This window comes from Triticum aestivum, chromosome 5B (genome assembly GCF_018294505.1).
Source record: "Triticum aestivum cultivar Chinese Spring chromosome 5B, IWGSC CS RefSeq v2.1, whole genome shotgun sequence".
Lineage (NCBI taxonomy): Eukaryota > Viridiplantae > Streptophyta > Magnoliopsida > Poales > Poaceae > Triticum > Triticum aestivum.
Window position 1 is genome coordinate 403,347,451 of NC_057807.1, and position 72,089 is coordinate 403,419,539.

The window sequence follows — 72,089 nt, forward strand, 5'->3', positions numbered from 1 at the left end:
GGTGTCATTAGACGTCCTTGGCCACGTCTTTTGCTTCTTGAAGAGCAGCTTCCAGATCCCTTTGTGCGTCATGCCGAAGAATCATTGCAGGGTCCATGGCCCCTCTGGATTAAACTCCCACATTTTGAGAGGTCGTCGTTGGTAGGGAAGAGCTCGGCGGATAAGCATCACCTGGATCACATCAGCAAGGGTGATGTCCTTCACTATCATGCTCTTTATGCGCTTCTACAGCGTTGATACTTTGTAAGGTGATCCCCAGTCTAGACCCTTGTTGGTCCAGGACGCGAGCCGCAGCAGAGGTCCAGATCTGAAAGCGGGAGCAGCGGACCACTTGGTGCCGCGGGGTTCGGTGATGTAGAACCACTCTTGCTGCCATACCATGACAGTATCCACAAATCTCCCTTTGGGCAAGGTAACATGGTTGTGCTTGCTCACCATGGTGCTGCCGTACTCGGCACGTTGGCCCTCGACCAGCTTCGGGTTCACATTAAAAACCATCAGCCACAAGCCGAAGTGTGGGGGGGCGAAGGAATGCCTCACACACGATGAAAAACACCGAGATGTGGAGGAAGAAATTCGGGTCCAGATCATGGAAATCCAGCTCGTAGTGGTACATGAGACCTCAGACGAAGGGATGAAGGGCAAACCCAAGTCCTCGGAGGAAGTGGGGGATAAATACCACCCTCTCACCGGGCTCTGGGGTGGGGATGACCTGCCCCAGGGTTGGAAGCCTATGTTTAATCTCCGCCGTCAGGTACCTCGCCTCGCGTAGATCTTTGATGTCATTCTCCGCTACGGAGGAGGCCATCCACTTGCATTAGGAACCAGATTTGGCCATTGCTGGAGAAGTTGGGGCAAAGGGAAAGTTTAGAACTTGGGCGCTGGAGCTCGGGGACAGAAAGGGAGAGGAAGAAGAAGGCGTGAGGTGAACACATGGGTCCTTGTCCTCTTATAGAGGCAGTGAATATCAAGCACCCCCTCATAAGCCTTAAACCTTGCCTATTCCCAAGGAGACGTGCGAACAGCATGGTTGGATTTCCCAAACCTGCATTGATGAGAATCCCGTGATAAGGGGACATGATCTCTGCTTTGACAAGACGTGTCAATGGTCGTGCCTTGAAACGCGAAACGGCGGCTGTAAAACGGTTCATAATAATAACAAGGCCAGAACATAATGTCTCGCTGAAAAGGTTGCCCGTGGACGTGACTTATTTTGTTTTAAGTATTGTTGCTTTTATAGCTTAGGGATGTAAGCAGGGTCGGATACAACTCTTATGTGCGGAAGACTGCTTTGGAGTCTTCAAAGAAGGAACCCGCCTTGCAATGCCGAAGACAACCTGTGCGCCAGATACATTGTCATTGAAGCCCGGTTCACGGGCTACTGAGGGACACCTGGACTAGGGGGGTCCTCGGGTGTCCGGTCTATGTGATATGGGCCAGACTGATGGGTTGCGAAGATACAAGACAGAAGGCCCTCCCTCGTGTCTGGATGGGACTCTCCTTTGTGTGGATGGCAGGCTTGGTGTTCGGATTTTGCATCTTCCTTTCTCTATAAACCGACTCTGTACAACCCTAGATCCCTCTGGTGTCTATATGAACCAGGAGGTTTAGTCCGTAGGGGGATAATCACAATCATACAGGCTAGACATCTAGGGTTTAGCCATTACGATCTCGAGGTAGATCAACTCTTGTAACCCCTATACTCATCAAAGTCAATCAAGAAGGAAGTAGGGTATTACCTCCATTAAGAGTGCCCGAACCTGGGTAAACATCGTGTCCCCTGCCTCATATTACCTTCAATCCTTAGACGCACAGTCCGGGACCCCCCTATGCGAGATCTGCCAGTTTTGATACCGACACTCACATCCAAAGATTTAATCCGACATAACAAAACCTCAAAGTAAAAGACTCAATTCATCACAAGGAGATAGAGGGAAGAACACCATAAGATCGAACTATAGTAACAAAGCTCGCGGTACATCAAGATCGTGCCATATCAAGAACACGAGAGAGAGATCAAACACATAGCTACTGGTACATACCCTCAGCCCCGAGGGTGAACTACTCCCTCTTCGTCATGGAGAGCGCCGGGATGATGAAGATGGCTACCGATAATGGTTCCCCACTCCGGCAAGGTGCCGGAATGGGATACCGACTAGTTTTTCATGGCTACAAAGGCTTGCGGCGGCAGAACTCCCGATCTAGGTTTATTTCTGGGGGTTTCTAGATTTATAGGAATTTTTGGCGTCGGTTTCACGTCAGGAGGGTCCAGAGTCAGTGACAGGGCAGGGGGCGCGCCCTCCACCCTTGTCGTTAACTCGGGACTCTTTCCGTTCCAACTCTTTTGCTTTGGGGGCTTCTTCTGGTCCATAAAAAATCACCGTAAATTTTCAGCTCGTTTTGGACTTCGTTTGATATTCCTTTTCTGCAGAACTAAAAACAAGGAAAAAATAGAACTGGCACTGGGCTCTAGGTTAATAGGTTAGTCCCGGAAATTATATAAAATAGCATATAAATGCATATAAAACATCCAGGATGGATAATATAATAGCATGGAACAATCAGAAATTATAGATACGTTGGAGACATATCAAGTATACCCAAGCTTAATTCTTGCTCACCGTCGAGTAGGTAAATGATAAAAACAGAATTTTTGAAGTGGAATGCTACCAAGTGCACAAGTTTGATCAAGGATATTTTCAATCACTTTTTCTAGCATCATTGTAAATCATAACAGTAGCTCATATCATAAAGCTTCTCATGATCAAGTAACAAGCTATTCACATGTTAAAGCATAGACCATAAACTTTCTTGAAAACTAACAAACTATGCTCTCAGTCATCAAACAACTGCAATTCATCTTATTTTCAGGAAGGGTCTATGTAAGAGCTTTGATTTAGCAAATCTCACATACTCAACTATCATATAGTCTTCCATGATTGCTACCACACAAAGCATATTTTTAGAACAAATAGCATCCATTGAACGTAGAGAAAGATAGGGGCTTAATGTTTTGCCTCCCAACTTATTTATCATATAGATAATTCTCAACAATAATAATTCATGATCAAATATATTTGAATGGTCGTATATGCTTAGATCTTTCCCCATCACATGATGTTTGCCAATTAAAGAGTAGGTTGGAATGAGAAGGAATACTACTAGCTCTTGCATAAAAGTAAATGATAGGCCCTTCGCAGAGGGAGGTAGGGATTCGCATAGGTGCCAGAGCTTGATGCTTTTAAAATAGAGATGAAAATAATTTTGAGAGGTATCCTTTCATTGTCAACATAAGAACCAAGAGTTCTCACTATCTTCCATGATAGACACATTATAGGTGGTTCCCAAACAGAATGGTAATTTTTTTACTCCCCACCACCAACAAGCACATTCCATGGCTGGTCCGAAACAACAGGTACCGTCCAACTATCAACAATCCTGGGGGAGTTTTGTTTGCAATTATATTTGATTTGATTTGAGCATGGAACTAGGCATCCCGGTTACCATCCATTTTCTCGTGAATGATGAGTGGAGTCCACTCATCATGAGAATAACCCACCTAGCATGGAAGATACTGATAGCCCCTAGTCGCTACATGAGCGATTCGGGCATACAAAACAGATTATTATTTGAAGCTTTAGAGGTTGGCACATGCAAATTTACTTGGAACGGCAGGTAAATACCGCATATATGTAGATATGGTGGACACTCATGGAAGAAACTTGGTTCAAGGGTTTTTGGATGCACAAGTAGTATCTCTACTCAGTATAGAAATTTTGGCTAGCAAAAGATTCTAAAAAGCAAGCACCACATGTTGGAGGATGCATAACAATATACTATACAAATATACCCAAACATAACTAATTAAGTTGTCTTACTTGTCCAACTTCAACTAATTTGATCAAGTTTGAAAATAATTAATGGGGCTCACGATCATAGAAGATGTCCAAGATAGTATATTTATATGTGAAATCTCTCTTCCTTCAATATTCTTTCATGAATTTTTCAAGTGACCAATACTATGTTTGCTAACTTTCAAGAAATTTACCACCGCTACTTCTTGTATGTGAAGTCATTACTCCCCATGGTATAAGAATATGAAACATATATAAATTCATATTTATGATATTTAATTCATTCAACCATTTACTCATGGGATATAAGTGAATCACGAGAGTAAAGGACAAACTACTCCAAAAAGATATAAGTGCAGATCAATGAATAATTATTTAGCTATGTGGAGACTCTCTCTTATTTAAGTATTTCAGATCTTAATATTTTATTCAAACAGCAAGCAAATCCTAATAAAATAAAATGATGCTCCAAGCAAAACACATATCATGTGGTGAATAAAAATATAGCTCCAGGTAAAGTTACCGATGAACGAAGACGAAAGAGGGGATGACATCCGGGGCATCCCCAAGCTTAGGCTCTTGGTTGTCCTTTCATATTACCTTGGGGTGCCTTGGGAATCCCCAATCTTAGGCTCTTGCCACTCCTTATTCCATAGTCTATCAAATCTTTATCCAAAACTTGAAAACTTCACAACACAAAACTCAATAGAAAACTCATAAGCTCCGTTAGTATAATAAAACAAATCACCACTTAGGTACTGTTGTGAACTCATTTTAAATTTATATTGGTGTTGTATCTACTGTATTCCAACTTCTTCATGGTTCATACCCTCCGATACTACTCCTGGAATCATCAAAATAAGCAAACAACACATAGAAAAAAGAATCTATCAAAAGTAGAACAGTCTGTAGTAATTTGGAAAACTTTCCATACTTTTGTAACTCAAAAAATTCTGAAAAATTAGGACAATGTAGACAATTTGTATATCAATCTTGTGTAAAAACTTCAGATCAAAATCAAGTTCCAATGAGTTTTCATAATTCCTGGACTGGGAGCAAAAGTTTCTGTTTTTGCACAGAATCAAGTCAACTATCATCCACACTATCCCAAAGGCTTTACTTGGCACTTTATTGAAACAAAAGCTATAAAACATGATTAGTACAGTAGCGTAATCATGTGAACACACAAAAACAGTAGGTAATGGTGTTGGGTTGTCTCCCGACAAGCGCTTTTCTTTAATGCCTTTCAAGCTAGGCATGATGATTTCAATGATGCTCACATAAAAGATAAGAATTGAAACATAATGAGAGCATCATGAAGCATGTGAATAGCACATTTAAATCTAACCCACTTCCTATGTATAGGGATTGTTTGAGCAAACAATTTATGGGTACAAGAATCAACTAGCATAGGAAGGTAAAACAAGCAAATCTTCAAGATTTTTAACACATAGAGAGGAAACTTGATATTATTGCAATTCCTACAAGCATATATTCCTCCCTCATAATAATTTTAAGTAGCATCATGAATGAACACAACAATATAACCATCACATAAAGCATTATTTTCATGATCCCCAAGCACAGGAAATTTACTACTCTCCATATAAGCAAAATTCTTCTCAATCGGAATAGTGGGAGTATCATAAGAGACTCGAATTTCCACATTAAAAGAGTAATGTTCAGAAAAAGGGTAATCATAATCATGACATGTTTTATAAATATAATCATCACAACTTTTTATAACATAAGTGTCATCACAATAATAATCATAAGTAGCAACTTTGTTCTCATCATAATCAATTGAAACCTCTTCCAAGATAGTGGAATCATTACTAAATAAAGTCATGACCTCTCCAAATCCACTTTTATCATTATAATAAGATTCAACACCCTCCAAAATAGTGGGATAATTATTATGTAAAGTCGACACTCTTCCAAACCCACTTTCATAAATATTGCAATCATCATAAATAGGAGGCATGCTATCATCATAATAAATTTTCACATCAAAACTTGGGGGACTAAAAATATCATCTTCATTAAACATAGCATCCCCAAGCTTGGGACAAACATTAATTGTAGCAAACAAATTTGCAAACATGCCATTCTCATCAAACATAGCATCCCCAAGCTTGGGCTTTTGCATATCATAAGCATAATCACTCTCATCATTAATAGTATGGATAGCACCAATACTATAGCAATTATTATCATCATAATTTTCTAAGTTGGTGCTAAAAAGATTCTCAAGATTATAACAAATATCATTACTTTCCCAATCATAATCATCACAGCAAGTAATAGGCATAAAAATAATAAGAGAAACATAATTTGGGAGGGATACCTTTTTACCTTTGCTTCCCCGTCTTTTCTTTTTCTTCTTCACATCATGTGTGGGTTTAATCACCTTTTTGGAGTCCCTTATTGATGAGATTGGTTGAACAAAAAGCTCCTCCTTGTTACCTGATTCATCATAAGAAAAAGTAGGAGGATATTGGGAACCCTCTTCCCATTGATCAGTATTATATTCGTCTTCCATTTGTTTTCTTGTCTTTAACTAATTGGCAATATAAGGATCCTCAATGCAATTTACCACACAATACATATAAATTTCCTTTATATCAAAATCAATAAATCTCTTAAGGTTATATTCTGGAATACCATTAGTTATACATTTCATTTCTTCATATCCCAGAGGCAAACTAAGTTCATTATGATGCGCAAGGGAAATCAAGTCATCACAATTTTTGGACACGATTTGATCATGAAACAATTTGCATTGGAGATTTAAATGACCACGTTCATTAAAAAGTTCACAAGGATGGTGAGAAAAATTAAATTTTTCAGCACAAACATCTAGCCTCTCTTACAAACATTTAGTTTCTAAACACTTATGCCTCTTGCAAAATCTTTCTTCCCTTTTTGTATGTAACTGCAAACTCTATTCACTCCACAAAAGTTGACATGCTTATAAGAAACATTTTTATCATGACTAGTGCAATCATCATTAGTACTATGAATGTTCAAAGAGTTCATACAAACAACATTGCAATCATGCTCATCATTCAAATATTTCGTGCCAAACAATTATTGACTTCTTCTTCTAGCACTTGAGCACAATTTTTCTTTCCATCATCTTCACGAAAGACATTAAAAAGATGAAGCATATAAGGGAAGTTATATTCCATTTTTTTGTAGTGTTCTTTTATAAACTAAACTAGTGATAAAACAAGAAACAAAAAGATTCAATTGCAAGACCTAAAGATATACCTTCAAGCACTCACCTCCCCGGCAACAGCGCCCGAAAAGAACTTGATGTCTACAACGCAACCTTCTTCTTGTAGGCTCGCGTTGGGCCTCCAAGCATAGAGTTTTGTAGGACAGTAGCAAATTTCCCTCAAGTGGATGACCTAAGGTTTATCAATCCATGGGAGGCGTAGGATGAAGATGGTCTCTCTCAAACAACCCTCCAACCAAATAACAAAGAGTCTCTTGTATCCCCAACACACACAATACAATGGTAAATTGTATAGGTGCACTAGTTCGGCGAAGAGATGGTGATACAAGCGTAATGTGGATAGTAGATATAGGTTTTTGTAATCTGAAAGTATAAAAACAGCAAGGTAGCAAGTAACAAAAGTGAGTAAAAATGGTGTTTCTATGCTTGGAAACAAGGCCTAGGGTTCATACTTTCACTAGTGCAAGTTCTCTCGACAATGATAACATAATTGGATCATATAACAATCCCTCAACATGCAATGAAGAATCACTCCAAAGTTCCTATCGCGGAGAACATAAGATGAAATTGCTTGTAGGGTATGAAACCACCTCAAAGTTATTCTTTTCGATCAATCCATAAATCAACCCTAATATCACCACAAGTATCCATGGGTTAATTATATGATACGCGTCAAACAACTTCAGATTCATAATATTCAATCCAGCACAAAGAACTTCAAGAGCATCCTGAGATTTCTATCGGGGAAAGGAATATGAAAATGTTCATCAACCCCTATTCATACATTACCGCAATGTCACCACGGGAATGTGCAAGTTGATAACCAAAACATACATCAAGTGGATCAACAGAACATCCCATTGTCATCACGGATATCCCATCGCAAGACATACATCAAGTGCTCTCACATCCAAAGATTCAATCCGACATAACAAAACCTCAAAGGAAAAGACTCAACTCATCACAAGGAGATAGAGGGAAGAACACAAAAAGATCCAACTATAGTAACAAAGCTCGCGGTACATCAAGATCATGCCAAATCAAGAACACGAGAGAGAGAGAGAGAGAGAGAGAGAGATCAAACACATAGCTACTGGTACATACCCCCAGCCGCGAGGGTGAACTATTCCCTCCTCGTCATGGAGAGCGCTGGGATGATAAGATGGACAATGGTGATGGTTTCCCCCTCCGATAGGGTGCCAGAATGGGCCCTCGATTGGTTTTCGTGGCTACAAAGGCTTGCGGCGGTGGAACTCCCGATCTAGGTTTCTTTCTGGGGGTTTCTGGATTTATTGGATTTTTTGCGTCGGTTTCATGTCTGGGGGTCCACGAGTTAGCAACAAGGCAGGGGGCACGCCCTCCACCCTTGTCGTTGACTCGAGACTCTTCTGGCCCAACTCTTTTGCTTCGGGGGCTTCTTCTAGTACATAAAAAATCACCATAAATTTTCAGCTCGTTTGGATTCCGTTTGATATTCCTTTTCTGCAAAACTCAAAAATAAGGAAAAAATAGAAACTGGCACTGGGCTCTAGGTTAATAGGTTAGTCCCAAAAATAATATAAAATAGCATATGAATGCATATAAAACATTCAAGATGGATAATATAATAGCATGGAACAATAAAAAATTATAGATACGTTTGGGACGTATCAATGTGCAACGCTTTTCCTTGTATGCCGTATGTTTGCTTAGCGCGCCTCGCATTCCAGATAATTGGTTGCTAGGAAGCTAAAAAGCAGTGAAATTATTATTTAGCACGAATAGTCGTGGGCCCAATATGAAGGAAGCAGCCCACACCCCTTAATGGGCTTCCCTAATGGGCTCGCAGGGGCCAAAATTCTCATAGGTCTTTGATTGTTCGGTTTTGGTCCTGTCCATAATTGCTTGTCATAATGGGCTCAAATTATAGCTGGGCCGGAATCGACTTTATCTAATTGGGCCTACAAACATGTTCGAACTTTAGCAGGCCCATTAAGTTAATGGGCCGTAACCAGGCCAAAAGCTCTATTGGGCCGCTATAATTGAAACGAGCCGAAAGCTAGTGCTCGGTCCTGTTTCCTCCTGGGTCATTAACATGCCGACATCGAAGCGAGAAACAAGTGGGCCCATTTGATTTCATGGGTCATTAACAGGCCGACACTAAGGTCGGGCTACATATGGCCAACTATACTGTTGGCCTTTAGCAGGCCGAAAGAGACAGCGGGCTCGTACTAGACCATGAATAGCATGGGCGCTAAGAGGCAGAAAGTCAGGTCGTACTGTATTTGGCCCAACTGTGTTGTGGGCCTTTAGCAGGCCGAAAGAGAAACTGGGCTGGTATTGGACCATGAAGAGCATGGGCCATTAAAAGGCGAAAACTCAGGCCCGACTGCAAATGGCCCAACTCATTTATGGGTCGTTAACATGCTGAAAGACACATCGGGCCAGAAATTGGCCCAACACTTAAATGGGTCGCTAAAAGGCCGAAAGACGTACATCCTAGAAATTGGCACATCCCTTGAATGGGCCGTTAACAGGACGAAACCACATCGTGCCGATATTGAGCCCAAATATGTAGCGGGTTGTTAACAGGCTCGAACTGATGATGGGCTGCAATGGTGTCAAATTGTTAACGGGCCGAATTGGCACATCTCGTATGGGTCATGGGCTTAAATGGACCTGACACAAGTAGGCCTTATATGGTCCGGCCTGCTAATTTTGACTGGGCCGGCCTCTTTCACCTAAATGGGCCACTGTTGGGCCTTGCCACATGTCGACATATCATAGGCACCTCCCATACGACGAGTGGATGGCATCTATCCCAACGCTGAGCCGACACATGGATTCTCCGGCGAATGAGAATTTCACACGTGGAATTTCACCATTGGTCGGGGATGTTAACGGGTTATCGGATCCAAACCGGCACCCGATAGCTTAAGGCGACCTGTTACGATGGATGTCATGTCTCGGTTACCCTTGACGAAAACACTTCCATGACGCACCATTTATCGTCATGGAAGTGGACACTTCCGTGATGATAATTTTGGTATTGTCATGGAACACTTCTACGACAGCACAAGTATGACTATCTTGATTCTGTCATAAAATTGTCATGGATGTACATGCATGACAAAAAACATGACCTACTGTGATAAAAATGTATCATCACGGAAGTGTATTTTTTTGTAGTGTTTGTTCAAGCCTAAATCGTAATTATTTTAAAGCACCTATTCACCCACCCTCTAGGGACATCCACGATATTTCACTCAACATACTGTGATCGTCATAAGCTTGTGACCCCATAGGTTCGGTAACTCATTGACATGAATGAAATCCCTTCGTTCAATGACCGACAGCGGGGTCGTGGACGTCCATATCGATTCCTATGAGCACACGAATGATATTCGAGTGAACCTTTGGTTATCATGTGATGTTACCTTTGCTTCTCGATACTTCACAAAACCTGGGATGCATCGGTATCCTCCTGAGTCATCACCATGCTCACTATACCGAAATCCTCATTACAGGTTTTGTTCTTCTTGCTCATTGTTTTGTTCCAGCATCCGCGTGACAAAGTCACATGTGTCTAGCCAGACGATGATAGATGTCGTCACATCGAGAGGGCCGTAAGAATATCTCTCCATCGCCGAAGGAGTAAATCCCACTCTCAAGCTATCTAGTCCCTTGTCAAACTTTTTGATGAACCTATAAGTTGTCGTTATGATCACCGTGTTACAAGTGACGTTTGAACAACCCCAAAGCCCACCGTATGATATGAAGTGACTACAATACTCTCGTGGTCTAAGGAGCAAAGTCACACATTAACACTCCATGTTATTACAATTGAACACACACGATATTAACTTAATTCATAACAAACAAGTTTGGGTCGATTCAATATGATCGTTCTTCTAACGTCATAATCTCAATGTTGTTTTAGTACTATCGTTACACTTAATGATGTCCTAAATCCAGAAAACGTGATCAGCAACATCACTTGAGCTAGTCTTAGTGGCGAGACTAGGAACCTTTATTTTACCCATTTATCCTTTCACACATGCATATGATTTTTTCCACCAAATCGCATATTCCGAGATCATAGCAGTTATAGCATGAAATATAAACACTTAATTATGAATATGGAAATACAATAATACAATATTATTGCCTCTAGGGCGTATTTCCAATAGATGCTAGTGATACTAATTATTCACTTGATAAGGCATCTCTCATTGATGAGAAAAGAAGTTGAAAGCTCAAGTTGAGAGAGGTCTACTTTCTTACATCCAAGGTCCTTGCCATGAGCGTCACCTCCTTCATTCCTTATTGGAACATCTCTACTTGATCACCCATTTGTATCTCCTCCTCTTCTTATTTTTAGCTTTCCCTTGACCTTGAACAATATTTTCTTTGATCACAAGGTCTGTATTGTTCTTCATGCCTTGAGCACTGACACACATCTTCCTAGGGTCATTTTGAAGTTTTCATCGGTCATTAACATTGCAAGAGCATCATCATGAGTGAGTTATTGTATTCCAGTCATTGTTGAATGTGGAAAACAATACTAGCATGAGTCAACCTGATCTACTAAAGGAACTTTTTAGAAAACATACTCATCATCTACCCGCTCTTGCTTGAAGCTTTCAACCCGAGGGCAATGACATTGAGTCTCATGTAGAAATCTTGACGATACTTGTCTTCATTCAACGCAAACAAATCTAGATCACTCTTCAAAGATTGATAGGTTGGAGGTATTGACATCTTAATGCTTGTGTCGTCATTATGTAATCTATTTGACAACATCACATTCTCCCTTGAAGGTGTCATAAAGGCTAATGTGATTGAAGATGAAGTGAGTAAAGACCTTCTATCACACTCCAAATCAAATTTGGATGCGAACACATCATTCATATGCATATCATATAAACAACTGGGGTGGGGTATTATTTGATGAAACGAGGGAGGGAGGGTGAAATGTTGGGCTTTTGGCGCGTTTGGTAGAATGTTTGGCACAAATTTTGGACGCGGGCACGGGGGAAATAACACATCACACACAGTTTCCACCAAAAACCATGTGTGATGAGTGTTCATTTTTTTGCCAGAGTGCATGGTGAGTCTAAATATACAAACTAGTGGTCACCTACATCATTGCATAATTTAAAATCACTTGTTAAATAGGGTACATCAAATAGCCCACAACATAACTCAAACTTATTTAATCGAGATTGCCAACTCTTCAGGCGTGGGTTGCTGACTGGAGCCCGAGTTGGCTGTGACGATTTGTGCGGTGACATCCACGAGCTGGATGTGGGCGGTCGTGACCTGGCCATGTGTGGCCTCCATCAGGGCTACGACGGCCGCTGATACTCCTTGTTTGTTGTCTTTGTTTGCTATCCCCATTGGAGCTTCTTTTGCCACCCTTTCAACTACTGTCGGGGATATACCCCGTGGTGTGATCCGGCCGGAGATATGACCCGGCTGGGACTTGGTGTTTCATTGGTGACCCGACGGACACAGTTAAGAATTGTAAGCCGACGGACACAGTTAAGCATTGTAAGCTGGCGGAAACAGATAAGCATTGTAAGTCGGCGGACACAGTTAAGCATTGTAAGCCGGCACGCAGTTAAGCCAGACAGTTAAGCCAGCAGACAGTTGAGCCGGCAAATAGTTAAGCCAGACAGTTAAGCCAGATGGTAAGCCAGATTGTAAGTCAGATTGTAAGCCAAATTGTAAGGCGGCTTACGTTAACAAGCCCAAGACGTTAAGAAGCCCATGGTAAGACGTCAAAATAGGTTAAGTCCTAATCTGAGTTTGACTCTACATGTAACCCGCCACTTCAACTTATATATTGAGGGGCGGGGCACCCCAAGTGGGGAGAGCAAGAAAATAATCATTAAGGCTAGACAAAACTAGAGGAGAGCCAGATATATGACATCTCCCTCATGAGCATAATGAGACCTAGCCACAAAAGCATGTAGGGCTATTACCGGATGATGTTTCCCAGGGCCCGAAGCTGTCTAAATCCTTGTCTTGTCTGTTGTGTCACTCGTCCCGATCAACCCCTCTCAAGCTATCACATAGATGCGTTGGCCTCACGACTAAGTCCTCACACTAGGACATCTGCCGTGACGTTTCCACGACAGTTGGCGCCCACCGTGGGGCCTGCGCACGGTGGTGTTGAGTTCTTGGAGGAATCTCTCTTAGGGATCGAGAAGTGCGTAATTTTCCGGATAAAGAAACCGGTTTGAAAAGATCCACCGCCGCTTAGTGTTTATTGCTCCGGATTTACGATCGGGCAAATTGAAAGTTCGAGGAAGTTAGGGCGGCGTCTGTGCGTCACCACAAGTCGCCGAGATCGAAAAATCACAAGTCGCCAAGATCAAACAAGAAAATCCATCGAGCATTACAGAGGTCAGCTAAAGCTATGTTCGAGATCGATTGGTACAAAGGTTGTCCTGCGTTGGATCAGTAAAGCATCTACTCAAGGCTACCACTGGAAGCCTGATTGAAGGAATCATAAAATAAAAAATAGATGGATTACTCAAATCGACTACGACCCAGAGAAGGACGGGGAATTAGATTTCACCATGAGTCGACGTAGCCATGAGCCGATGCCTCCGCCGTGAGTCACCAAGTGGCTCCTGAGCCGCCGCCCACGTCTCCCTCTGTAGCAACATCGGTGTCAGCCTGACCTGTCGAGCCTCTCCACAATTGAGGACTGGCCTCAAGTCACTTTTTTACCTTGAGCCGCCCTTGGCCCCAATTCCGTTGCACCGCCGATATTTTCTGCCAAGTATTCCTATGCAGCACCATCGATACTGATCGATCGGGTTTAGGACCGCCTCTGTTTACTTGGGAATAAACTGACCCGCCAGTCGCTTCCCGGCAAGAGGCCACCGTTCAGAGCTACTCCGATAGACCTGCCTTCGAGTCAACTACCGCTCCTCTGCCGGGGTCTTGTCTTCACGTCCACTACAATCAATCAGCCTCGAGTCATCACTGATACAATGAGTCACCACCGGACACTCTGCTCCGTGCCTCGGGTCGGCCGTTCATCTCTTCCAAGTGGCCTTGTCGACTCGCTGCTCCGGTGGCCATATCAAGCCGCCTCATTGAGAAAGCATGTGGCAGGCTAGATTCAGACGAGTTGAAGTTTTCGCCTTCATACGGAACAGCAAGTTGCCGGGTCAAAAATTCTTCAGGAATTCCACTGCAATGTTTTATAATGGCTGGATCAGTATGTTTTCCCATGTGCGTACAATACAGAGGGTTAAATATGTTGGGGCTCCTGCTCTTTGTACCGTACAAGTCCTGTGGGAGTTAAATTGATATTGCTCTCTCAGATCAGACAAAAGACGGTGCAGATTGCGGCCATGCTTCAGGTTCGAGCTCAGAGAATCAATCCAATCTACTGGAGATGGAAACTACAACCATCATAACACAACGCCACCTTGAGTGCATAAGCTGCTAACCCCGGTTTGGCCTTGCCTCTGTCTCAAGTGGTCGCCTTGTGCCACTATGTCGAGCCGCTACCGCTGTCACGGCCTCACTCGTTGCCCGCACCTTGAGCCGCCACACCCTTTCACTGCTGCGGCCCTTGCCTCCGGCCGACTCAGGCTACCCGCGGCCGGTTTACAAATCGCCCCGGCCGAGTCACCTCCACCACTGACTATGACTTGCTGCATCGCCAGTCCGCGATGCAGAACCACGCTACTATGGCTCGACGCCTCGCTGGCCCCGAGTCACCCCGGCCGCCTCTCACCTCACCTCATCAGTCTTGAGCTGCCAATGGAGCATGCCTTACATCTGATCCTATCCATTGCCTCTTGGGTTCAACCTTGAGCCGCTACTGACGCGTTGAGCCGCCCGCCGCAGCCTCACTTTGCCTCCATGTCATGCTCACTGTTGCCGCAGCCAAGGTCACTTTGCCTGTAAGTCGTTGCCGCGGGTGAACCCACCCCCAAGTCGTTGGCCTTGGTGTTGAGCCACCGTCGTTGATGTCGGCGTTCTGGGAACGGGGGTCCCCAGACTTGCCTGCCAGCGGCCTGCGGCGTGGCTCAAGTGGCGGCCCAGTATGGCCCATCTTCATCGACTCAACCTCAAGACCCTCACGAGGGGCCAAGCCTCGTGGGGCGGACGACAGGAAGCTTCCTCAGGAACGGCCTCACCAGGCAGGCTCGCGAGGAGGCGGAAAGATCAAGGCAAGGGTACCTCGCGAGGTGCTCATGACGCAAGCCATGATGATCGAAACCAGGCGGGCGCCGGCCTGCGCAGTGTCCTTGTTTCCTCTTTGGTGCAAAGGGAGCAAGCTCAGACCAAGGCATCAGGCAAAGGCTACCGTTTTGGTGCAACAAGACCAAGACCAGCAGAGCGGCAGGATGGAGGTCATCGTGGAGCCCAAGACGGCGTCATCGTCAGGGCCTTTGGCAGTCGAAGACCAACTTTAGTCAGGATAAGTTGTACTAGATGTTCCCCTTCAAAATAGCCGTTGTTGGCGCCCTTCCCGCTCAATATTTCGGAAGAGGACCAGAGCCTCTATATATAGGACTAGCCACCACAGTAGGAGGCATCTCATCTGGATCTCACCAGAGCCAACAGAGACGAAGCAATTCCTCTCCAAACACACCACCACAAGAACACCCCTCGCGAGGCTGTTCTTCCTTTGTATTGTTCATCATCAGCCCCCGAGGCAATCCACACACCACACACTGGAGTAGGGTATTACACCACAATGGTGGCCTAAACCAGTATAAACCCTGTGTCCCTAGTTTTGGTTCATCTTGCTAGTCTAGATCCTTAGCGAGGCATTGGGACGTGGGTTGGTAGAGGAGAGATCTTCGCGCGCACCCCAGAGTTCGAACCTTAAGGGTCTGCTGGAACCCAAAATCCGACATTTGGCACGCCAGGTAGGGGTCGCGTCCATGGCTGACGCTCGCCGAGCCCGTGCCGAGCATCGAGCTGCTCTCGCTGCCCATGTCGCCAAGACGGCTCCCATCGGTGGGCCTCCCCGTCGTTCCCCATCGCCTGCCGCCCACGCCGCCACCGGCTCGGCGGGGAACGAGCAGCAGGCGTCATTGCTGCATCCCTCGATGCGGTGAGAAGGCCGCACCGCCACCCCGTCGCTGACTCCAGCAGGCTCGCCATCGCACGCTCGCCGTGCTCCTTCGGACGCGCACGCTGCGTTGCTCCTGGCTCGTGAGCTCCTGCACTACCGTCCCATCGACGACCTCTACGAAGAGTGGCTTCCTCACATCGCTGAGCTTGTCAGCGCCGTAGGGGCCTCCCCTGCGCCGTCCCTTTCACTGCATCGTCCTTCGTCCTGCACGGGCAACGCAGCTCCGGAGGCGCCTCCGCCGCCTCCTCCCCAAGAAGGCGGCCTGGCTCCAAGGCGTGCGGCCCCTGGGCAAGACCCACCATGCCCAATGCCCGCGCAGCAAGAAAGGAGCTGCCAAGAAGTCCCTCGCCCTCAAGAAGGCGCTCGCGTGCTCACTGCACCAGCTCGCCATGATCGCATTCCTGCTCCGGTGTGCCAAGACCCCACGCTGCTCCTGGCGGCAGCACGTGGAGACCCCCAGGATCAAGCCCTTCGTCAGCAAAGGACCCCGGTGGCCACCGCAGGCTGCCGCGCCTTCACCGCCGAGCTGCACAGTGTGGCCTGGCCGGACAAGTTCAAGCCTGATCTGCCTCCTCGCTACGACGGCACCGCCGACCCCGCAGAGTTCCTCCAGCTCTATGAGCTAGGCATCAAAGCGGCCAACGGAGACAAAAAAAGTCATGGCGAACTGGTTTCCCATGGTGCTCAAGGATGGTGCCCGCACCTGGCTCCTGAACCTGCCTCCCAGCACGATCTCCTCTTGGGATGAGATGCGCACCCGCTTCATCGCCAACTTCCAGGGCACTCACGACTGGCTCCTTGCCATGAGCGACCTACACCGCATCAAGCAGCAACCAGGAGAGACCCTGCAGAAGTACATGCAGCGCTTCAACAACGCTCGCCTCATGATCCCTAGGGTGACTGAGGAAGCCATCATCTTAGCCTTCTTTGATGGCATCCGTGACATCAAGATGAAGGAGCTGGCGATCCACAAAGATTTGGGTACCTCTCTGGAGCTGTTCAACTTGGCGACCAAGTGCACCAGGGTTGAGGAGGGATGCCTCTCCCTCCTCGAGCTTCCAGCCGCTAATCCTAAAGAGAAGAAGTCCAAGGCCAAGGATGTGAAGTGCAAGGGAGCAGTTGTGCTTGCAGCTGAGCCAGACACCAAGCGCGGCAGAGATCAGCCAGAGTCGTCCAAGGGCAGCCGGTACTGCGTGTACCACGACCTTCACACTCACAACACCAACGAATGCCAAGAGCTCAGGGCCATGCGAGATGGACGTGTCGGCCGACGCCCCGAGCGCAGCGATTGCGGCTATGGCCGGGGAGGAGGAAGAGGTGGAGGACGATGGGAATATCGTGGCCCCTGCCAAGGGTGGCGTGACCGCCCTCGCGAGGACCGCTGGCGGGACCAGCCTCGCGAGGGGGCTTGGAGGGATCAGCCTCGTGAGGATCGCCCGCAAGGCAACGCAGGCCTCCCTCCTCTGCCACCGCCTCCAAGGAGGAATGAAGACTAGCATCAGGACGAGGGGGATGGGGGCTTCCAGTGGCATGTATCTTTCCCAAGTCGCGTGGGTCTGTCCTTGCGGCATGTATCTCTTCTGCTCATGTCTTTAGTTTACCTTGCTGGGGGCGCCCCTCGGGCTGCATTATCCCCAAGCCGCTTGGCCTGACCCAGTGGCATGTATCTTTCCCGCATTTATCTAGGTCGTGTGCCTTGCACGTTCGACCCGTTATGATTATCGTTTGTTGCCTACCATGGGCCCCCTTTCTCCTTCATGCTAACCGCTTGCACGTTAAAAGGGGGGCACCTGAGCATCGCGACTCATGGGCTCTTACTGGCTCTCCAGCCCTCACCTCCTGGCCTTGTCCACGGCATCGCGACCTGGCATACCAGCGACGGCTGAGCTCGCTCGAGGGCCGGGACCTGAGGACGTAGAGCATTGGCATCTAACTGATCTTGCATGAACGTACCACCAACAAAGGCCCAGAGCCAGGCGCAACACGCCTTGAGGTAGGGCCCCGTGAGTCCTGCGCTGGCTCACGGGTGCCTAGATACACCTCATCTAACCCTACCGTGCCGGCCACATGTCAGGGTGGGGCTGTACACGTCCCAGGGGCTCCTCACGGAGGGGAGCCCCCCTCCCACGCACAAGTGGAAGCACCATGCTCCGTGCTGGCTGATGACACTGCCGAGGAGCGGCTATACCCGTATACATACGAAAGCGCTATGCTCCGCGTTGGTGATAAACAACTGAGGGGGGCCCACGGCTGCATCAACCTCAGGGAGCCCAGAGCTTAGTGTCCGGCCCTATTGTAACGCCTCCCCTCGGGAGCACCACGCGAGGGGGCTGGACACGGGGGCTGCGGCTGGGCCACGCCTGAGCGCACGCCACCCAGCCAGGTCCCTCGGACCTGATCGTCGCACGCCTCTCCCCAAGCAGAGCCAAGGTATGAAGACCGTTTGAGCATCAAGGGGGACTCCTGAGCATCACGACTCAGGAGACTAACTGGTCACGTAGCCCCTCACCCCTTAGTTACGAAAGGCTAACGGCGGCTGAGGTATGCGCGGGGCCAGGCCCTGCCGACGTAGAACGACCAGTCCACTCCTACACCCCCCTTCCCTATTTGTTGTTCGCGCATCAAGGGGGACTCCTGAGCATCACGACTCGGGAGCCTAACTGGTCATGTATCCCCTCACTCCTTGGTTTCGTCCTGGTTTCCGGACGGGGCTAATGGCGGCTGAGGTATGCGTGGGGCCGGGCCCTGCCGACGTAGAACACAAAGCAAATAGGGGCAAAACTGCAAATTCTTGCAGATTCAGAAGCAAATATTACAGACCATAGGTTGTTTCCACAATGCCAAACACAAGTTTAAACGCCTCCACGAGGCATGGTGCATGTTGCAGGATTTAAAACAGGATAGAAGCCGTGAAGAGGTCACTTTTTGGCAGCACCGTCACTTGTGGTGGGGTCGTGCTGGGCACCTCCACCTCCTGAAGCCGCGGAGCTGGTAGCACCTCGCTTGGGCCTGGTGCTGAAGGCGCGGAACTTCGCCAGCAAGGCCTCTGCTCGGCCCTTCATGGCCTTGGCAGCAGCGGCGGCAAGCTCGCCGCTCACAGGTTCCAGCAGGCTGTCCAGGTCGGCGTTGGTGTCGTGAAGGTAGACGTGGCTGAGGACGTGCGTCAGTGCTGTGGAAGAAAGGACATGCGATTCGTCCTCAACCGTGGGGCCGATGCCGTTGGTGACATCTTCAAGCGCCTGGACCAAGAAGGGAAGCAGCTTGGCGGGACCGTCCAACTTCAGCACCGCGCGAGCTTTCAGCGCCGCGCGAGCTTTCCCCTCCAACTTCACGAAGGCCACCCGATCCTCAGCCAAGACCTTCGCCTTGGCGTCCAACTCGACTCTCTCCGCCTTCAGTGCCTGCTTCAGCATCTCCAGCCGGCCGTGATCGGTCGAAAGCTCAGCATTGCGATCCCTGACGGCAGCCTCCCGAGCCGTCATCTCCTCCTCCTTCTCCTGGCGGCCCCGGACCTCCTTGGCAAGCTCGTCATGCAGACCTTGCTGCTCGTCCTCCAGCGCCTTGCAGCGGCTCCGGACATCTGTGGCATCACCCAAAGCTGCGTCGCGAGTGGCCTTGGCCTGGGAAGTGGCTTGCTTCTCCTTCTCGAGGGCCGACACAGCCTGGCTCAGCGCCGCTCGGACAGAGGCGTCAGAGCGGACCCGACCAGTGACCAACTCCAGGCGCTCGGCCACTAGGCGGGGTCGGCGCCTTGGAGATCTTCTCATAGCCGACCCAGCTCGCCAGCAGCACGATCCAAGACGGTGGAAGGGGTCGGCGAGATGGCAGCCGGATAAGATGGCAGCGTAATCAGAACGTCAGGCATTGGGGCCTTCTGAGCCTCGGCAACCTCGACGACAGCATCAAGCGCGGATGCCTCTGGAGTCGCCAGGACCACGGGGGCTGGGTCCACGCCAGTGCGCCCCTCCTGGCCTCACGAGGATGACCGAGTAGGGGAGGCACGAGCCTCGCTGCCTCTTTTTCCCATAGACGAAGGTGCAGCCCCGGCAGGTGAGCTTGCCCCAGGCAGGGCCGCCGAGGCCCCTTTCAACATTTTCGCCATAGGCGGTGGCCTAGTCAAAGGAATACATACGTCAAGCCTTGGCGAAGGAAACAGGAAGCAAAGCAGAAGTCGAGCACTTACTGGTCGGCATTCGCGGGCTCAAGCAGCCTCCGACCAAACTTGAAGCCTAAAAGCCTCCTGCGGGGATCAGCCTCGGGAGGTCCGGAAGCAGAGGACGCGTCAGAGGGGCTGGAGCTGGCTTCAGGCAGCCCCAGGGCCAGAGTAGACCCTCGGGAGATCAACCCCCTCATGTCCTTCCTTGGGACTAAGGGAGGGTCCTCTCCCCCTCGCTTGGCGCCGGCCTCATCGTCATCCGGCATGGAACGGAGGGCTCTGGACCTACGCCAAGGGGAGGTCTCACCTGTCCCCTCAGTGGTCGCTTCGGAGTCGCGCTCTTCCTCCTCCTCCTCCTCGTCTTCCTCCTCCCCCTCGATGGAGGCGTTGGAGGACAAGTCCACCATTTCCATTGCCTCCAGATCCTCAGGAGCTTCCGCCGGCATCAGACCGTCCCCGTTGAAGGTGGGCATGGCGCTCACTACTAGCTCCCAGTCATCGCGAAGGGACAAGGGGACCAGAGCGCCATCCGGGCTCGCTGCGTCTTCCCCAACCAGGGAACGGAGGGCCGCAGCCAGGTCCTCATCGGCCAGGGCCTCAGAGCTCACACGGAGGACGGTGTCTGCATCCCCGAGCCTCCACAACGGGCGCGAGTGCGCCTGAAGTGGAGCCACCCGGTGCACCAAGAACTCCCTTAGGAGCATGGCCCCAGTCAGCTTTGCCGCCCCCAAGTTGCCCGGCCTCAGGTCCGCATTCATCTTCTTCAGCACCATCTTCGCCCGACGGTCGTCAAGCTCCGCGCGAGACCATGCATCGACGGCCTTGGGCTGCCCCGTAGGCAGCGCCAGTCGGGGTTGGATGTGCCCGACATCCACCATGACCCACTTGCTCTAGAAGCCTTCGATCCTCTTCCCCGTCTTTAATATGGCGTTGGATTTGGAGTATGCAACAAAGCTTGCACATGCGGTGATGTGGGCACCAGAAACTTGGAGGGAGAAGAAATGGCGCAGCAGGGCCACTAAGGGCATCACCCCAACGTGAGCCTCACAATAGTAGGCGAAAATCGCCAGGAGAAGGACAGAGTTGGGGTGGAGATGCAGGGGGTGCAAGTTGTATTGGCGAAGAACAGCAAGGAAAAACTCAGAAAAAGGAGGCACCAGGCCAGCGATGATGGCGCTCATGAAGAGCGGGTAGAAGGTGATCCCCTTGCCTTCTGGCTGGGCGGAGCCGGGCTTGAGCACAGTCGCCCCCTCGTGGCCCTGCGCCATCGTCATCAAGCGCGTGAGGGCGAGATTCTTCTCTGATGTATTCGGGGGATCCAGAGCCGGCGAGTACCAGGCCAGTGGGGCCCCGGCCGGGGTCTTGCGAAGCGCCATTGCTCGTCGGAGGCGAGAGATTGACACAGATCTGGAGGATTCCAGAGGCGAAGAGGAGAAGAGCGAGAAAGGGGATCTGGAGAAAGACGGAAGAGAGCAAAGAAGGTAAGCCTGACCCTAGCCAGCCCTTTTGTCAGTTGGGTAGTTGCCAAGGCGTCGTGGGGAAGCAGAGACGCCCACGTCCAATCAACCGCCACGCGGCACCCAATGCCGCAGGCTGTTGGGGGCCCGCGGCGCTTCACACTTGCCCCTTCGCTTCTTTGCTAAGCCAAGTCCGAAAGTGCCTTGGGCCCGGGGGCTACTGTCGGTGTTCTAAGAATAGGGGTCCCCAGACTTGCCTGTCTGCGGCCTGCGGCGTGGCTCAAGTGGTGGCCCAGTATGGCCCATCTTCATCGACTCAAGCTCAAGACCCTCGCGAGGGGCCAAGCCTCGCGGGGCGGGCGATAGGAAGCTTTCTCAGGAATGGCCTCACCAGGCAGGCTCACGAGGAGGCGAAAAGATCAAGACAAGGGTACCTCGCGAGGTGCTCATGACGCAAGCCATGACAATCGAAACCAGGCGGGCGCCGGCCTGCGTAGTGTCCTTGTTTCCTCTTTGGTGCAAAGGGAGCAAGCACAGACCAAGGCATCAGGCAAAGGCTACCGTTTCGGTGCAAAAAGACCAAGACCAGCAGAGCAGTAGGATGGAGGTCATCGTGGAGCCCAAGACGGGGTCATCGTCAGGGCCTTTGGTAGTCGAAGACCAACTTTAGTCAGGATAAGTTGTACTAGATGTTCCCTTCAAAATGGCTGTTGTTGGCACCCTTCCCGCTCAATATTTGGGAACAGGACCAGGGCCTCTATATATAGGACTAGCCACCACGGTAGGAGGCATCTAATCTGGATCTCACCCAAAGCCAACAGAGATGGAGCAATTCCTCTCCGAACACACCACCACAAGAACACCCCTCGCGAGGCTGTTCTTCCTTTGTATTGTTCATCATCATCCCCCGAGGCAATCCACACACCACACACTGGAGTAGGGTATTACACCACAATGGTGGTCTAAACCAGTACAAACCCTGTGTCCCTAGTGTTGTTCATCTTGCTAGTCTAGATCCTTAGCAAGGCGTTGGGACGTGGGTTCGTAGAGGAGAGATCTTCGCGCGCACCCCAGAGTTCGAACCTTAAGGGTCTGCCGGAACCCAAAATCCGACAGTTGAGTCACCCCGGCCTCACTCCAAGTCACTTCAGCCACCTTCAAGCCGCCATGGCCCTTGCCAAGCCGCCGGTCCTCATCATCGAGGACGTACCTATGAGCCCCTGCTGTTTTGGTTGCAGGCGCGGCCTCAATCTGCTGGCTGCCTCCGAGTCGAACTGCTACTGCCGCAATGCACCATCGCCCGGGCCTCGTACTAACCCGCCCAAGGTTGACCTCGCCACTTGAGCCGCAGTCCAGCCGGCCTCGCTGCGACAGTCACGCACCAGCTCCCCCACCAAGTTACTGCACCAAGCTTCACCTGGTCAGCTCTGCACCTTGCCTCTGAGCCGCTGCAATGCATGCCTTGCGTCGGTTCTAATGCTCCCCCGCGTGATTCTGTTGTCGCACCGGGTCAAACCGGCCACGCTTGCAAGCTGCCCTCATCGGCAGGCCTAAGTCGCCCCTGCGACCCTGCTTCGCTGTCCGTGAGCCGCCATCAGGGCCTGTGTCCGCGGCCTTACTTCAGCTTTGAATCGCTGCGCCCGAGAGCTGGGCCGTCTTGCAAATTTAAGTCACCCTGCTAAGTTTCCGTCACTGCACTGAACCACCTCTATTACGGCGGGCCTGCGTCGGTTACTTCTGCTGCCTTCATGCCGAGTTGCCTGAGCCACCGTCGCTGGTTTTGATTTCTGGTGCAACGCTGCTCAAGCCACCGTTTCGTCAAGACACCGCAATGGCCTCGCCCCGAGCCGCCCAGCTGCCCTCGTTGGAGTGGCCATGAGCCGCCCACAACCACTGTTGCCTTGCTTCCAACGCGACCCGCTCGCCCCTTGCTGACCTTGTTTTCACCTCGAACAGAGGGGTGTTACCACCTCTGCCTATGAGTCGCCTCGCCAGAACTACCGCAAACCGCCTGCAACAGTGTGTTCCGCACCAACTACCTTCGCCTTGAGCTGCCGCACCCCCGGCGCTATTTCAGCCCCGCGCCTCCAGGTCTCTCTATGTTGAGCCGCCGCAGGAGAGCTGCCTTAAACCTCTGGGCCTTCCCGCGTCAAGCCACCGCAGGAGAAGCCACCTTGTGCCGCCAGCTGCCTCGCCTCCCTAGCAACTCGCCTCACTTTGCCTTGTCGCAAAAACTTCCTGAGTTGCGGCTTGTTCTGCAGAGGTTCAGAGAGTAACAGGTCAAAAAAATCACAAATGACCTGGAAGATCTATTCTGAGTCGCCCGGTGCCGTTCTTTAAGCCGCCACCTCTACCATCGATGCTGCAACCCTCCGGCTGATGATTTTCATAAGACATATCAGGTGAAATCCATCCTATAGAATTTTTATTTACACATTTTTTCAAGAACAATTACTCTCGTTTGTGCAAATTCTTATGCAGAATTCATAATTGCAAACGAGACCATCAAAACTTTGGCCCTTGTATACATCGGACGGATCAATGGACAGGGTCATTTACAACCCGCCAAGATTCAACATATCCCAGCAATCTACTAGTCATATCATGGTCAAGCATTGAGAGTCTCAAGCCAACTCCTCGAGTAGTCTTAAGACTCGGGGGCTACATGGACATGGCTCAATTAATGTTGCCAGTTTAAAGGTCATCAGAAAAAATTCCAGCTCAAGAAGAATTTATCTCTCGCAAAGCTCGAGTTCTCAAACATAGGTACCCTGCTTCAAAGACCAATTGGGGGAAGGTCGTATTCAAATCATGCTATTAACCCCTTTTGGCTGGCTTCCTGGTCGTATTCGAACCACAGCCGCAAACATTTTGATCATTTGGGGGCTTGGTCGTATTCGAATCACAGCTCTAACCCCTCTTGGTCCAGCTTACTGATCGTATTTGAATCATAGTTGTCAAACGCTTTAAGTTCATTTGGGGGCTTTCTGTTCAAACATAGGTGTATTCACCAAAGAGAACATAGCTGTCGGTACCCTCTTGATCGGTGCAATGCCAACACTTCAAGGTCACTGGGGGCTTCTTGATCGTATTCGAATCATAGCTGTCGGTACCCCTTTGATCGTCGCAATGGAAAAAACCATCTAGGGGCTTCCTGATCATATTCGAATTATAGCTATTAACCCTTATGGTCCGGCTTCCTGGTCGTATTCGAACCATAGCCTCATTTTTTTGCATTTGGCTTGAGTTTTTGAAGTTTTTTCCGGTTCTTCTTGATATTATCATGCCTTTGGTCTAAAGTGATCCCGGCCATGTAGCCTTTAATCTCGCAGCTCATATTTGAAGCATACCCATGGTTTCTATTACCCGGCTTAATGAGAGGCGACAAGCCGCCCATACATAATGATATCAAGCACTTGGAAATATTGGCTTCTCAAGCTTTGGGTGCTCACCCTTACTGCACAGGTATCCTAAACCGGCAGTACGATTCAATATCACAGGAATTGGTTTTCAAATCGGGTTATATTATTCAAATCTTTAATAGCCAACATGGCTGGATTTTTATTATGGTTATCAATAGCCAATATTATGATGGAGGTCTTCAAAGTCGCTTCAGCGCAATGGTTATTATTTTATTAATGGACATGATTTATTTTTACAATGGAGGGAATAGTCCCGAGTCGCTGCAGGTTTACGACCCGACACTTGGGGGCTACATTATTCAAATTTAGATTACATCAAATATGCAAGTCCCATGTCACTGCCAGCATGCACCATGGCACTTGGGGGCAAATATAAAGTCATTTTTTGATCAACTTATTGAATACCCAACTCATCACATTGTAATGAGCCGGCCCTTGGGGGCTACCAATTGCTCCTGTCAAAAATTCAAGGTACGCAAGCCTCAGTCCATTATATTGAAAGATCCACTACTCAGTTGGTAGAGTACAAAGCTCTTAACCTTATGGACGTGGGTTCAAGCCCCATGGTGGAGATTACATCATAAGATGTTATTATCAATGAATTATATACAAAGTCCCAGCTCAGTATTATCTTACTGAGCCGGCCCTTCAGGGCTACACGTTGCTGCTCAAGTCTACATGATCATATTTACAAAGTCCATGCTCATTATTTCATAATGACCCGGCACTTGGGGGCTACAAGCGATATGAATATAATGGAGGTATATTTTCAAGTTTGATGTTAGCGACAATTATAACCCGGTGCTATCAACATTTACAAACCAGATATTTTGGCAATGATAAATTGGCAAGTTCTACATCTTCAAGCCGGCGAAAAATCAGATGAGTATTTCAAGACCAATATTATTTGTTAAGCATTGGGAGCTGAATCAAATGAATTATTCTTCAGAATATTTTTTCTATGAGAAACCAATGTCACCAAATTGATTATGAAGCTGGCCTATTGACCCGAATTTTCTAGAAGAAGGAAATACCAAGGAGTTAAGGATGATCAGATGCCAGCTTACAAGAGTTCTTAACCCGGAGCATAATCTGTCAAAATTGTTCTTGTGTTTGTTTTACAGGATCAGTTTAACATGGATAAATTCAAATTAAACTGGGGGCTAATGTCGGGGATATACCCCGCGGTGTGACCCGGCCGGAGATATGACCCGGCTAGGACTTGGTGTTTCATTGGTGACTCGGCGGACACAGTTAAGCATTGTAAGCCGGTGGACACAGTTAAGCATTGTAAGCCGGCGGACATAGTTAAGCATTGTAAGCCGGCGGACACAGTTAAGCATTGTAAGCCGGCAGACAGTTAAGCCACACAGTTAAGCCGACAAACAATTAAGCCGGCAAACAGTTAAGCCAGACAGTTAAGCTAGACAGTTAAGCCAGATGGTAAGCCAGATTGTAAGTCAGATTGTAAGCCGGATTGTAAGCTGGCTTACGTTAAGAAGCCCAAGATGTTAAGAAGCCCAAGACGTTAAGAAGCCCATGGAGAGAAGCCCATGGTAAGACGTCAAAATAGGTTAAGTCCTAATCCGAGTTTGACTCTACATGTAACTCGCCCCTTCAACTTATATAAGGAGGGGCGGGGCACCCCAAGAGGGGAGAGCAAGAAAATAATCGTTAAGGCTAGACACAACTAGAGGAGAGCCAGATATATGACATCTCCCTCATGAGCATAATGAGACCTAGCCACAAACAGTATGTAGGGCTATTACCGAATGATGTTTCTCGGGGCCCGAAGTTGTCTAAATCCTTGTCTTGTGTGTTGCGTCACTCGTCCCGATCAACCCCTCTCAAGCTATCACATGGATGCGTTGGCCTCATGACTAAGTCCTCACACTAGGACATATGTCATGATGTTTCCACGACAACTACTACAACTGCCCTTTCGGCTGCCGCATCCGCCTTGTCAGATAAGTTGGTCGCGGTCAGGGAGGTTGTGGCCACGCCCATGGCATCTGCGGTCGCATTCGATTCGCACTCTTCAGCTGAAGTTTCACTTACAAAGCGGAACCACATCCCCATCTTTGCCCGGTGATGATTGAACAGTACAATGGGATTAGGGAGCGAGTGTGGAACTCTGGATGATGCGCCAACGCTCGAACTGATGTACAGTCGATGAAGCTTCTGGCGTAAGCCATATAGGAGATGCCCATAGATATTTTGCACTACATCGCAAAGGATTCATGTCCATAAACTATGTGTGATGTACTTGATCTTCATTTTGATTTGAAAGACAAGACGAAGATATAGTCGCTACTCTTTTCTCGCCTTGAATTTTCTTCTACATACAACAAACACTGGTACACATCGGTGCTATACAAACGGTTTTAAACCCCTTTCCGCGACGGCATTTGGAACCATCGCCAAGTGAGTGTGGGCGATGGGGGGTCCTTCCCACACGACCTAGAAACCGTCGGGGATAGGCCCTCCTGGCACACAAGCTGGCTCGTGTGCGATCGAGCGAGTCATGGAAACCCAATTGTTTCCGTTTGTATGTACATCCCACACGGTGAATCCCAGAAAAACATTTCCGTTCATATGTATATCACACACAGTCAATCCAAGGAGTACGTTTCCGTTCTTATGTACATCCCAAACGATTAGGCCGCTATAGTCGTGTGAAAAAGGTGGATATCAACATTTAATCTGTCGATATGTTTGTGATAGGTACGTTATCGCACACGATTTAAGAATGTAAAATATGTGTGGTGCCTCTACTAACACCAATGTGTACATTTCCGTAACTGTGCGATTGGTATTCCTATCACACACGCACACTGGTTTGAAACGTTTGCCATATTACCATGAATTGCACACGCGTATGACACGAAACCGTGTGTGCGTCCGAAGGGCATTGCAAACGTTTCACGTCAAAGAACCGTCTGTTTTCTTTTTTCATCGCACACGCTGTTTTCTTTCTAACCTTGTGCACATTATTTTATTCACTCCTGCAGAATTTTTTTTGGCTGTAATTTATTATTCAAATTGGAATTTTTGAAATATGAAACGTGCAATTCAAATTCTCAGCACAATAGTTCAACAACGAATCCATAAATAAAATTATCAGTACAATATGTTCAGTAATTACACGATTAGACAACACTTAACTATGATGAACCACAATATTTACAGGTGGTAAAGGTGAAGAGACAAGTGTAAATCATTTTGACTGCCGATGTTGTTGAAGAAGCGGAATGCCCATAATGTGCCTTCCTGCATGCCATAGGCACGAAAAACTTTTGTGCAACCCCTTGTGACGATCGCCCGCTCATCCTTCACCGCCTTCAGGAAGACTTCTACAGCATTGTCATGGTAGCATGAATTATATACTTTAACCTTAGTTGCCTCCACTCCGGTCATGTAGTTTGCAAGGTAATCATCAGTAAATAGCTTTAGAAACCACTGAAAAGAGAAAAATATCAGATCATGAGGTCTAATAGAGTAACCAGTAAATGTTAGAAGCAACCAGTAAATGTTAGAAGCTAAATGAGATTGCACAAATGATGTAAAATACAACTACCTACATTCCTAAGTACAAGTATTTTTAGAGATTTCAATATGAACTACATACGGATGTATATAGAATTATAGATATAGTTTAGATTAGAATCTAGATTCACTCATTTTGCTCCTTATGTAGTCTATATTGGAATCTCTAAAAATATTTAAATTTAGGAATAGATGGTGTATAAGACATGGGATGCAGCTAACCTCGATGGCAAACAACAGCATCCCCCATTGTAGCCCTATGTAAGTACATGGAAAGCCAATGTTAAGTACAACAGGGTTAACATCCACCAAAAATAGCAAATGGTAATAAAATGGCAGCATCTGTAGTGATATCTTCATTGCGAAAGAGTAGCACGGTAGCAAAGTGATGGATTAAAAAATGGATTCAACTGTTAATTGCAACAGGCTTAAAAGCATCCTAATTCATGTTTTGTAAGTTTGTAGCAATTGAAATACAACTATTTAAAAATGGATACAACTGTTAATTGCAACAGGCTTGATGGCCATTGAAACCGGTACTGATAAAAATGCAATTGGCAGAGTTAAACATCACAAGGCAGGTGCTGCCAGAGCAGATAATGGCCCAATTGTCTATAAAAAGGTAGGGGAACTAGCTAAAACATGTTAGGCATGTTTACTACAAGATGCTTAAGACATCAACCGTACAAAACATAGCCATTAATTGCAACTGGTATTGGTAAGATTGAACTGGTGAGTTCATACTTGGTAAGTCGTGAGAGGTACTTGCTGGGGCACTCCATCTTGGCCAGAGCCCGTCCAAAGTCAGCAGCGGCGGAGGGAAGCTCTTCCTCCGGGTCAAAGCATGGATCAGTGCCCCTGACATGTGTACCTACAAGAAGCAAGTAAATTTTAGAAGCCAAACTGCAATTGCACAAATGATGTAAAATACTATAAGACATGGGATGCAGCTAACCTCGACGGCAAACAACAGCATCGCCCGTTATGGCCTTGCATAAGTACATGGATAGGCATGTTAAGTACAACAGGGTTAGCATCCACCAAAAATAGCAAATGGGCAGCATCTCTAGTATATCTTCATTGCGGAGAGTAGCATGGTAGCAAAGTTTGTTCCTGGTATTGGTGAAATTGAACTGAACAGTTAATACTTGAACATCACACACTGTGTAGTACTGAAATAAACAAGGCACGAACATGCTTAATACATCAACCACACAAAACATAGCCATTGCAAGTGGTATTGGTAAGATTTAACTGGTCAGATCATACATGTTAAGTCCTGGGGGGTAATCGTCGGGCCACTTCTTCTAGGCCAGAGCCTGCACCATGTCGGCGGTGGTGGAGGCGAGGTGTTCCTCCGGGTCAACATGCACAGCGGCCATCGCGCCATGGACCGGCATCATCTCCTCGACCTCTACGTGATATGTGGTTGGGCTTGCGCGGCGATGCTCTAGAGGTAGGGACGGTGGGGATTTGGAGGCATGAGGATGTTTCGTAGGCGCCATTTAAGCAATCAGGCCATGGACATGATAGAGATTGGTGGTTACCTGACTGGATCCGAGTAGAACATAGATGTGATTGGAGCTGTGGTTGCGGCGGCGGCGGTTTGAGCTGCCAGTAGGGGGAGCTGCGGGGGGCGTGGGAGGGAGGGGGGAGGTGGGGGAGATACTAAGGAAATTTGATGGGTGGGGATGTGGTTGGAGGAATAAATTCTAAAATCGCGCGCCTAATGATAATTTTGCTACGAAACTTGAAACTTGGGTGGGGGAAACACACAACACAGACGAAGCGTGTAAAATACTTGTGTGCAAGAAAACAGAAAATTGGCAGTTCCCGTCTTCAAAAAAAATGTACAGGTGTAGTCGATTTATTTTGGTCAAGCAAAAAAACCGTGTGTTTTGTGATCTTCTAATGATTAACGCAAAAAAGCACCCACGGCCACACATGCTAATCATCGCTCAAAGCCCTCAAAGGATGCTCATTGTACGTTAATACTACAAACTTAAAGTACTACTGGTAATTTGCTCTAATACTACAAACTTAAACTACTTCTCACATGCTGCCATGGGGGCATGGTGGCCAGACGCCAGTGTTCTCCTTCCCGGCCTTGTAGGCGACAGCCAACCGTGCTTCGATCTCCGCCAAGCTCTCCTCATCACGGCGTGCGGCCTCTTCTTTCTTGCGGCGGCGAGACTCTCTTTTATTGACTGCTTTCTGCCTTTTCCGATCCTCCTGTACGGCTTTGGCCACCTCTAAATCCACCGCCCATTCGGCCATGGCAGCCTCAAAGTCCGCCCACATAAAGGTGTGGCCGCCGGTGGCGATGAACTCGTAGCGCCAAGATGTCGTCGTTTCCATACCATGTGTGCAGTCGTAGGCGGCGATGAACGCGGCGCGGTGGGATGCCATCACTTCCTTACCGGTTACTATGTGTTGCAGTGCCATGAACGACGCTTGGAGAGAGCTCTAGGACGGAGGGGCAGGCAGCTGTATAGTGCGGTGGTTTTTAAGAGCTCAATGACAAACGACAAAGGAAATTTGGCTTCCCTTACAATTTTGCTCGTTCATTATCGCATACGGTTCATCTCGGTTGCTTCCGGAAACAGTGTGCGCTGAGGCTATTGTGTGTTGCGCGTTATGATTGGCCGGAACCCCAGCCACGTGGATCATCCGTGTGCATTGTAGGATGCGCCATGATCGAACGGCAATCCACGTCCCTCACATCACATCCGTGCAGCTGTAGCTGGATTGGATTTATATGCGCCAAATGCCTAGAAAATGCACATAATCCCTTAAATATGGTAAATGAGCCCGAAAAAATGCCAAATTCGAACATGGTGATTTGCAGGGTGTATGTTCTTCGTAAAAAAAACTCCAGGGCAAAAAACAACGAAAATTTGGATTCCCCTTCTATCTTGGTGATTTCCCTCTCGAAAGCATGGAACTTCCCCGTCGATGGTTCGATTTATGAAGGGCGTGCATGATGACATAAGCCAAACCTTATCAAATTTTCACCAGGGCATGGTGAGGGCATACCATGGCACCATTCCAAGCGTCATGTTTTTCAATCATTTATTTCATTTTTTCTATAGTTGAAAACTCAATAAACAAACGTTTGTGGTTGACTATTGCCACACATTTCATCGAAATATCTGTCCATTCCTTGTAAAAGGCATGAGAATTTACTAAATGGCATGAGCATCATTTTCCAAAACGTTCTTGTGCACCCTTTCATGCACCGATTGTTTGAACTTGAATTATATGCATTAATGCCTAGAAAATGCACATAATCCCCTAAATATGGTAAATGAACCCAGAAAAGTGACAAATTTGAACGTGGTGATTTGCAGGGTGTATGTACATCTTAGAAAAAAACTCATGGACAAAGGACAAAGGAAATTTGGACCCCCTTCAATCTTGGTGATTTCCCTCTCGAAACCATGAAACTTCCTCAGTGATGGTTCGATTTATGAAAGGCGTGCATGACGACATAAGGATAACATTCTAAAATTTTTACCAGGGCATGGTGAGGCCATACCATGGCACCACGCCGGTCGTCATGCTTTTCAAGCATTTATTTCATTTTTTGTATACCCAGTAAATGACGCATTTATGGTTGACTATATATTGCCACACATTTCCTCAAAATATTTGTCTGTTCCTTGTAAAAGGCATGAGAATTTACTAAATGGCATGTGGATGGTTTTCTAGACCGTTCTTGTGCACCTTTTCATGCATCGATTGTTCAAATTTGAATTATGTGCATTAATGCCTAGAGAATGCAAATAATCCCGTAAATATGGGAAATGAACACGGGAAAGTGTCAAATTTGAACGTGGTGATTTGCGGGGTGTATGTTTATCGTAGAAAAAATTCATGGATGAAAAAAAAACAGGGCAAAAAACAAAGAAAATTTGGATCCCCCTTCAATCTTGGTGATTTCCCCCCTCGAAGCCATGGAACTTCCTCGGTGATGGTTCGATTTATGAAAGGTGTGCATGACGACATAAGGAAAACATTCTCAATTTTTTACCAGGGCACGGTGAGGCCAAACCATGGCACCACGCCAGGTGTCATGTTTTCCAAGCATGTATTTCATTTTTGTATACATTAATTCCGGGTTTGTTTGGCCTTTATAATACATCATTTGAATTTCTGGGAATTTAATGTGCATAATTCAAATTTGAACTACAAGCACATGCTCCAGTGCACCAAAGTTGGTTGAAAAATCACATGTGTGACCTTGGGTGAATTTCTAGGTCCCATGCAAGAAATGGGAATGAAATCCAAACATCTGGGCGTCGTGGCTCGGCCGGGAAAATTGAGAAACTTGGTTTTTTAATTCATGTAAATCCAAAACACGCATGAAAATAATGAAACTTGGCATGGTGGCATGACATGGCACCAACATGTTGCGGTAATTTTTTGGATGAATTTATACAAGCTTTGGTATAAGCTGCTTGCAAATCGGAGCTTATCTCAAGAAGGCTCGTGGTTCCAAGGGGGAACATGTCACCTCCGTGTGCGAAGCGACATACGTACATGTACTGCCTTCTCCCGCCTTAATTTATTTACACGGGTAGATTAGACCAAATAGAAGTATCGTTCTAAACTTTGGAATTATTCCGGGTTTGTTTGTCCATTTTTGTACATTAATTGAATTTCTGGGCATTTAATGTGCATAATTCAAATTTTAACTACAAGCACATGCTCTAGTGCACCAAAGTTGGTTGAAAAATCACATGTGTGTCCTTGGGTGAATTTCTAGGTCCCATGCAAGAAACAAGAATGAAATTCAAATATCTGGGTGTCGTGGCTCGGCTGAAAAGATTGAGAAACTTCATTTTTTAATTCTTGTAAATCCAAAACACGCCTGGAAATCATGAAACTTGGCATGGTGTCATGACATTGGCACCAATATGTTGTGGTAATTTTTCTATCCGATTTGCAAAGGCGCACACATTAAAAATCAACAAAGTCATTTTAGAACAAGTGTTGTCACGTTACAAATCGGAAACACAACTATTATTGAAACCGTGGGTGTTCTACTTACCAATTACGTGCTACCATATGTCCCTTTTTTATTGGCTAGGAGGTGTCGTGCGGGGTAGCTATTTGAGTACGGGAGGTGTGCGATCAAACCCCTGCGCGTGCTCATCGGGAGGAGAGCCCTTTGACCTCTATCCGCTGCGCACCTCCCTCCCAACGTCTCCATTAATGGCCCCCGAGCCCCTGTTTCACGGCGTGGCTATGTCTCACTGGATTGAGATTTAAGAGGGAAAAGTGAAAATCTAAAAAGATAGTTTTGCGCGGATCTTACATCAAGATTCGACGGACCTATATAGCATCGACTGCGACTTATCGCAAGCATGATGAATATAAGGACGATGACAGTGGATACTAATTGTCTTGCATATCTAGGAAGATAACTAAAAAAGCCACATGCAGCTATGCCTGAAATACAAAAGGGCAAAAGAAGAAGGAAGACACATACAATGATCTGGCTCGCTGATCTCTACTTTCTTGATGCGCTGCAGGTCATGGAGACTAGTTCTCGCCGCGAACAGCGATGATCTCTTTCACCAGTTTCATGTCCTTAATACACTGCTCGGAAGCAACCGCGGATTCCTCCACCAGCCTTTCGCGCTCGATGCGGAGCATGGCATTCTCGTCCATAAGTTTCTTGAGGTTGACGCCCATCCTCTTCAACAAGGCAGCGGTCTCCTCCGCTTGCTCCGCCCTTTCGGCGATCTTCGCCCTCAGCAGGTCGCGGTCGGCCAGAGTTGTTCAAATGAGGCAATCAACTTGTCATGCAGCTTCATCCAGCCAGAGATCTGATCCATCTGGCTATGGACGATCACATGCATGCGCCTGTAAGAGTCCTCGCCTGCCTATGAGAGATTTTCCCAGGCCGCCACGGTGCGGGAGGACATCTCTGCTGCATTCGCAGCGCGACAGAACATCTCTGCTACTTCCGCGGTGCGACCGGACCAGTCTGCTGCATCGACGGCGCGGCGGGACCTTCGTGCTTCTTCGGCGGTGCGGCGGGACATGTCGTTTGCTTTCGCAGCTAAGCCGGACATCTCTCGTGCTTTTGCTTCCATGCTCGCCTCTCCGTGGTGGTAATCTCTCGACCGAGAACTCAATCTGGCCATGGCAGACGCAAGAGAATGATGTTCAACGACTTGGTTGCTTTCGTGGATGAGGAGGTGAGGAAGGAATGTTCAATCATCTTGGCATAGTACAGTATTTATAACCGAGTACTAATACGCTCCTAAGTGGGAAACCGTTTAGGTTTTGATCGGTGTGAACAGATTTGCAATTTGGAAGGTGACGGGACGCAGACTCAAAATTTATTGACGGTTCTATAATTTCTAAGTGCATCACTATTCTCGGACGGCGTAACGTGGGTACGCTTTCTCGGCCGTGTATGTGGCGTTTGGTGCACCCGCAATCGGCAATGTCAACACACGTCTTGTTCCAAGAACCGTGTGCGCTCGTTATTACCATCACGCATGCTTCTTTTAATTAGAATGTGTGGCCGTGTAGCGCACACACGTTGATCTGTCTAACTGTTTCTGTTTGTTGTCGCTAATCGCAAACAATTCATCCATGTGAAGTGTATGCCATCAATCGTATACACCTTTTATCTAGCTGACCGTTTCTGTTCTGTTGCCTAATCTCAAACAGTTAATCCTTCTGAAGCGTATGCCCTCAATCGCACACACCTTTATCTAGTTGTCCGTTTCTGTTCCTCCTCCTCATCACAAATAGTTCATCCGAGTGAACCGTATGTTGTGTATCGCACACGCCTTCATCTGGCTGCCCATTTCTTTTGTTCCTCCTCATCGCAAATAGTTAATTGAACTGAACCGTATGGCCTGCATCGCACACGCAACTAAAATCTAAACTGTGTTTGATGCATCCGTCATCGCAAACGTTTTAGGCATTTTTGACGGTTCTCTAACACCATCGTTTGCGATTATTGCATCGCACACAGTTTCTTAAAGGGTCTCTGATCGTAGTGTCGCGTTAGTAGCATCCTGCAGTAGTGAAAGGACAATACAACTATCATGTTAAATTTTGGAATCTATGAGAGTTTGCTTTCACTTTTATATGTTAATTGACTTTCTAGGCATTTAATGTGCATAATTCAAAATTGAACTACAAGCACATGCAGCAGTGGACGAAAATGGTTTGTAAAACAAAATCTGTGACCTTGGGTGCATGTTTAGTCCCCATGGAAGAAATGAGAAGGAGTTCCAGACATCTAGGTGTCCTGGCTCGGCTACAAACATTGAGATTCTTGGTTATTAAATTCTGGAAAACTGAAAACTCCCCTAAAATTCATAAAACTTGGCATGGTGTCATGATATGGCATAAACAGGCTATGGTAATTTTTTCCCATTTTGAGGCAAGTTATGAGATAAACTTCTTGCAAAACGAAGCTTGTCACAAGAAGATGATTCTAATAGCTAGGGAACATGTCACGTTTGTGTACGAAAAAGACCATCGCCGCCTCTTCTCGCATTGGGTTTTGTTCTACATACAACACAGACCAATACAACTATCATGTTGAAATTCGGAACTTTTTAGAGTATGTTTTTCCTTTTTAACACATTAATTGACTTTTTGTGTATTTAGTGTGCATAATTCAAAACTGAACTACAAGCACATGCAACAGTGGACGAAAATGGATCGAAAAAATAAATCTATGACCTTGGATGCATGTTTAGTCCCCATACAAGAAATGAGAAGGAGTTTTAGACATCTAGGTGTCATGGCCCGGCCGTAAAAATTGAGAATCTTGATTATTAAATTCCAGAAAACTCAAAAAATTCATAAAATTTGGCATGGTGTCATGATAAGGAAAATAGGTTGTGATAAAAAAATTGTCCATTTTGAGACAAGTTATGAGATAAGCTTTTTGCAAAACGAAGCTCCTCACAAGAAGATGGTTAATAACTAGGGAACATGTCACGTCATGTGTTAAACAACCATGCATGCCTCTTCGCCTTGAATTTTTTTCTACTTCCAACACGGACCAATATAACTATCATGTTAAAATTTGGAATTTTTAAGTGTTTGTTTTCCTTTTTTTAAACATTACAAATCTTTATTTTTAATTCTAGAAAATTAAAAACTCAGCTGAAATATATGAAAGTTGGCATGGTGTCGTGATATGGCACAAACAGGCAGTGGTAAAAAAATCTCGATTTAAACTAACACAGACCAATATTGTATATGTATCTAGGGACGTAATTGTTGATGGAGAAGAGTTGGTGATGATGACGACAAAGATTCCCTCTCTTCAAAGCCACGAACAGACTCTAGATCAGGGCTCCAGATGAAGAACGGGAGGTGGCGGCGGCTCCGTATCGTCATACGCGACGAAACTTTCTCCCTGATTTTTTTCATGGGAGATGTGAATTTATGGTGCTGGAATTTGGTCAAAACAATGTCTAGGGGTCCCACAAGCATGGGTGGCACTACTAGGAGGTGGCCGCCCCCCCCCCCCCCCCCCGCTCTTGTGAGCCCTGTGCGGCTTCTCTACGATATTTCTTTGTTCCAATACTTTTTATATATTACAAAATAGTTCTTCAAAAATCCCCATCTAATTCCAAGAATTTTTATTTATACACAAAAACAACACCATGATAGTTTTGTTGAAAACAACATCAGTCTGTATTAGTTTCACTCAAACCATGCAAGTTAGAGGCCAAAACAAGAGAAAAAGTGTTTGAAAAAGTAGATACGTTGGGGACCTACCAGGTACCTGCCGCCACCAAGAGTCCGCTTTCGTGTGCCTCGGGCTCACCACCATTGACGAGTCGTCGTGCAAGAAACCATCGTCCATTCGGAGGAGAACGAATGGGTAAGATTCGTGCCTTTTCTCATCCGTGGGTTGGGGTTTCCACTCCACCCGTTCATTCGGGGTATACTCCACTTTTATTGCCTCCAGCTCCATCAGCTTTCTCTCAGTTTCATCCTCCAACTCCATCATATTTCTCTCAATTTCATCCACCACATAGCGTGCTTCCTCACATTATGTGAAGCTTTTCTGTGTTGCCGGTTGCACCTCAGCCCGTGGTGCAAATTCTTTTGCATCAAGCTGCAAACCAACGTCAACTAGACATGAGAGTGCGGCACGCATCCATCAGCAAGGTGGCCGACATCGAATATCTGAAGGGCGAGTTCATGGAAACAAACATGAACTGGTAGGAAGAATGGTTCTACATCTGAGATGTCGGGCCGACATTGTCGCCCCTTCCACGCCAACTCCCCTGAAGAAACTCTACTCCTGGAGGCCGAGGAGCAAAGCGCAGTCGGAGTCCCCGGTTATTGTGCAAGTGTGGAGTCTACGGAGAAAAATGATTATGTCTCGAATAGGATGTGGCATGGGTAAGTGAGAAGTCAGCAAGATATAAGCCAAGTAGTATGCTCGAACAATGGGTGATTAGAATTGCTTATTTACTAGATGTACCTCGTGTGTTGTTGCGGGAATGTTTTGCAATACATTTTTGTGATATATGATCATATGGAACGTGAATATTTGGAATGCAAGTGTTGTGGCAGACACAAGTCCACCATAGTCTCGACAAAAAATGCACAGGAACACATGATAACAAAGATATGGCGCACGGGTAAATACCATGCGCTCCCACACCCAAGTTACTCCATTGCTCCCACACCCAATCTGTAAATCTTTTTTACATATCCTAAATTCATACTTTGTGAGTGTTCATATAAAAATGTTGAGTTTTTTAAAACACTTGAATATTTTTTTAAATAATGGCGGCACTTTTTTTACACTTAAGATCATTTATTTTTATTTTTTATTTTTTTGGAAACGAGGCAAAATACTTGCCATTTTCATTAATTAAGAAGAAGAGAATTGCTCGATTAATTGATGGAAAACAGGGCTAAAACCGATACAACACAACCCACATGACATGGGCACCACCGGCCAACCTGGCCACCGACACTACTAGGGAAAACCCTAGTAGTAGCGCTTGAAATATGCATAGCAGTAGCGCTGGGCCCGGCGCTACTACTATCGTGCTGCAGCTAAACCCTAGTAGTAGCGCTGGTATGGGCAGCGCTACTGGTAAGTATTGTTAGCAGTAGCGCTTCCCTGTCCAGTGCTACTGATAACTATCTATAGCGCTTGTTCATATGACGCGTTGCTGCTAAGCCGGTGCTAATGGTAAGTATTTTCCAGCTCTACTGCTAATATTTCTGCTTTCACAGGTTTGCACCCTCTATGTATTTGTGATGTATTTATACAGGCTCTATACAATAGTTTCATCACATCATATTAAACATACACTATTCTCACATATCATAGACATACAGTAGTCTCGTCATACCATCATCATCATCATTCAACACAAATATCATCATATGTCAAAAATAGTGATACATAAGTGTGATCATGTCATGTCTCGAATAAGTGCAATTGCATGGTCATGGCACACCCACAAGTTTCATCATCTCTATCTACACCATGATGTAGAAGAGAAGAGCGATCAGCCTGAGGAAGAGCGCGACTATGTAGTACCGGCGGTCCCACCCCTGCTCATGTTGGAGTGTCCGCCTCAAGTAACTACTTTCCACTTCGGCTCTGGTGTCGAACCCTCTGAGGCTAGCACCCGGGTACCTGTGCACCTGGGCCTGAGCAACTGGCCAGTGGTCGTAGACTTCTAGAACCCTCCCAACATACACGACGTAGTAGTCCTTCGCCATCTCTGATCTAGGTACCTGCATCGTGAGTTGATGATTTGAACGATAATATGCAACATAATGTACTTAAGAAAACAAAGAGGCATGATTAGCAAAATAAAAGCAACCAATAGTAAACATAAATGATGAAGTTCCTCATACCCAAACTAATTAACTAGAGCGATCTACGCTAGTTCAGGACCATGGTTTAGTTACATCACATAGTTTCGTCGTGCATAATTTCAAAGTTTTGCCATAGAAAGACAGTAGTGATGAGGCATGCTAGTTCAGGACCACGGTTTAGTTACATCACATTCTCATTGACAATCAGTCCTCCATGTCGGCGTTCCAATCTTCATAGTTAGGGAGGAAGCATCCAAGCTTCGTGAAAGGCTTCAGGTCCAGACGTTGAGCGACTAGCAGTGCTCGGACATCAACCCACATGATTGGCCCATGGTAGAACATCCCCGTTGGTTCGAGGACTTGCTTCATCATCACTTGGGCAACTTCACACTATACATGATAAAACTCAGCTCGGATCGATGATCCGGTGTCTTTCCTATGCTTGTGGCCCAGCTGACAATCTCGGCATCTTTGGTAGTAGCTGTCATGCGAAGGCGTTGATTATCCCTTCTGTACTCCATCAAGTGATGCATGAGGTAGAATCCATCAGCCGTACTGTTGTGTGGTTGCTGGATGCGGCAGAAGTCGGTCTTATGGCGGAATACAAACCCGGTCTTCCTGTGCCTTTTCACCTTGATATATCCACCAAACAGGCTGAAGGTTAATAGGGCACTATCAAGAAAACTCTTTACATGCATGTAATCCTTTTTCTTGAGGTTCTTCGACGAGTCCAAGTACATAGCATGGGAGTATTCTGGGTACAGAACAATGAGGACGGCGCTGCCCCCGCTGCGCAAATTAAGTACACCTCAAATTAGCCTCCATGCTTGCAAAGGAATGATTAACACGTACAAAAGGATATGCGCGGATGACTTACGAGGGATGATAAGGCAGGAGAATCGCTTCCTTGTCCTTATTACCGATCATGAATTCGCCGAGGTATTTTCTCGCATAGTCACGGTGCTCTTTGCAAACTGCCAAGAGGCTCTCATGCATATAGTATGGGTCCGCGACGCAGATATATTTTATGCTCTCCATCCTGATGAAGTAGTTGAGATACAGCGCATACATGCAGATGAAATAGAAATCCAGCTTGGTCATGTGGAACATGTTGTAGATGTAGTCAAATCGCGGGATGAACTGATTCACGGGCCAGGTATCGACGTACAACTTCCCACCCGGCACCTGAGCCGCGTAAAGCGGGTATCCTGGATCTTTCGCGATCAGAAGGCTTTTCTCTCTGGCCAGCACATCTTCATGGAGTCTCTTTAGATTATTGTTCAGTATGTGATCTAGCGCTTTGGCAGGTAGGATCGGCTCACCGGCGACATGGAAACGCGTCATACCTTCGACATGTATTTTGTCTACCACCCGGGGGTTCAGAGGCTGCTGGCTGCTTGAAGCACCTATGGCGCCTTTATAGGGCCTTTCCTAGGTGGTCTCTTGATTTGCTTCTTGGCGGATGGCGGTAGTGAGCCCACCATACCTTCCCTAACCACCACCCCCAGTGTTGTAGGCTAAACAGTGGACGGGCCTTGGGGGGTTGATGGGTAGAGGCGGCATCTAGAGGCGTCTCTTGCGAGGATGGCTTGAAGAGAGACTTTTTGCATTCCGCCTTAGGACGTTCCGGCTCCGGCAAATCAGGCAGCATCAAGTCATCATCTCCATGCTCATAGCATGAGTCTTCGGCGTCCTAAGCCGTCAATCCATCATAGGCGGTATTGAAATACTTGTTCGGGTCCTCATCATCATCCTCCATGTCATCATCAACATTTGCTTCTTCGACAGCGGGGGCGACATAATCTGGCACTAATGGAGGCTCTCCCTCGCGTCGTACACTACCATCATCCTCCATGACACGTGCAGGTAATTTGGTACGTGGGGTGGTGTTCATACCTTCTTGAGAAGGTGGCATTGGCGTGATACTGGGCGCCTCGAGATGAAGGAGAGACTTTGGCCAAGGCAAGAACCAGTTCTTGCATGCGACAATCATCTTAGGGGTCTCGTTGTCTTCATCGACTGGTATCGGAGGAGGCAAATCCTCAAAGCCTGCTAAGACACTAGCCACATTAACCTTCAAGACGCCATCACGATGCGGTCCTTCGGCTTCACGATGGTTGCCTTTCCTACAGCCACCTTCTGGCCCTTGATATCGTAGAGTAGGGTGCACGGGGTGTCGTCGGCTTACGAAGGAGACATGTCTGCGACATCAAACATCTGAAAGGCAACTGAAATGGAATACTATAGACATTCTAGTGAAAAGGGTATGATGCGTAATTACTGTGAGGGCGTTGAGCTTAGCCAACGACGAAGACCCACCGAGCATGCCAAAGACGGAGGTCGGGCTGCTATCAATAGGAATGGGACCTTTTGCGGTTGCTTGGGCAGGTGTTGGTGCTGTGGTGTTCACCGAGTTGCTCCCGACAAAGCTGGGAAGGGGAAAGTCCTCCGACCGTGCATTTGGATTGCTCTTTGACCAATTGAAAATTGCCAGAATCAAGCTGGCCACCGCGTCAGTGAGCGCTGCATTGACTACCCCGACCAACTCTTCTTTGGTCTCAGCTTTGGTCTTATTGACTGCAATTGCGACCTTCTCGTCGATGCTCTCCTGAGTGACGACCAACTCTCTCTTCCTTCTTTCCTCTGGCTCCTCGGGGTAGCACGTCTTCCATGAGGCGCCATCTCCGACGTCGTGCACGCGTCCATAGGACGACGGCTTGTCCATCGGGACCTTTTTCAGTATGTTCAGGGCATGGTTGAATGGGGTGTCCCACTTGGGCCTTGCCCACGACTATGACTACTCGTCACTTTTGGCTGCCTTTTGGTGCTGCTCTTTCTACAAAAGGAACATGGATGGTTTACTAATGTGACAAAACTTGCAGCCAAATTGATTGGAAGCTAATATGATAATGTGGTAATATAACAATTACCAGAAGTCTCATGAACTCCCTCGTGTTCGGGTCCGTGTAAAATATCTTTCTGACTTTGTCCCACTTGTACCGGGCCCTAATCCAGTCATGCTCCAGCGGGTCTGTGAACTCCGCCAAGGGGTCTGGGATCCCGAGACTTTCATGTTTGGTGTCCTCCTTGGCCCATATGTGCCTCTTCCCCTCATAACCACGGCTTCTGAGGCGGTGGGGAGGTGTGTTCCTGGCCTGGAGCACCTTCATTTTCTCTGACTTTGCCTTGACTTCTTCTTTATCGCAATTCTCCTTGAATTTTGCAAAGTCCTCTACCGTTATTGTCGGATTATCAACATGAATCTTGGACCACGGTTCATTCTTCGCAATCGCTTTTTTCACCCGAACTTTCCAGGAGGACAAGTCGTTGGTGAACGTCGCCATCGCCTTGTCATCTATCTTTGTCATGGCGATGTCGTCCCACGGCTCTTTATATTTGCCTTCATCCCGGCCGAGGAACATGATCCTACTATGTAACTTCTTTAGGAGCATGTGCTCCATATGTGGTATCTGCTTCAACTTCTCGTCGTTGATGTTGGCAGTTTCCCTGAGGATGCATCCAAGTTGATTGCACCAGCACTTGCACGCTTCCTATGGCATCGTTGGCTCTAACTTCTTGGACTGCATCTCCGTGACCACAATTTGTCCGATGCCAAGCTCGTTTGGTCTTCGTGTCCTCTTCTTCTTCGGTGCTTTACCGGCTACAACAGCATCATTGCTGATCTCGGGGGTGGTGTCGGTGCCGGTGCCAGTGCTGGTGCCAGTGTCGGCGTCGGTGTCGGGGTTTGGGCCACTGCCACCACCATGCAACCCTATCTGGTGTTCGTCCAGGTAATCGAAATAGTGATTTGCTGCCGCGATGGGGTCTGTGAGGCGAGCAGAACCACCCACGACTTCGGCGTCGGTAGACATGTTTCCTATGCAACAATTGTAAATAAAAGATATAACGAAGAGAAAAAAGGGGCCTATATTTGGTCGAAATGTTGATTCATTCCCCTTCCGGCAAATCCCGGGTACTCCATATGTCCTAGTTTCTACCACCAGTCATGCTGAAAATTTCGGCATGACCTTTGCTAAAAAGTGGACATATGGAGCGCCTGAAATTTGCCGGAACGGAAATGAATCAACATTCCGGCAAAACATAGGCCACTCGGATATGACATGGCAACATCATATGATAAATTAACCAAATATGACATAGACTATCTCAAGAGAACATGGCAACATCATATGACAAATTAACCAAGTTCATATAACATATGACTATTTTTATAGCTAATTTATATACCTACAAAAACTAATTAGCTCATGTTTTTTATAAATTGTACTATCTATTGTTTTTTATACCTAAACAAAATTTCCCAAAACTAAATTGCACTAAACTAAATTTCCTAAATTTCCTAAACTAAATTGCCCTAAAATAAATTGCCCTAAAAAAATCGCCCTAAACTAAATTGCACTAAACTAAATTTGCTAATTGTACCTAAACTAAATTGCTCTCTTTCTCTGCTACATCTCCTAGCTAGGGTTCATACATCCAACACTTAGCTAGGCTAAATTCAAATTAGAGAAAGAGAGAGAGAGAGCACAGAGAGAGAGAGAGAGGAGGGCAGGGGAGAGGAGAGGGAGAGGCTTACGGGCCAGGTGGTGGAGAGGGGCAGCGACGTCGAGGTCGAGGACGGCGGACGCAGGGGCGACGGCGGGCGAGGTCGAGGGTGGGTGCAGGGGCGACGGCGGGCGAGGTCGAGGGCGGGCGCAGGGGCGACAGCGGGCGAGGTCGAGGGCGGGCGCGGGGCGAAGGCCGGCGGCAGCGAGGGCGTCGATGGCGGGCGCAGGGGCGAGGTGGAGATGGGGGGAAATGAGACTTGGTGAAATTTTGAGCCCGCGCGGCGGGGGGTTAACTCAAAATAGCGGTAGCGCTGGATTGGAACCAGTGCTATAGCTAACTTAGCTATAGCGCTTGTTTACAAACCAGCGCTACTGCTATCTTCTCCAATTATTATTATTTTAATTCTAAAATACAAGTAGCAGTAGCGCTGGTTTAGGAGCCAGCGCTATAGCTAACTTAGCTATAGCATTGGTTCCCTAAACCAGCGCTACTGCTATCTTTTCCATCTTTTCTTTTTATTATTTTCCTTTTCTAGTTTTTGTTTTCTTTTTTTCATTATTTTCCTTTTCTTTTCTGTTTACTTTCCTTTTTCTTTTGTACTACTTTATCCCTTTTGTTTTTGTTTTTTTGTTTTTCTCCCGACGACGGCGTCTCCCTCTCCCCCAATGCGCGAATATCACCGGAACCATGCATGTGATGGTAACATATCAGTTGACCGATATCGGTTACTTAAGTGCGTACACAAAATAGATACATATATATATATATAAATGTAGGTTTCTGATCAGCTGCGTCGACGACGTTTCACATTGAGCTTCTTCCCTTTCTTGTTCGTTGCCGAGTAATTGAGCCCCTCCTTGTGACTTTTCCGAAGCCATGGAGTATGATCTTTCTTAGCTAATGTAGTCTTGATTCTTCTTTTCACGTATGCTTCATCGCCATCGTCATCTTCCCTCACCGGGTTGCCGTATTGGTCGTAGTCTTCCTCGTTGGCGACTCCATCCATTCCGACGATGCTTCTTTTGGATGTCCTCACAACAACATGGCTGGGATTGGCCGGGTCGGTTATGAAGAAGCATTGTGTCATGTGCTTAGCGTGTACCCATGGCTCATTTTTTGCGATGATGTTAACGTTCATGCGAGTGCTCTTCGCGTCGGGTATAGACATGGTGGTGAAATACGTGTTTTCTCTTATGACGTCCTTGGCCCATCTGACACGGAACATCGTCGCATCGTGCATTCCAGCATAGTCAAGCTCCCAGATCTCTTCGACCCTTCCGTATATTCTTTCAGTTGTGCCGTTGGCATCGGTCACGCATTGAATTGTCACCCCGGAGTTCTGGTAATTATTGTCCATGTCTTTGGCCTCCATGTAGAATGCGTACCCATTGATATCGTAGGACTGATAGGTCGCGAGCTTGGGCGCAGGGCCATATGCTAATGCGTGTATGAGCAATCCGTCCAAGCTGCCCTCTTCTGGGGGATTTTCAAGAACTTGCTCTTTGAACCAACACAAGAAAGTAGTGTTGTGCTCTACAGTAACTTCGTCATCTGTCTTGAGCATCCCCTTATCATGGTACTTCTTTGCCATGCTTTCTTTGTATCATGCCACATAATCATCTACCACATCTAGGTGTTGTAGCACTACTAAGTTAGCCCTGTCAAAGTTGTTCCATCGATCCGAGTAGTCCACGTGCAATTCCCTCCGGCCGTTGTTGTGACCATCTCCTTCGAGCTTCCCATCATGCTTCTTGACGGGCAAACCAACAACAGGGTCTCTGACCTTATACAATTCTCGCAAAAGGAGATGCACTCATGCGTCAGATACCCCTGGATGATGCTCCCTTCGAGACGGGACTTGTTACGAAAGAATCATTTGATGACCCCATTCATCCTCTCGAACGACATCATGCTGTGAAGGAATGTCGGCCCGAGGTCGATGATGTCGTCCATGATGTGGACACACATATGCACCATGACGTCAAAGAACGCGGGCGGGAAGTACATCTCAAGTTCACATAGTATGACAATGATCTCTTCCTGTAGCCTTCGGAGCTGCTTCACACTAATGGAGAGGGAGTTATGGTGGAGGGGGGCATTAATGGGGAGAGGAATAGAGTTAGGACAAAGAGAGATGTGAGAGAGGCCATTTATGAAGGAGAGTTATGGTGGAGGGGGACATTAATGAGGAGAGAAGAGAGGTAGGAGGAAGAGAGAAGAAGAGCAACAATGGTGGAGAGAGGAGAGGGGAAAGAAGGGGGAGAGAGGGCAAAGTGGGGGAGAGGAGGGGGAGGGGGTGAAAAGGTGGCACCAGCCGCAACTAGCAGTAGTGCTGCATACCAGAAAGTGTTGCTGCTATGCTATTAGTAGTCGCACTTGTCACATGCGAGCGCTACTACTAAGTAGGGCCCACTAGCAGAAGTGGTGCTGCAAAACAAAGCGCTACCGCTAAAAACTTAGCAGTAGCGCTAGATTTTGGGCAAGGCTACTACTACAGCTACCGTCGGTGGCATCGTCTGGTCCCACATAGTAGTAGCGCATTTTTAGTAAGCAGCGCTACTGCTAAGGTGTTAGTAGTAGCGCTTAACACGATCAGCGCTACTGCTAATTAGCAGCTGTCGTGGTTCTAAGTCTGACAGTAGTGTAGGGGGTACTAAAGGAGAGGCAAGATCCTAGCTATGGAGTAGTTGTTCATGCAAGTGTTTTACGAGTTCAGGCCCTTCTCGAAGGAAGTAACAGCCCTACGTCTCGGTGCCCGGAGGCGGTCGACTGGATTATATGCGTGAGAGTTACAGGGGTGCGAACCCTTCTGCCTGTGGAGGGGGGTGGCTTATATAGAGTGCGTCAGGGCCCCAGCCAGCCCACATAGCAGAGAGTTCAATGTACATAAAGGCCAGATGTTACTGATAACGCCTTACATAAAGTGATATCATGGCCATAAAGACTACTTAATAACAGACCGTTTGGCTGTAGAGTGACCTTAGATCTTCTAGCGGTCGAGTGAGTCTTCATGGTCGACTGTCTTTGAGTCCGTCGAGTGGAATCCTTCCAGGTCGACTGAAAGGTAGTTTCTTCTAGAAATGTCCTTGGGTTGGGTACTTTGGTCAGGTCCGTGACCCTACCCTAGGTACATGGCTTCATCATTAGCCCCCGAATGGATCGAGGTTTGAGTGAGGAAGGAGTTGAGAATTCTTCCGACCCCTCTTTTTGTGATATTAGTATGTCTTGTTCTGGATCAATGACCTTAGGTGACGGCACCAACTTCTTTTTCAGTCGCCTTGATCCATTCTTTATATTAGTCGGGTGACTTTTTTATACTTGGAGATCTCCGAGCGACGGATCAGAGGAAATCTTCAGTCTGACAAGTTGCTCTGCTGTTCGCGGATTTAGCGGGATCTGAATTTCGAGAAGCGCGCGGGACGGAGGAAGCCGCAATACTCGGATGGGATAAGGCAGGGACGCCTCGATTTCTGCGCCACCTTTTTTGCCATGTATCGCGCGCGACTATTGTGGGATTTGACAGGATCGCCCGGGCCTACCAGTCAGCCACTCGAAAGAGACTTCATATAAGGCACCGGACGAGGGTTTTTCAAATAGTGCACCCTCAATCTCCTCTCCCTCTTCCTCGAACTCACCCACTGCGCTCGCTTCCACCTCCGTCTCGCTGCTCCTTGCGGGCCTCACCGGCGATGATGGTGAAGGAAAAGACGGCGGCTTTGGAGCGGGCGAAGAAGGCGATGGTGAAGGCGAAGGGGAGAGCTCCTAGTCGGGGAGAATCTTCGTCGCGGTCTGGCCTGCCGCAAGGCTGGATCCAGGGAGACTGGATCCGCTCGACCACCACCCAGAAGGACCTCGACGACCTGGCCAACGAAGGACTGATCCCCCATGGGTCAGCAAGGCTTCCGGGGAAGGAGTGGCAGCCGCAGCCTCAAGAGGGTGAGTGCGTCCTCTTAGCCACCCATGTAGATCGCGGTTTTTCTCTGCCGCCGAATCTTTTCTTCCGAGGGTTTCTGAACTTCTTTGGTGCACAACTCCACCACTTCACACCCAACTCCATTGCCTACCTCGCCGCTTTCGTGTCTTTGTGCGAAAACTTCTTGGGTTGCCGGCCGCACTGGGGCCTTTTCAAACACATTTTCACTTGTCGCTCTCAGACGGTGAAAAAGGCTAACCCGAATGACGAGAGGACCCAAGTAATCCAGATGTGTGGGGGTCTTGGGGTTCAGATGAGGAGTAAGAGTGCCTTTCCAGCCATGACCCTTCCCGAGTCAGTTCGAGGGTGGCAGTCGACCTGGTTCTACTGCCAAGACCAGTCGACGCCAGGGCAGTCGACTGGCCTCCCCCCGTTCTCCATGGACCGAGTGAACAAGCCATCTTCTCTGAAGGTGCTTCCGGAGGAGAAGGCTCAGGTTAGGATGTTGATGGAGCGCGTGGTCCAGCTCATTCGCGATGGAGTGACGGGCATGGATCTTCTAGAGGTTTTCCTTTGACGGCGCATTCAGCCACTTCAGTACCGGGGCCATCCGATGTGGTTGTACTCTAGTACTGAAGACACCACTCGGGTCCACCCGGAGGAGGTCGACGATGTCACTCTAGAGAGGTGGATGACCGCCATCATGGGGAACAGAGATAATCCTCATGGAGCAAGGAGGATCCCGCCACTCGACCAGTCCTACGAACCAGACAAGGTCTGACTACATTTCTCTGACTTGTGATTCTGTTTTCTTCATTCTGCTTTGCTGCAGTTCGGTCGACTGACCTTTATCTTGTTTGTTGTCTTCTAGGTCACAACCGAGATGTACTCGATGCCCAACGGGGCGCAAGAATAGGCCGAAGAAGAAGAAGGAAGTAGAGGTGAAAGTCAGGAGGAGTGGGAGTCGGACGGCGATGAAGGTGAAGAAGATGTCGGCTCTGATGAGGAAGAGGAGGAGGAAGAGGAGGAGGCAGTCGAGCCTCCTCGTACTGAAAGACGGTCCAAGCTCGCCCATGATCCTGCGGTCAAGCAAGGCAAGGGAGTCGTGCCTGCTGGCCAGTCGACCAAACGCCCTCGGACGACTTCTCCGGCGCCGACTGAGAAAGCGTCGAAGCAACCCCGAGCGGCATCAACAAAACCGGCGAAGGCTCTACCAAAGATGAGGATGGAGATTCTGACTATTTCTGGGTAACGGCATAACTCATGTTTTCTCTTTCAACATGGATATATTCTTGGTCGACTCGATTGCTGACTCACTGATTTCTGAAAATCGCAGAGCTGCTACTTCTGAGACCTCAGCCAGGCATGACGATCAAGAAATGGAGGATGCTGCCACTTCCAATCCTGGTATGATCTGTGCAGTTTCACTTTCGGTCGATCGGATCTTCATTTTTAACTTTGAACCTTTTCTGTAGCTCCACCTAGCATTATCATTGATCTCCCCGACGACGACGATGAGGAGCCACTGAGGCAAAGGAAGAACAGGAAAGCGTCTGCTGGCAAGACTGCTCAGGTTGCGTCAGCGCCTGAGACATTGGTTCCGGAGGGGGGCAACGTTGCTCGGGCTACCGTGTCCTTTGCGGTGCCGTTGACGAGTGTCCGCCCTCCGTCGTCGAGTGCTGATCCACCTTCCCTCTTCTCCACACACCACGTCCCGGAGGACCAAGCAGGTGCTGCCAAGGAAGCCATACGCCAGGCGGGGGTCATGATGGAGCAGGTGAAGGCGATCCGAGACGCCAGCCAAGCAGCTTATGATGCAAGTTCAGCTCTCCAGAGCAATGTCCAGGTTAGTTGACCACCGCCTGTTCTGTTAGGATATGATACCTGACAATTTTTCTTTCTGAACATGTTAATACTTGTCATACACCCACTGGGTGTGTCGATTGAAAAGTCTGGATTAGTGGGGGCACGCTGAGTGCACCCACTGGGTGTAGTCCCCGAGACTACGGTGGACTGCTGGCAGTCGACTGTAGTCTTTATGTCTTGAATTTTTTTACTTTCTTCACTCGATCTGGTCGAATGGAATCATGAAACTAGTGGGGGCACGCTGAGTGCACCCACTGGGTGTAGTCCCCGAGACCGTGGTCGACTACTGGTAGTCGGCTATGGTCTGAAGAATACTTTGCTCTCTTTTTTTTGTCTAACTGTTGGCAGTTAGCTACTTTCGGTCGACTGATCGATCCGAGCCGGTAGAACCAGTGGGGGCACGCTGAGTGCACCCACTGGGTGTAGTCCCCGAGACTACAGTCGAAATTTTTGGTTCGGCTGCAGTCTTAGAAATGCTACGATTTTTCTCTTAGTCACTCGGAAATGACCTATCTTTGATGTCTGTCGACCGATTTTTCGCAGAAATCTTGCGAGTTTGTGGCTCGTTATACTGAGTTGGAGAACAAGCATATCCAGCTCGAACTTGATCTGAAGCTTGTCCAGGAGAAATTCACGAAGGCGAAGGAGGAGGCAAAAGGTATGTTTGGTGAGAACCTTGACGACTGCTCTTGTTTGTTGTCCATTCCCGAGTCTGACCTCACTGTCATTTCGTAGATAAACTAAGGGATGCTCTGAAGAAGAAGGACCTTGACCTCGCCGAGGCGCAGAAAGCGGCTTCGGACAAGACGAAACTCGCAGAAGAAAAGTTGGCTTCAATCAGCAAACTTGAAGAGGAGAATACCAATCTGAAAGCTGCTCTCGACGTGGCCAACAAGGAGGTCACTCGACTGAAGAATGACAAGATGGTCCTGAGTGACAAGGCTAGCGAACTGGTGGGAAAGAAGAACGACTTAGAAGCTTATCTGGGAGGGCTCGCCAAGAAGTTATTCCTCATGCTCGAAGGTAACCCCTTATATCCGACTGGTAATCACTGACTTATTGTGTGAACGTTAGCTTATCCTTGGATCGTATCCACAGAATTCTGCCAAAACTTTGAAGAGGAGACTAGTCGAGTGGAGACTGGCTTAGATCCCATCAACTCTCCTGTGAAGGATGAAGCCGCCATGAACGTGCTCCGTCTCGAGTCTCGCGTTGCTGCTGTGGTCGACTATCTTGCGAGCCTGAAGGTTGCAACATCCCGCATCGACACAACACTTTGGCCGGGAGAAACACTTCAGAACGATCTCGAGTCTCTGATGACTCGACTGAACAAAATTCCAAGTCGAGTGCAAGAATGGAAAAAATCTTCTGCCAGGTGTGGTGCCGACGTTGCTCTGTCTCTGGTTTGTGTTCACTGCAAGGACGCGCGAGAGGACAAGCTGGCGTCTCTCAAAGTGGCCAATACCAAGAAGCACGACTTCCGATCTTTCATGGAGACCTTCATTGCTGCTGCCACTCGGATCACAAATGGAATCGACCTGGACGAGTTCGTTGCGCCTTCCAGTCCTCCGCAGGAGGAGTAAAAAACTTCTATGCTCGATGCTTTAAATTTGCCTCGGAATGCCGAGTGGTTTTTGTAACCGATAAACTTCAACAGGCTTGGTGCCTGAGCACTTCTGGATCCGTAAGACGTTATCTGAACTTGGTTTTGCTATTGAATATGTTTGCTTCTACCTTCGAACGATCATCGTCCTTTGCTCGGAATATATACTAGTGTTTGTGATGCTCTTTTGCAGGTAGGGATGAAGCACAAATTGCAATCGACTTGTACTCGTCATGCTTAGGCGAGCACTGGGCTGCAGCTAAGCCCCCGAGTGGGAGGTTTGCTCTCCACTCGGTAGGATTTTCAAAAACTTAGGCGAGCACTGGGCTGCAGCTAAGCCCCCGAGTGGGAGGTTTGCTCACCACTCGGTAGGATTTTCAAAAACTTAGGCGACACTGGGCTGCAGCTAAGCCCCCGAGTGGGAGGTTTGCTCACCACTCGATAGGATTTTCAAAAACTTAGGCGAGCACTGGGCTGCAGCTAAGCCCCCGAGTGGGAGGTTTGCTCACCACTCGGTAGGATTTTCAAAAACTTAGGCGAGCACTGGGCTGCAGCTAAGCCCCCGAGTGGGAGGTTTGCTCACCACTCGGTAGGATTTTCAAAAACTTAGGCGAGCACTGGGCTGCAGCTAAGCCCCCGAGTGGGAGGTTTGCTCACCACTCGGTAGGATTTTCAAAAACTTAGGCGAGCACTGGGCTGCAGCTAAGCCCCCGAGTGGGAGGTTTGCTCACCACTCGGTAGGATTTTCAAAAACTTAGGCGAGCACTGGGCTGCAGCTAAGCCCCCGAGTGGGAGGTTTGCTCTCCACTTGGTAGGATTTTCGTGGTGTACCTCCGAAGGAGAAGATAGCAGTCGACCTGCGCTTCGTCCTCCTTGCGGAGCGCACGTTGTATTTGTGGCGTAGCTTGGAAGGAGAAGGCAGGAGTCGACCTGCGCCTCGTCCTCCTTGCGGAGTGCATGTTGTATTTTATACTTAGGCGAACACTAGGTTGCAGCTAAGCCCCCGAGTGGGAGGCTGGCTCACCACCCGGCAGGATTTGGTTTAAACTTAGGCGAGTACTTGGACTGCAGCTAAGCCTCCGAGTGGAAGGCTGGCTTACCACTCAGTAGGATTTTGGTTTAACTTAGGCGAAACGGATTCGCAGCTAAGCCTCCGAGTGGAAGGCTGACTTACCACTTGGTAGGATTTTGTTTAAACTTAGGCGAAACGGATTCGCAGCTAAGCCTCCGAGCGGGAGGCTGGCTCACCACTCGGTAAGGATTTTTTTTTTACAAACTTAGGCGAAACGGATTCGCAGCTAAGCCACCCACTGGGGGACTGATTTGTGTGAACAAAAGTAACAACAATCACTAGGAAAATTATAAAACTCTTGTCTTTGATAAATAAACTACAGAAGTACTTTTATTACAACTCATCCGAGTGAATACTTAAGTATAAAAGGGGCGGAGCAGATCCGCATTCCAAGCTCGTGGCTCGTCAATCTGGCGATCGACATTGTAAAGAAGGTATGCTTCGTTGTGGAGAACTTTGGTAACAATGAAGGGGCCTTCCCAAGTAGGGGCGAGTTTGTGCGGCTTCTGTTGGTCCACTCGGAGGACCAAGTCTCCTTCCTGGAAGGCTCGGCTCTTCACATTTCTGGCGTAGAATCGGCGCAAGTCTTGCTGATAGATGGTCGACCGGATCATGGCCATCTCTCTTTCTTCTTCCAGAAGGTCGACTGCGTCCTGCCAGGCTTGTTCTGCTTCGACCTCAGAGTAGAGCTCGACTCGCGGTGCATTGTGAAGCAGGTTTGGCAGAACCGCTTCAGCTCCGTAGACCAGAAAGAACGGAGTTCTCCCAGTCGACCGATTTGGAGTAGTCCTCAATCCCCAAAGAACTGATGGAAGTTCGTCGACCCACGCGCCTGCTGCGTGCTTGAGGTCACGCATCAACCGGGGTTTCAGTCCCTTGAGAATTAGGCCGTTTGCTCTTTCTGCTTGTCCATTCGACTGGGGGTGGGCGACTGAAGCGTAGTCGACTCGAGTGCCTTGAGAAGCGCAGAAGGCTTTGAACTGATCGGAATCGAAGTTTGACCCATTATCAGTGAGGATGCTATGCGGAACTCCATATTTGAATATCAATTCTCTGATGAAGCTGATGGCAGTGCCAACATCAAGATTTTTAATGGGCTTGGCTTCGATCCACTTGGTGAACTTGTCGACTGCCACCAGTACATGGGTGAAGCCGCTCCTGCCAGTTCTCAGTGGTCCAACCATATCTAACCCCCAAACAGCGAAAGGCCAGACGATTGGAATGGTCTTCAAGGCTGAGGCGGGCTTGTGTGACATATTGGAGTAGAACTGACATCCTTCACACTTGTCGACTATCTCTTTTGCCATTTCATTTGCTCTGGGCCAGTAAAAGCCTGCTCGGTATGCTTTAGCCACGATGGTCCGAGAGGACGCATGATGGCCACAGGTCCCCGAGTGGATGTCGTTGAGAATCATTCGACCCTCTTCCGGTGTTATGCATTTCTGGCTGACTCCAGTCGCGCTTTCTCTGTACAACTGTCCCCTCATGACAGTAAAGGCCTTGGATCGACGGACGATCTGCCGAGCCTCTTCTTCATTCTCTGGGAGCTCTTTCCTTAGGATATACGCGATGTAAGGCACTGTCCAGTCGGGAGTGATAACCAGAACTTCCATGATTAAGTCAACCACAGCTGGGACCTCAACTTCAGTCGGATCCGTGGCACTTTTTGGCTGCGGGGCTTCTTCGGTGAAAGGATCCTCTTGAACCGATGGTACGTGGACATGTTCCAAAAACACGCCACTAGGAATGGCTTCTCTTTTGGAACCTATCTTCACCAAGTCATCAGCTGCTTGATTTTTCAGTTGGGGTACGTGATGAAGCTCTAACCCCTCGAACTTCTTCTCTAGCTTTCTTACTGCGTTGTAGTAACCAGTCATAGCTGGGCTTTTGACATCCCACTCCTTCATCACTTGGTTAACCACCAAATCCGAGTCACCGTAGACCATGAGGCGACGGACGCCGAGTGAAATGTCCATACGCAACCCATACAAAAGTGCTTCGTATTCTGCTTCGTTGTTGGAGGAGTCAAAGTGAATCTGGAGTACGTATCTGAGCTTATCTCCTCGGGGGGAAACCAACACTACCCCGGCACCGGAACCATTCAGCATTTTAGAGCCATCAAAGAACATAGTCCAGTGCTCCGAGTGAACTTGAGTCGGTAACTGCTGTTCAGTCCACTCGGCGAGGAAATCTGCTATTGCTTGGGACTTGATAGCTTTCTTTGCCTCAAATCTGATATCAAGGGGAAGGAGTTCAATCGCCCATTTTTCCACTCGACCATTTGCATCTCTGTTGTGCAGAATCTCTGATAAGGGGGCGTCGCTGACGACTGTGATGGTATGGTCAGAGAAGTAGTGAGCAACTTTCTTCGTGGTCATATAAATCCCATATACAAGCTTCTGATAATGAGGGTATCGTTGCTTTGATGGGGTCAGGACTTCAGAAATATAGTATACTGGGCGCTGAACTTTGAAGGTTTTCCCTTCTTCTTCCCGCTCGACCGTAAGTACTGTACTGACGACTTGTCCTGTGGCTGCAATGTAAAGCAGCAAAGGCTCTTTGCTGATCGGGGCAGCAAGCACCGGCTGGGTGGAAAGCAGGGTTTTTAACTCTGCAAACGCTGCGTCAGCTTCAGGAGTCCACTCGAACTTGTCTGACTTCTTCATCAGTCGGTAAAGAGGCAATGCCTTCTCACCGAGACGAGAGATGAATCGACTTAAAGCGGCCAAGCAACCAGTAAGCTTCTGAACATCGTGCACACGCACAGGTCGTTTCATTCGGAGTATAGTGCCCACTTTCTCTGGGTTTGCATCGATTCCTCGTTCGGAAACGAGAAAACCGAGTAACTTTCCGCCAGGAACTCCGAATGTGCACTTGGATGGATTAAGCTTGATATCATACCTCCTGAGGTTGGCAAATGTTTCAGCGAGGTCAGTCAGCAGGTCGGAACCTTTCCGTGACTTGACCACAATGTCATCCATGTATGCTTCCACATTCCGACTGATTTGAGTGAGCAAACACTTCTGAATCATCCTCATGAACGTGGCTCCGGCATTCTTGAGGCCGAATGGCATGGTGACATAACAGAAGCACCCAAATGGGGTGATGAAAGCTGTTTTGATCTCATCGGGTCCATACAGACGGATCTGATGGTACCCGGAATAGGCATCTAAGAAAGACAGTCGCTCACATCCCGCAGTCGAGTCGACTATTTGATCGATGCGGGGAAGAGGAAAATGATCTTTCGGGCAGGCCCGATTGATATGTTTAAAGTCAATGCACATGCGAAGTGAGTTGTCCTTTTGGGGACCATGACAACATTGGCGAGCCACTCGGAGTGGTAAATCTCTCGGATAAACTCTGCTGCTAAGAGCCGAGCCACCTCTTCGCCAATAGCCTTCCTTTTCTGGACGGCGGACCGTCGCAGATGTTCCTTGACAGGTTTTTCCTTTGAATCGACTCGCAGACGATGCTCAGCCAGCCCCCTAGGTACACCTGGCATGTCAGAAGGTTTCCATGCAAAGATGTCCCAGTTCTCACGGAGGAACTGGATGAGCGCTTCTTCCTATTTGGGGTCGAGTGTTGGGGAGATGTGAGTCGGAGCAGCGTTGGGGTCGGTCGGGTGGATGTGAACTGGTTTTGTCTCACCGGACGACTGAAACGCTGATTCCGTAGCGGGCTTCTTGGCTCGCAACAAATCACTCGGGTCTGCATTCCTCTGGTGTTCCTGCCACTCTTCTGCCACCATCTGAGCATCGGCGATCTTTGAGCCTTTCTGGAAGCACTCTTCTGCCTTCTTGCGATTACCAGTAACAGTGATCCCGCCTTTAGGGCCAGGCATCTTCAATTTGAGGTACACATAACATGGTCGAGCCATAAAACGTGCATAAGCTGGCCTGCCCAAAATAGCATGGTAGGCACTCTGGAAATCTACAACCTCAAATGTCAGCTTTTCTTTGCGGAAGTTCTTGGAATCACCAAAAACCACATCGAGAGCAATCTGGCCGAGTGATGCGGCCATCTTGCCAGGAATGACTCCATAGAAACTCATGTTGCTTGTGCTGAGTCTGGACATCGGAATGCCCATCCTTTCAGCGTCTCAGCGTACAGTATATTCAAACTACTGCCGCCATCCATCAACACTTTAGTCAGTCGAGTGCCCTCAACGACTGGGTCGACCACCAAAGCTTGCCTCCCAGGGGTGGCTATATGCGTCGGGTGATCAGACTGGTCGAATGTGATGGCCGTCTGAGACCACTTCAGATAATTGGGTGTCGCTGGAGCAACCATATTCACCTCTCGGTTTATAACTTTCAGTCGACTTTTGCTCTCAACGTCAGCAAAAATCACCAGAGTAGAATTGACCTGAGGGTATTCCTGGTCACTATCCCCCTTGTCCTCAGCTTTGTCTGACTCCTTTTCCTTATCCTTGGGTTGTTTCCCTGGAACTGCTGTATCAGAAGTCGACACTGTCGAGTGGTATGCTTCGGGTAAATGAAATTACCCTCTTCATCTTTCTTCGTGTGGATGTGACACGGAAAATCCATCACGTCATTTCCCTCTTTATCCTTCACTTTCTTGGGGTTCCAAGGTCCTTTGGGCTTTCCTTTGAACTTTCCTTGAGTCACGGCCAAGGTTTCTCTAGGAGCAGCTGGCTCGGCTTTCCGCTTTTGCTTCCGACTGGAGTTCCCTCCTCCGGTTTCCTGGGCGACTGACTTGTGCTTGCCGCTCCGGAGCCGATCCTCTTCCTCACCATTGGCATATTTGGTGGCTATCTCCATCATTCGACTCAGAGACATGTCTCCGGTTCGACCGAACTTCGGGCTTAGCTCTTTGTACTTAACGCCTTCCTTGAAGGCGCAGACCGCTTGGTGATCAGACACATTTTCTACTGTGTGATGCAGTGTGATCCATCTCTGGATGTAATCTCTCAAAGTCTCATTCAACTTCTGCACACAAGATTGTAGCTCCGTCTGTCCTGTTGGTCGCTTGCATGTTCCTTCAAACGTTCTGACAAACACTCGGGAGAGATCTTCCCACGTGTAAATGTTGCTGGGTGTCAACTGATTCAGCCATGCCCTGGCTGACCCCTCCAACATAAGAGGCAGATGTTTCATGGCCACCTCGTCATTTCCGCCGCCGATCTGGACAGCCACTCGGTAGTCCTCAAGACAAGTATCGGGCTTAGACTCACCGTTGAACTTACTGACTCCAGTCGCCAACCTGAAGTTGGGGGAATCACTGCGGCTCTAATGGCTCTGCTGAAACACTCTGGTCCAGAGACATGCACTCGGCTGCTGGTGGGTACATCTCTGTTGTGACCCTCTCTGTGAGCTCTGTTCCGGTCGACCAGACCTTGAACGATGATGGATCTCGCATCAAAGCCTGGTTCCCTGGGGTCGACTGGAATTCTTCGTCCGCCACTGTACTAGCGTCTATCATCCTGCTGTCGAGGTACGTAGGATCCACCCCTAGGGGGAGGGGTGGGCACTCGACCTCAATCATCGCGATCGAATCGGTGATCATACTGCTCACGGTTCCTGTAGTGATCGTGCCGGTCTCCACGCCCTTCACGCCTCGGGGGCGATCTGGGGCTATGAGCCGACTGGACCGTATTCGCAGCCACGGATTTGCTGTGAATCTTGTTCCGCGACTGTGATACAGTTGAATTTTGATCTCCTGCTGCCCAGAGCAAATCTCTGATCTGCATCAAGCCTCTGCCAGCTTCTGACTGGGAAGGCTGAATTGATTCTGCTATACGGGCTGCAGCTACTAAATTCTGAATCGAAGTTCGATATACCTGAGTCGGAGGTGGAAAGAGCTGACGTCGACTGGAGTCAGGGACTCGTTGTCGCGCACGCTCGTCGAGTGCTCGCTGAAGGTTCTCCAGTCGAGTGTGCTCAGCCAGGTTGGCCAAGCGCGCGTCCTCCAAGGCGCGAGCCTCAGGGGTTTCTCCAACGATAGGAGTATGAAGGGCATCCATGTTCCGACGGCGAAGTTCTTCCCTCTGCAGCGAATTGTGGGTCTCGGGAAGGTATTCCTCATGGGGATGCGACGGGTCGCCTCCGCCGCTACCTCCCTCAGCGCTAGAAAAGCCGGGGGGGCGTGTGGTCCATTAACCATCAGGACCTCCACCGCTGGATCACTGCTGTCGCACTCGGATGCAGTCTCTGCGGAGCCAGTCGACAGGTCGAACGGGCCGTAGAGCGATTCGTCGGGCTCGATTGCCGCGACTTGAGCGGTGGTCGACTGGCGAGCCACTGCGTGCCTCACCCACCGCTGAAGCCTCGACCGACCGGAGCGCTTGCGCCGGTGGGAAGCTGGGAGGGAGGATGACACAAAAACCGGTCGATACTGGGTCGACGGTTGCCGCAGGAGGACACCGCGGACGCACACGCGAAAGTGCATCACTCCACGGACTGGGAGCGCGTCAACGTCGAGCGGAGCCTCCTGAAGCCAGGCAGAGTCGTTAGCGATGAACGTGAGCGCGCCGAGACGGATCTCGCGGCCCTCGACCAAAACTCCGCCTGAAACCATGATGAAGGCGATCGGAAAAAATTGCAACTTCTCCAATAAAACGCTAAGACACCCGCCCCACGGTGGGCGCCAACTGTCGTGGTTCTAAGCCTGACAGTAGTGTAGGGGGTACTAAAGGAGAGGCAAGATCCTAGCTATGGAGTAGTTGTTCACGCAAGTGTTTTACGAGTTCAGGCCCTTCTCGGAGGAAGTAACAGCCCTACGTCTCGGTGCCCGGAGGCGATCGACTGGATTATATGTGTGAGAGTTACAGGGGTGCGAACCCTTCTGCCTGTGGAGGGGGGTGGCTTATATAGAGTGCGCCAGGACCCCAGCCAGCCCACGTAGCAGAGAGTTCAATGTACATAAAGGCTAGACGTTACTGATAACGCCTTACATAAAGTGATATCATGGCCATAAAGACTACTTAATAACAGACCATTTGGCTGTAGAGTGACCTTAGATCTTCTGGCGGTCGAGTGAGTCTTCATGGTCGATTGTCTTCGAGTCCGTCGAGTGGAATCCTTCCAGGTCGACTGAAAGGTAGTTTCTTCTAGAAATGTCCTTGGGTAGGGTACTTTGGTCAGGTCCGTGACCCTAGCCTAGGTACATGGCTTCATTAGCAGCAGCGTTTTATTATTTCCAGCGCTACTACTGAGGTCCTGCCTATAAGCATTTCCCTAGTAGTGTGACATGGAACAGAATCCACGATGGAACATGCCAACAGATGGCCACACGCGCAAGCAACTGACAGCTCCGACTTCGACGACGAGCAACGGAAGTGAAATATGTAGGACTTGCGCCGACCGTGCCCTCCGCAAACGACCGTCGAGTGTCTATCATCGTCACCACCTGGACTCGCTCCAACGCAGCTCCGACTTCAAATCAACCAAGCAACCACGGAAGAGCACCTCAGACACGCCGGGAAGAACCGACTACCGAAGACCACGCCGTGACCCAAGCTCCTCTTGATGCCATCATCGTTGCCAAACAGAAACCAGCGCCCCGCCTCAACAAACCACGCGGCGAAGATGCCGCCATCGACGGCGAAGATGCCATCATCCACCAGTCTCTCAGTCATAGCCGGCTCCGAGGCGATGCCCCCAAGGAGGAGAAAGACACTAAGATGCCTCCATCGCCCGATCCAGCGGATCTGAGGTTTCCCTCCGGAGCCAAAGCCATGGGTAGAAGGAGGAGCATCTCCACGATGACGCATCCAAGAAAGATCGCGGCACCCTCGGGCGCCGCCGTTGTTGGCTCCGGTGAAGACCGGAGCAAGGATTTCTCCCGGAGATGTGTCGACCACCTGCCACCACCGACCGCCGTCCACTAACCACCACATTTGCCGAGACCGACCTCACTCTGGCCACGGGATCCCACGATCCACCGCGGCCAGACACGCACCACCCCCTGGCCGAAGCCGCCACCACCGAACCCGGGGCCGCCACCCCGGCAACACCGACAGCCACCATCTTGGACTAGCGCCATCCACCCCATAGCTGGAAACTCAGTCAGGGGATGAGCTGCAGCGACGACGCCCTCAACAGGGTCACGACGCCCGTGGACGCCGCCATCGTCACCCCGATCGCAGTCAGGCATGGTTTTCACCCGCAGCCACACCCCACGACCGAAGACCAGCTGGACCAGCCGGCATACCACGGCCACTGCTTCACCCGCGTGAGCACCGCATCCGTCGTCACCCACCACCGTCCCGAGATCCAACCTCCACCGCCCATCGAGCGGCGCCCGACTGAGCACCACGACCAGCCGAGCCGAGCACGCCCAACCACGACCAACCACCACCCTCCCGCAGCATCACCGCCTGGAGCAGCGGAGCAGCGCCGCCCCCGAGAACGGCGACCGAGGGGTCCCGCCGCCGCCGCGCCGCCAGGGCTTTGCGCGGCGACGCCTCCGACGGCGGCGAGAGGAGAGGGAGGCGCAGGGGGGCCTGCTAGAGCCCGCAGGGGCACCCCGGTGCAGCCTCGCGCGGCCGCACGGGGGTGGGATAGGAAGAGGGGGAGGGCCCGACTCGAACTCCTCCGCGGGGAGAGAGCCGGCAAAGACGGCGCCGGGCTTCGGAATGGATGGAGAGAGGACGCCGAGAGGGTCCTAGATCTGCGATTGGCTGGGCCGGAGGTGGCCGGAGGAGGGAGATCAGCCGACGGCGGCGGCGGTCCCTGCGCGAGCGCGAACACGAGTCTTTGTTCACACACCTATTCTTCTTGTTTCCCTAAGATCATTTATTCATTCACCAGCAGCATTACAACGTTCGCTAGGACCATCTTCCATCGACATACTAGGAGAACAAGGTCTAGCTAGACTAGCTAATTTATGCGCGACTACATTAGCCTCTTTAGAACAGCGTTCATAGATAACATGAGTGAAGTGAAGCGACATGAAATAACAATTATCAATTAAGAGCCTGTTCGGCAGCTATCCGGCTGTGCAGCTCCACTCAAACGGCCGGAGCGCAGGGTATTTTCTGGGAGTCGTCAAAGTGGCGTTCCGTCCGCTCCTATATTGCGCGGAGCTGGATGATTTCCGAACAGGGCCTAAGGCACTCGGAAAGCCCGAAGATGAGCCCCCTTCATTCATCGTCATAATCACTCCAATATTATTCTAATTCACAACCATTTTGTTACATTCAATTGCACGGGCCAGGTTCATCTCATGTCTCAATGCAGTGGCTTCAACAATCAGGGTGCGTGGAAGCACCTGGTATTCTTCCATCCGTGGTGCATGCATCAGAAAACGATGGAGTAGCACGTAAACTAGACGCGCAAGTGGCAGAGAGCACGTGAGCGTAACGCATACTAATCCGCGATCGTTTCTTTCTTCGTAGCCGTGGACGACCGGACCAAGCCATCAGACCGTCCATGCAAGACCCAGATATAGTAAAAACGAACGAAGGCAAGCACAAATGGTCAAAATTGGTGTCTGCAGCCGAGGGGAGCTTTCGGAGGATGAGACGAAGGATCGATCGTGCGGTTGACACGGCCGGCGCTTACTCCACACGAACGGACGGGTCGGACGACCTATACACGCCCGGTCATGGCCTCGCCGGCTGCCAGCACGGCAATATCGGTCCTCGGAGGCCGGAGCGCAACCTGCCAGGAGAATCGAGCACGGGTCTTCGGTATTTCACCGGCCAGGACGCCCCGTCGCGCGCCATTGACCCGGTTGTACGTGTGACCTAGCTCACCTCGGCGCGCGGCCGGCCTCCGCCGGTTCAATGCAGCCGTTTTGTGGTTGATTAGGGTTGGCGGCAGCGGCAGCGTATCGGTGGGTGACAAGATAATCGCCATGTGTTCCACGCGCGCCTTGTTGGCCGGCATACTAACTCGGTCGTCAAAGCTCAGCAGGGACGACTTGGACCGACCGGCCCTCTCAAGTTTTCTCATGGTCTGCGTGCCACTCCCTGAGAGACTGCAACCTTTTTAACTTTGCAAGCCTGACGCACGAATGGTTTCTTGTCCTTTGCGCTGCGTGGACACTACTTTTCTGCTTGGCTACGAGCGACGCGGAGTATCTTATTCACTGGTATTACTCACGAGTCTACGAGAGGAACACCGTGTATAGTACGCACGTGTATCTCTGTGAAACGGCACGAAGGAAATTGACCTAGCTGTAATAACGACAGTAGGTTGGTGACACAGTGCTATAGGTGCGACTCATACGGCGAAAGCAAGATCGAAAGTGGTGGTAAGTTGACTGTAGTTCTCATACGAGGAAGGAAAGCAACGATCCAAAGTGTCGTGTTCTTTTCGTCGGTTTTAAGGAACTTCCATCAGGTTTATATACATAACCGCGGGAGTTTGGCAGGGTGGTTTTCCGATTTACAATTCAACGAATTTAAAGGAGAAATTGTTCAGCGAGTTTAATGGAGAAATATGGATCCAAATATAACCTACTCAAAACAGGGGACGCAGAAATGACTCTCGTGTTACTCCCCATGAGCGACCTGGGAGTGAAACTCTAGCCACCGGCCTCCACCATCCCATCTCAGCCCTCCTCTTTGCTCGGCTGCTGCAGGGCGTCGCCGGTCTCCACCACCATACTTCATCCCGACCCTCCTTCCTTCGCCATTGTTGGAGGGTGCCTCCTAACAAAGCCTTTGGTGGTGGAGTGACCTTTTTCCTTGCAAGGTGTGGGCTGCTAGAAATATGGCTCCCAATACTCCTTCTAGAAGAGGCATGTCGTGAGGGCGAGGGGCCTAGGCTATAGCCGGGCTCCGAGACCGGCCTGGCGACCTTATTCCCCACAGATCAGACACCTCCGGTGTAGTGTACCGTCACCCGCGCCTTTTTGGTTGTCACCCTTTCCACCACCATAAATTCAGGTGGATGACATAAGATTCCCATTATGTATAGATGGATCTGATGGCGGAGTTGATGTTTTTTGTTGATTCATCCTCGGATTTGAGCTCCAAGTCCGAGAGTGAAATGTTGGATGCAGAATAAGACGCGTTTATATTGATGGTCACTTAATGGATAGCATCCACCCGAAAGAACGAGAAGAGTCCGGAATCTCAAGTTGGCCGCGCGACATTTTATCGTGACAGAATCGGAGACCACGACAGGCTGATGAGAGACTACTTTCTGCCAAGTTGTATCATCGTGCCGTACGTGTTCCTACGACGCTTCTGCATGAATGAGCGGTTGTTTCGCCAAATTGCCGACGACATGCAAGTGGTTGAACTTATCTTTCATCAATGAAGATGTATGGGCGGTATCCTTTGGTTTTTCCAATTTTCGGAACGTGACTGCGACACTCTAAATGCTTATATATGGCTCCCCTGTAGATTCAATGGATGACACTCTTTGATTGGATGAAAAATGCAATCATCAAGTGCACGAAAGTGTTCGCTGACACTGTGGTGAAGGTTTACGGAGAACAATACTTGCTAGCACCCGAAGTGGAGTACACAGCTAGGCTTCTAGCGATGCATTAAGCAAAAGGTTGGCTTGGGATGCTAGGACCATTGACTACATTGCACTGGAAGTGAAAGAATTTCCCCCCATCTTGGCATGACCAATTCACTAGGCATTGCAAGATCCAACAATAATTTTGAAAGTTGCTGCCTTGAAGATATGTGGATCTGGCATTGCTACTTTGGGTCGCCTGGATCTCATGATGACATAAATGTCATGTAGAGATATCATATAGTATTTGCCACGCTAGCCGCAGGTATACCTCTTCACCTTGCAACTTCACGATGAATGGCCATTATTATGACCAAGGATACTATCTAGCAAATATTGTCTATCCATCTTGGTCTACATTAATTTGTGACAACACTTTCTAATTCTAAGGGCATCTCCAACGCTGACCCTCAAACCGTCCGCATACGTCTGGACTGTGCGGTCCAGTCCCGGGAAGCAATACAATGCGGTCCTTTATCGATCCGTTCGGCGGTACGGATGCACCCTTTTCCGCAAAACCAAAGACAAAGTGGGGGTCGGGTGGCTTTGTGGGCGTACAGACCGATGCCACGCCCGCTCTTGACTACCCTAGCTCACCAAAAAATAATCCTCCCATGCCCGAGTGCATTCCCGCCCGGATCCAGCTCACCGCATTCATGTCATTGTAGAGCGGCGCTCCGCATTGACATCGGCCCAGAGCGGATGCGACATCTCACTGATGCTGGCATTGAAGCGACGCGCCGGCCAAGAGCGCCGCCCGCGCCTCGTCCCTGGTGTCCGCGCCTGTCAATCCCGGAGAGATGTTTGCAGTACGGAAAGGGATATATGTCTATCGCACCCGTTCAATGCTCGCATGTATGTATGTCGTCATTAAGCAGGCTCGCCAACCGAGGAACCGACTCTGGCACTGCGCATTGATGCATCCAGACGCTTGGCCTCATTGAAATCCGCTATTTAAAGACGACCACACCCGGCTAAACTCCACACAACTACATGTATGTCCACATCCTCTGTACCACATCCACCATGCTCGCGAGCGAGAACGCTCTATGGGAGAACCTGTCGACGGAGATGAAGTACGAGATCACCGCCTTTGCGGCTGCCTGGCAGAGCCGTCGTGCCAGGCGGATCGAGGCAGGCTTGCAAGCCAGCTCCCCCGAGGTCTCCGACGACTACTCCACAATGAAGGCGGGGTCCGACGACAACACCTGCCACAGCCAGAGCCGGTGCTTTTCAGCATGACCAAGGAGCAGGCGCAGGCGCACTATGACGCTACCATGGCAGATGAGGAGCAGCCTGCGTCAGCTCCTATGTCGGTGTTCTAACAGGCGCAGGAGGAGCAGAGGCACAATCTGCTCCTCCTTGAGAAGCACTGACTAGCGGAGGGCTGATGTCTGCTAGAACTACGTCGGTATTTCCCCAAAGAGGATGGGATGATGCAGTATAGCGACAGTAGGTATTTCCCTCAGTGACGAGACCAAGGTTATCGAACCAGTAGGAGAACCTCCTCACACCATGTAAACAACACATGCACACAAATAACAAATACTCGTAACCCGACGTGTTAAAGGGGTTGTCAATCCTTTCCGGGTACGGCGCCTCAAGATAGGCAAATAACGTGAGGTAAAAGTGGTAGATATGATAAATAGATCGTGGAACAAATAAATTGCAGCAAGGTATTTTTGTATTTTTGGTTTAATAGATCTGAAAATAAATGCAAGAGAAAATATATTGCAAAGGAAAATATGATGAAAAGAGACCTGGGGGCCGTAGTTTTCACTAGTGGCTTCTCTCGAGAAAAATAGCAAACGATGGGAAAACAATTACTGTTGGTCAATTGATATAACTTCAAATAATCATGATGATATCCAGGCAATGATCATTATATAGGCATCACGTCCAAGATTAGTAGACCGACTCCTGCCTGCATCTACTACTATTACTCCACACATAGACCGCTATCTAGCATGCATCTACTATATTAAGTTCATGAGAAAACGGAGTAATGCAATAAAGGGTGTGTCTAGCAAGGATTTTAACACTTAAAATGCAAAGGAAAACAAGCAAAGACTCATACCATACAAGACTCTCCAAACAAAGCTCATATCATGTGACGAATAAAAATATAGTTTTAAGTAAAATACCGATGGTTGTTAGAAGAAAGCGGGGATGCCACTCGGGGGCATCTGCAAGCTTAGTTGCTTGCTATTTCTTTGAATATAATCTTGGGGTGCCTCAGGCATCCCCAAGCTTAGCCTTTTGCTTATCCTTATTCCTTCATCCATCGTAAGATAACCCAAAACTTGAAAACTTCAATCACACAAAACTCAAACAAAACCTTCATGAGTCCGTTAGTATAAGAAACCAAACCACTACTATAAGTACTGTAGCAAACATATTCTTATTTTGTTTTTGCATTATATCTACTGTATTTCAACTTTTTTATGGCAAAAGCTCATCAAAGAAAACCATAGAATCAACAAAACAAGCATACAACACAAAGAAAACAGAATCTATCAAAAACAGAACAGCCTGTAGAAATCTGAAAATTTTGAATACTTCTGTAACTCCAAAAATTATGAAATATATTGGTGGACGTAGGAATTTGTCTATTAATCCTTTGCAAAAAGAATCAACTTAAAATCACTCTTCTGTAAAAATGAGAAATAAACTCGTGAGCGCAAAAGTTTTTGTTTTTCAGCAAGATCAAATAAACTTTCACCCAAGTCTTCCCAAAGGTCTTGCTTGGCACAAACACAAAAAACACAATCATAACAGTAGCATAATTGTGCTAACACTCAAGAACAGAAAGCAAAAAAGCAAAAATAAAATTTATTCATTGGGTTGCCTTCCAACAAGCGCTATCGTTTTACGCCCCTAGCTAGGCATAATGCGTAGGATCTAAGTGTTGTCTTCTTCATCCACTTCCTTGATCGAGCACTTGGGATTTTTTAAGGATTTTGCATATAAATTCTTCATGACAATACTTCTAGGCATAAGATTGAAAATTTTATTATTGCAAAAAGGATCTCTTATGACTTCAATAAAGTTAGGATGGATACTAATCATCTTAAGATCTCCTTTATCGTGGCTAGAAGATGCACCCTTATTTTTAGTGACTTGAGTAGTCTTACTAATTTTCACGGAAGTTTTAGCGGAAGCAAAAGCCGTACCTAGATTAGAAAAGATTTCTTCCAGTTTATCAATCTTAGACGAACTTTCTTCGATTCTTTCGTGAATTATAGTTCCCTTTTGTTTTAACAACTTAAAAACGTCTCCCGCTTTTGACCCAACTTTAGTAGCATAACTTTGCATATTTTCAATATGTACTATGGTAAGCATTTTCTTTTCAATAGCATCTAGTCTTACCATAACATGCTTGAGAGTCAATATTGTTTCATTGATCACGAGTGGTGGTGAATCGACTAAATTTCCCAGAACATTAAAAGCATCAAGAGAAGGACACGTCAAGAAATTCCCACCAGTAATCATATTAAGGACGAATCTATAACAAGTGGTGATGCCCACATAAAAACAACGGAGAAGAACAACAGTAGATTGCTTACGGATAGATCTATTGTGAGCATTGCAATCCTATACCAAGCATCTTTTAAATTTTCTCCTCCTCTTTGTTTGAAGTTGAGAACTTTGTTCTCAGGGGTGCACACAATAGAAGAAGAGAAATCCATAATGACGAAAAGTGATAAGCGAGATTGCACATGAGAAATAGATTTGATGAGAAAAAGGCGAATGAAAAAAAGGGCGAATAAAACGGCAAATTTTTGTGAAGTGGGGCAAATGGCAAATAATGTAAATTGCGAGGAGATGAGATTTGTGATTAGGAACCTGGTTGATGTTGAAGATCTTCCCTGGCAACGGCGCCAGAAATTCCTTTTGATGTCTACTAGAACTACGTCGGTATTTCCCCAAAGAGGAAGGGATGATGCAGTATAGCGACGGTAGGTATTTCCCTCGAGAGAATTCCTTATTTGGCCCTTTCTTAAATTTTGCTTCCTTTTTTGGCGCAAAAAACATTTTTTTTCCTTTTTTGACACTCTAACTTTATTTTGTTCCTTATGTGCCACTTCCGTTAGTTTTGACAAGTAGCGGTGTTAAGTATGACCTAGAAAGACCATTTTGCCCCTTGTGTAGAATGTGACCTGATTATTTACTTGCAAACGCAGAGGTAATGTGATATTTTTGTTCGCCCAAAAAAAGTGATATATTTTGGTGTAGTTCAATAATTAAAAAATATTTTTTGTTCGCTCCCTACTTTTGGTGTTTCCCCACCTTAAAATATTAGTTCGCTTCAAAGTATATTTGCATGTTAGTGTGTGAAATTTTATATATAATGAGCAAAAAAATCTATGATATCAAACATTCCACTGGTACAACCCATACTAAAATTGATTTGTTCTCTCAATATGGAGCGTTAATCTTCTCCTCCATATAGGCTTGAAGGATAAAATCATGGCAAGCCTGGTTGGTGGAGGAGGAAAATAAGAATGATTTAATAGTAAGAAAAGGAAGATAATACTGCTTGAGATGTGCATGGAGATTCTGAATATATATGTTTGATATTTTCTCCTCTTGACAGAGATTAGTCGAGGATTGTGAAGTCCTCATAATACTTAGGGTTCCTTTATTGTATATTTTACCCTAAGCCTCCGTTGCAACGCACGGGCAATTACCTAGTATACATAAAAAATAGTACTCGCTGTAGGAAAAAGAATAGTTACTATCCATGTGTACACGATTAAATCATCGTCACATCGTGCAACGCGTGGGCGGCTCTGGCCGTGCCGGTGTACTGCCTGAGCGCGCCGACGAGCACGAGCATGTCGAAGATCTGGTGGCTGTACTGGTCGATGTAGTCGAACTGTTCGAAGTGACGTTTTTATTTCTCGTTCTCAGGTCAGAAAAAAAAAGCACAATGTGCATGAGACATGCACGTAAACACGTGTGCAACCAGAACGGGGATCTCCTAGCTGTATTCGATTTTGTATACATTACGTATCCATGTAGGATTCTAATTGTTCTCTGTCCAGTATTACGTCCCTATACTAATTGCTAAAACTCCAAAGCCTTTACACATCGCGGAGCGCGAGCGCTCCGGCAGCGCGTGACGCAGAACCCAGTACCGCTGGTGTACACGAGCTCATGGCAGCAGCGTACACGAGCCCATGGCTGCCTCCAGCAACACAGGAGTGGCGCTACCTCTCTTTTCATTTTTGTTGACAAACTATTACCAAGGGCAGAACTGTCTTTGCACGTACCAGTTAACACTACTGAATGGAAAAATGTACGAAAGTGTCAAATAGGGAACAAAATTTAAGCCAACGTCCAAATAAGGAAGATTTCATTTTATAGGGCCAAATAGGGAACCATATTTTAAAAAAGGGCCAAATAAGGAATTCTCTCATTTCCCTCAGTGATGAGACCAAGGTTATTGAACCAGTAGGAGAACCTCCTCATACCATGTAAACAACACCTGCACACAAATAATAAATACTCGCAACCCGACGTGCTAAAGGGGTTGTCAATCCCTTCCGGGTACGGCGCCTCAAGATAGGCAAATAACGTGAGATAAAAGTGGTAGATAGGATAAATAGATTGCGGAACAAATAAATTGCAGCAAGGTATTTTTGTATTTTTGGTTTAATAGATCTGAAAATAAATGCAAAAGAAAATAGATCGCAAAGGCAGATATGATGAAAAGAGACCCGGGGGTCATAGATTTCATTAGTGGCTTCTCTCGAGAAAAATAGCAAACAGTGGGAAAACAATTACTGTTGGGCAATTGATAGAACTTCAAATAATCATGACGATATCCAGGCAATGATCATTATATAAGCATCACGTCCAAGATTAGTAGACCGACTCCTGCCTGCATCTACTACTATTACTCCACACATCGACCGTTATCCAGCATGCATCTAGTGTATTAAGTTCATGAGAAAACAGAGCAATGCAATAAGAACGATGACATGATGTAGACGAGATCCGTTTATCTATTGCGGAGATATAGATCTCATCTTGTTATCCTTAGTAGCAACGATACATACGTGTCGGTTCCCCTTCTGTCATTGAGATCAAGCACCGTACGATCGAACCCACTACAAAGCACCTCTTCCCATTGCAAGATAAATAGATCAAGTTAGCTAAACAAAACCGAAATATCGGAGAAGAAATACGACGCTATAAGCAACCATGGATATAAGAGATCAAAGAAGACTCAAATAACTTTCTTGGATAAAAACATAGATCTGATCATAAACTCAAAGTTCATCCGATCCCAACAAACACACCGCCAAAAGACTTACTATTGGGAAACGTAGTAATTTCAAAAAGTTTCCTACGCACACGCAAGATCATGGTGATGCATAGCAACAAGAGGGGAGAGTATTGTCCACGTACCCTCATAGACCGAAAGCGAAAGTGTTAGAACAACGCGGTTGATGTAGTCGTACGTCTTCACGGCCCGACCGATCAAGCACCGAAACTACGGCACCTCCGAGTTCTAGCACACGTTCAGCTCGATGACGCCCCTCGAACTCTGATCCAGCCGAGTGTCGAGGGAGAGTTCCGTCAGCACGACGGCATGGTGACGATCTTGATGTTCTAACGTCGCAGGGCTTCGCCTAAGCACCGCTACAATATTATCGAGGAGGACTATGGTGGAGGGGGGCACCACACACGGCTAAGAGATCAAGAGATCAATTGTTGTGTCTATGGGGTGCCCCCTGCCCCCGTATATAAAGGAGCTAGGGGGGAGGCGGCCGGCCAAGGAGGAGGGCGCGCCAAGGGGGGGGGTCCTACTCCCACCGGGAGTAGGACTCCTCCTTTCCTAGTAGGAGTAGGAGAGAAGGAAGGGGAAGGGAGAAGGGAAGGAAGGAGGGGGTGCAGCCCCTCCCCCTAGTCCAATTCGGACTAGGCCTTGGGGGGGGCCTGCCCTAGGCAGCCCCTCTCTCTTTCCCGTATGGCCCAATAAGGCCCAATACTTCTTCCCGGCGAATTCCCGTAACTCTCCGGTACTCCGTAAAATACCCGAATCACTCGGAACCTTTCCGATGTCCGAATATAGTCGTCCAACATATCGATCTTTACGTCTTGACCATTTCGAGACTCCTCGTCATGTCCCCGATCTCATCCGGGACTCCGGACTATCTTCGGTACATCAAAACACATAAACTCATAATATAACTGTTATCTAACTTTAAGCGTGCGGACCCTACGGGTTCGAGAACTATGTAGACATGACCGAGACACGTCTCCGGTCAATAACCAATAGCGAAACCTAGATGGTCATATTGGCTCCTACATATTCTACGAAGATCTTTATTGGTCAAACCGCATAACAACATACGTTGTTCCCTTTGTCATCGGTATGTTACTTGCCCGAGATTCGATCGTCGGTATCTCAATACCTAGTTCAATCTCGTTACCGGCAAGTCTCTTTACTCGTTACGTAATGCATCATCCCATAACTAACTCATTAGCTACTTTGCTTGCAAGGCTTATAGTGATGTGCATTACCGAGAGGGCCCAGAGATACCTCTCCGACAATCGGAGTGACAAATCCTAATCTCGAAATACGCCAACTCAACACGTACCTTCGGAGACACCTGTAGACCTCCTTTATAATCACCCAGTTATGTTGTGACGTTTGGTAGCACACAAAGTGTTCCTCCGGTAAACAGGAGTTGCATAATCTCATAGTCATAAGAACATGTATAAGTCATGAAAAAAGCAATAGCAACATACTAAATGATCAAGTGCTAAACTAATGGGATGGATCAAGTCAATCACATAATTCTCCTAATGATGTGATCCCGTTAATCAAATGACAACTCATGTCTATGGCTAGGAAACTTAACCATCTTTGATTCATGAGCTAGTCAAGTAGAGGCATACTAGTGACACCATGTTTGTCTATGTATTCACACATGTATTATGTTTTCGGTTAATACAATTCTAGCATGAATAATAAACATTTATCATGAAATAAGGAAA